Here is a 60,948-nt window from a genome sequence, read left to right as displayed (position 1 = left end):
CCATTAACTGGATTTATGAGGGTGCATTAGGCAGCGTTCGAGGACCAGGCTTGGAAGCAGTAATTACTCTGCTGTCACTGGTTTAACGTCTTTACTCTCCACTTTACATATCCCACAATCTCACTCTGACCTTGTACGTGCTTTAAATGGGGGAGTGACTGCATAGAGTTCAGGCATGTAGAAAGGAAGAAAAGTCGATTCTCTCTTCAGCTGTCGGTCCCTTCACGACAGCTTCAGATCAGGGCAGGACAGACTCTGACTCTGCCCAGGATCAGTGACAATTTTATGAATAAACAACACAACAACACAGCCAGCTAAAAGTGTGTGGTACCCCATGCTTGTGAACCATCCATGGACAGAAAATTTAGCAGCACCTTTGCCAAATCTGCAGTGGCAAATACTCCGTTCCTTTCCATTAAGGTTCTTCCTAGGCTCCTTGGTAGACAAATTTTTCAAGGTCATTTGAACATGACAACAGGAGGAGGCTGCTGATACCGGGGGATTGAGTTGGACAGGTATGACATTAAGCACAACTTGACACACTTAATGAAGAACACAGATGTCAGATCACCTAAGCTAACATGCCAGGCCAAAGGCAGGAAGGCTTGGCCACAATACTTTTCCTGACCTCGCTCAGAAAGACGTTCAGAGCCTATGGTCAGATGCTGAGAAAGCATCAGCTCCTCTCCAAAGTTAAGATAAATACAGAGGGACAAAAAAACCATAGCTGCTGTGGTGTAAAAGGAGGTTTCTGAGATTAAGTGGATCTGTCCTGTGGAAGGTTTTGTAGGTCAGCACCAGTATTCTGGGTTTGCACAGTGGCTGGTCAGGATCTGCTTATGGAACATGTCAAATCCCACTTCTTTCACTGAAGAGAGGGGCTGCTATGTTGTATAGTAGTTACGACTTCTCTTTGGATTTTTTAAGCTTGCATAGCAAGAATTACAACTTATCTAGACAGCACACAAGAAGAACTAGTCTAAAAAAATAGATTTCCAAATAGTTAAAAACATGAGCATTGTTTTTCTGACAGCTAAAATTGGAGTGACTAGTACAGCTTGATTCTTCAGGGCAGCCTGACACCGAGGGAGGTCACCACCGTCATTGAGCAGGGATGACATCATGGGATACTGCAGCTAAGAACCTCCAAGTGCTTTCCTCCTTCTCCTGGCACTACTGTGGTTTTTTTCTAGATGTAATTTAAGGCAACTGCTTTACACCCAGGCTGCAGTTTCTTCTGAGAACTAGGATCCCTATGGCCCCCTGGTTCCTGGGCTCTTCTTCCTTCACAGCAGGATACCTGCCACTGCAGGTGAGAATCCTCCCCCCTTCTGGCCTCATACTCAGCTTCTCATCCTGAAATTCAGGTTCTTGCCACCCAAGAGGAGCACCTCATGATGGATTCAGATGTGCCAATACTGGTCTCGCCTTTCTGAACCCATGAGAAAAGTTCAAACAACAAGCAATGTTTTTCAGCACAGTAATGTCTTTCAGTCCCCAGAATGAAGCGCCTGATTTCCTCCTTGGTCCTTCTTGGGATCAGCGCCTCCAAACCACGTCTGTCCAAGCTTCAACCTAACCAGGAATCCAGCCACCACTGCAACCTAGGTCAGCTTGTACTGTCACTCACACCACACATATTTGCATAGGAGTGATGACAGAATTCACGTCAGAAATCTTGGCAAGGAGAAGTAGCTGCCAAACATAATTTTGGGAACGTATAGGGAAGGCATGAACAACCCTAGCCTGGTGAGGTAACATCCTTCTTGGCAGTCGGCCGCAGTCAGGCCAGCGCTGGAGCTGCTAACAGCTGATCGCAAAGCTCCTCTGAGACCAGAAATACACAGCCAAGAAATGCCAGCCTGGGGGGTCAGAGCACAACTCACTCGACCCAGCTGCGTTTCTCAGAGTTCAAGTTCCTGGACTGCCTGTGAAAGTCATGGCAATTTGATTTTCGTTTAGAGAGCAAGCTTCCAGCACTTGCGGTCAAAGACTTGAGAACATTTCAGGAGTTCCAGCTGTGACTGAGCCAAAGAGTACACCAGAACGGCTTTTCCACTGGGGGTACGGCAAAGCCTTCGGAGTTTTAAGGCACTTCTATCACCGTACAGCGTGCAGCTCACTTTTTTCATCACTTGGGACTTTTTGTGTGTGTGTACACGCCTTTTTTTTTGACAGCAAGCGGCCGAGGCAGGCTTCCCACCACAGCAAGGGCAACGCTGTTGCAGGACTGCGGACACCGCTCTGCCCGGGGCCCGGCAGCACAGCCAAAGGACCGGCAGGAAGCCTCAGGCCAGGCGGGGGGGGCGGGGCGGGGCGGGGCTCGCCGCGCGCCCGCGCGTTCCGCCCCTCCGCAGCCCAGCGCGCGTGAAGCCCGCCCCGCTTCCGTCGCGTCCCTTCTGCCCGCCGCGCGCTCGACGTCCCGCAGCCGCTCCCATTGGCCGCTTGTTTTACCGTGTGACGCGGCGCCGGGCGGCGATTGGCCGCGGCGCTGAGACGGGCTGGAGGCGGGAGAGCTCGTCTGCGGAGAAGGGGGCGGGTTGCGAGGAACAGTCGTGCCGTTGCCGTGGTGACCGGGCAGCCGTGCCCGGAAATGGGCGGGCGCCGGGAAGCGCCCAGGGAGCACCGGCGGCCGGTAGGTACGTGCACGCGCGCGTGCGGACGCACGCGCCCCCCCCGCCTTTCACCACCCCCTACTCCTTCGAGGCGGCCGCCGGTTGCCGGCGTGATCGCCCTCTTAAAGGGCCCGCGGCGGCTGCCCCTCGGTGCGCGTTGCTGGCGCTGGCGGGGGCCGCGGTGCGGCCTGCGGGGGAGGGATGGGCGGTCCCGGCGGCGGCCGGGACGTCGGCGGTGAGGGGGCCGGCGGTCCTCGCGGGCGGCCGCCGGCGAGTGATGGGGCCTTGTGGTTCCCCCGGCAGGAGCGGGCCCGGGATGGCGGCCGGGGGCCCGGCGGGGGGAGCGCACAGCGTCTGCATGGTGTCGGACTTCTTCTACCCCAACATGGGGGGTGTGGAGAGCCACGTGTACCAGCTGTCGCAGTGCCTCATCGAGCGGGGCCACAAGGTCCTGGTGGTCACCCATGCCTACGGCCACCGGAAGGGCGTCCGCTACCTCACCAACGGGCTGAAAGTCTACTACTTGCCCCTGAAGGTAATGTACAACCAGTCCACCGCAACAACGCTCTTCCACAGCCTGCCCCTGCTCAGGTACATATTTGTGCGGGAGAGGGTCACCATCGTTCACGCCCACAGCTCCTTTTCTGCCATGGCCCATGACGCCCTTTTCCACGCCAAGACCATGGGGCTGCGGACAGTGTTCACGGACCATTCCCTTTTTGGGTTTGCGGATGTCAGCTCGGTGCTTACCAACAAACTTCTGACAGTGTCCCTGTGCGATACGAACCACATCATCTGTGTCTCCTACACGAGTAAGGAAAACACGGTGCTGCGAGCAGCTTTGGACCCTCGGATAGTCTCTGTCATCCCCAACGCTGTCGATCCCACCGACTTCACTCCAGACCCGTCAAGGAGGGATGACAGTACAATAACAATTGTTGTTGTCAGCAGACTTGTTTACAGAAAAGGTAATAGGGGCTAAAATGTAAGTTTATTTTGGTTATTTTTTTTTAGGGTATGGTAAGAAAGGTCTTTGTTAGGTACCACTTACGCTGTATCTGTGGTATGGGTTAGATTTTAAACAGGAGTTGTAAGGTGACAGTTCTGAGCTTTTCTGTCTGTGCGTTCAAGAAGAAATGTACATTTCAGTTTGTGGATGTTGGGTTCAGAGGTGTGTTTATTTTGTAATATTGAAGATACAGAAAATTGAAATCTGTAAAATGGAAGGTTTGGTTTACACTGGGGATATGATTTAGGCCCTAATCTATATATTCTGTTAGAAATGTTTCAACTGTTTTTTATTTACTCAAGCAACAGCAACTTAAGTGATTTTTTTTCATATTTGTCTCTTAGTAGATCACAAGTTGTCTTTTTTTCAGAATTTTGTGTTCAGCAGTGTAACTGTCTTCAACAGACTTTTTTTTTTCTTCTCCTGAATAGAGTTACAGCAGTAGGCTACATCATGATAAGTTCTAAAATCAAATACAATAACAGCTTCCCCTAAATTTTGTACTTTTAGGTATAGATTTGCTTAGTGGTATAATTCCTGAGCTCTGTCAGAAATATCCTGCGTTACATTTCTTAGTTGGAGGAGAAGGACCAAAACGAATCATACTGGAAGAAGTCCGGGAAAGATACCAGCTACATGACAGGTTTGTTCTGTGCATGTCTATGATCCTTCAGTGTACTTCAGGGGTGGGGAAGACAACAGCAACACCCTTTCTGCCTGCCTCTCTCCCTAAAAAAAAAAAAACAAACCCCAAAAACTTGAGGCTGGAGAAGATGAGAACTATTGAAGGCAAGGCAGATGGACTAGGCAGTGACTGAAGACTTAGAGTTGGACTATAATCCTGCAAGATAATTCATAGAAACAGACTGTGTATGCATCTTCACTCAAGTCAGAGAAAAGCTGACTTAGGCACAAATTTATGATACTCCTCTCTGAAACTGTGATGCCTGGATCACATATTACCATATGGCATAAGGTGTTAGACAGCTAGTTTGTGTCACTGCTGCTTGTGAGGATGACTGCTAGTAAATTATTATTTCAGTATGGAACTCTTCAGGCTAGTGCTTATCTAGTATGTGTTCTTGTGGTATTATAAACATATTCCTTTGGTGCTACTGTATTACCAAAATGTTTCTGTGATGCGTATGCATTTGGGTGTTTCTTTGGGGTTTTCTTGTTGTTCGAAAACAGTTTTGTGTGGCAAGGACAAGGTCCTTAATTTTCCATTTTCTTTTCTCTGTTTTCTGTTGCCTGTTCTGTACTTCAGTCAATGATTCCTCTGGATGGACAGTAAAATTTTAGTAGTTTGTTAGTATCATTCTTATTTCACCCTTTTCTGTTTCCCAGTATCTCTTCAAAATAATGGGTCCTGATCATTGCATCCTAAATACTTCCCCCACTGCCAGACTTTGAGATTGATCGGACCTTATATTGAAAATTCAGATAATAAATCTAAACAAAGAAAGGATGACAAATCTTAACTATTAACTGCATGAAGCCATGTTCTCTTACAGAACTAGAAACCTCAGTTGCATTGTTTTGAAGGCAGTTGCCATTAAAACAAACAGAGTGACTTTTCCCCCCAACTTTATTTTCAGAAGTTTCTTCTAGTGTGCAAATAAGAAACAGAGTCTTCTATTTCTTCATTGCTGGAAAAATTCAGAGAAAATGGAACAAACATGTCTGTGTTCCTTCTCTTGCTATATAAGTGTGAGCCATTGGTACGTTTTTCAGAATATGTGTAACATTATACAGCATTATTACAGTGCAAATCTAGTGTATATCTAATTTTTTTTTTTCTTGTATGCAGGGTACGTCTCCTAGGAGCCTTGGAACACCAGGATGTTAGAAATGTTCTAGTCCAGGGGCACATTTTTCTCAACACTTCCCTCACTGAGGCCTTTTGTATGGCAATTGTGGAAGCAGCAAGCTGTGGTTTACAGGTAAAAAAAAAAAAAAAGAGATCTCAGCTATCTAGAACACATGTATCCAATTTAAACAAAGTTCACGATTAAATAATATATGCTTGTAACATTTGATTTCATCTGAGGCTCTGTCTTTACAAAGGTGAGCAAATATTATCCCCATTTACAGATCACCTGGAAGCTGACACAGAAGGGTTCCCTGAAACTGCTTAAGCTCCCAGAAGAAACTTGTGCAGAATTGGGAATAACATGTAGATCTGCTTACTCTCAGGTCTTTGAACTAACCAGACTGCCTCTCCAAAATGCTATTTTGTATGTACTGCTTTACAGAGCTTTGGGGTAGTTGATGTTCATGAAGGTTTACTTTGACACTACTTTAAGAGGGGTTGCAGAAAAATGGCTCATGAGCATGGGTTGACTTTGGTCAGTCAGGCATACTGAATTACCAGACTAAACTATTGAATTAGAACTGTTTTCTTCCTGCACCAAGAACTGACATTCGTTTTCTTATATTAAATGAGGATGTATTGGCCCTACCATGTAGGGATTCAAGATAAGAGGAAGGGAGAGAGAAAAAGCAGTAAAAGCCCTTTCTGGCTAATTTACGACTCAGATGGATAACTCTAAGAAGTTAAATCCACACATATAAATAACTGAGATTCTCACATCAAAATCTAAAGAAACTTTCCTAAATACAGACTGATGAGAGTATCTAATATACAAGAAGTATAGAAAATGTGAGGGACTTTTTTTACCTCCAATATCTTTTGATAGTAGTTACTACCTAGTTGTGGCAGTTACTCCTGTGTCACCTGTTTCCCTCTCTAGAGGTTGAGAAGTTCTGTAGTTTTTGTATTGTTGCCTGCTGTTTAGAGATGATTGCATAACGTGAGTCTTAGTAGATTCTGATTTCCTTTTAAAAATAATAATTCAGATTAAAATTACTGAAAATTACTGAAGAAAATTCTTGTAAATGTTTGGTAGCCCAGAACGGATCAGCTGAAGGTGGATGTGGTAAAACTGTCCTCTCCAAGTAGAGGTAACAGTTTTCATGAGGGACTGTGGAGAGAAAGTCCAAGATCTGGTTACACAGACTTAGTTGTATACTGTGATAAACATGTTTAGAAAAGATGTCTCATAAACCACTCATTAGACCAAGTCTTCTATCTTACCATGCTACCAAAGAATCATTCTGAACATTGTTAAAGGTAATCTGCTATGCTAGGTCTTTTCTAGGGCCTAGACCTTTAGTTCGCATACAGGTAAAATTCCCAAAGCATAATATTGGTCTTTGCCTTCATGGCAACCACTCATTGTATTTTTTTTTTTCTTATTCATCTTAAGTGCTGCATTTAAACAGTGTAATAGCAGTGTCATCGCTCTATTTTACTGTTATGCAGCATATGTGCTATTTCTTTTGTTTCTTTCAAAGGTGGTGAGTACAAGAGTTGGTGGGATTCCTGAGGTGCTTCCAGAAGATCTCATTATTTTATGTGAACCCTCCGTGAAATCTTTGTGTGATGGATTAGAAAAAGCTATTGCCCAGCTCAGATCACGAACACTACCAGCTCCAGAAACTGTTCATAATAAAGTAAAGACATTTTATACATGGAGGAATGTAGCAGAGAGAACTGAGAAAGTATGTATAACCACTTCTTTCAAATTATCTTAAAGTACTTTTCTGAAATAGCTGCTGCTTTGAAACACTACTATGTACATTCTCTGTGTAATCTTTCAGTGTATTTTTTCAGTGTGTTTCCTGTCAAACACGCATGGTTTAAAAAGGTTCAGAAAATACTTCCCCACCGCCCCCCAATACATCCCTAGATAGGTGTGGTTTTTTCTATTTGCATTTTTTTCTATGCCATAACTGCTGATAAGTATTCTGAAGAACAGCCTAGATCTTTAGTAACATTTCTACTCATATATTATTTCCAGTCTTCAGATTAAGGAACTTTTCTGGCATAACTGCAAAACATGCTGTATAAGATGTATGAAAAGGAAAAGACAGACTTCATGATGAAGTTCTGTCTGCCATGTGCTAGCAAGTGGTTTAAAACTATGAGAGGTAGTTTAATACTGGTATGCTGAACATAGCTGAAATTACATAAGCTATGGATGTAATGAAAATAAATTATCACACTTTTGAAATCGTATTTCAGAATTAGAACTGTGCTTCAGTGTAAAAACTGCCGTTAGTGAAGAATGTTAACTGCAATAATGTTGTAAATGCCTGTGGATATCTGTCGCTTCTGACTTCAGCCACTATGTTTTAGGCAAGAGAGTAGCTGAACCACATGCTTCTTAATTACAAATACATACTCAGATACATACCTCTTGTAAGTCTCCTTGAATTACCATGTACAACCAGTTTATTTTATCGTTTTCAAGTACTGTCAGTACAATTAATTTTATGATTTTGTAACTGCAAGCAACATTTCAGTTGCAAAGTTTTTAGAGAAGTTAATCTAGATTGCAGTTTCCTTTATAGCCCTTTCTTAAAAAAAACCCTAAAACTCTGTGAAGGAAAATGTTAGTATAATTGGAAGAAGTATGCATGGAACTTACGTTGTATGAAAGACAATTGTTTGTTAGCTCATTGTTAAGTTACCCATAGGATGAAGTCTGTAATGTTCTCAAGAAAAAAACTCTGCATTCTTTAAGCCTTTTTTGAGTTGTGTGTAGGGGGTATTTACGTTTCTGTTCTATGAAACGCAGAACTATCTATTTTTTTTTTTAAAGTGGTTGTTGTTAATATGTATGTTAAGTCACTAGTAGCATGTATTTGCTTTTCACATTCATTGAATTTTAAGAATTTTACTAAGAATTACTAGTGTTTCTTTAAATAAAAATCAGTATCCTATTATGATTTGCTTCATTGTTCAGAGATTTGGAAGATTGCCCGCTCATCTATTAGTTCATCCATCTTTGTGTTGAAAATCTAGTAATTGCATGTTCAGACTCTTTGTATGACTGGTGTGAAATATGAGATTAGAACCCATTCAATTAATTAAAAAAACCCCAACCCTCTTTATATAACATTACATAAAATACAAATTATGCAGCCTTCCTATTTAATGAAATACTCTTGAGGTCTGTCAAAAAAATAAAATATTTCTTTTCCTTTTTCTCCTTAAATTAATGAAGTTTCTAGAACAGTACTCATAAATCAACATTTAAAATCTGAAAAGCTTTTTTGGGGTTATATTTGTCCCATCTCTAGTAGTTAGGAATAGTTTATTTTGCACACTGACAACAAAGTACTGCCTGATTTTTGAGGCAGAAGCAACATCGTTTTAAGATCTTATTTTCTGTCTCTTCTCCTTTTAGGTGTATGACAGGGTTGCAGATGAAGTGGTTTTACCAATGGATGAGCGACTTAACAGACTAATGTCTCACTGTGGCCCAGTGACTGGGTACATTTTTGCTCTTTTTGCTGTTCTGAACTTCCTTTTCTTGGTGTTTCTGCGGTGGATGACTCCAGATTCCATTATTGATGTTGCAATAGATGCCACAGGACCTAAAGGTGCATGGACTAAACAGTATTTTTTGGGTAAAAAAGGAAGAGATAAAGAAGAACTTCCAAGCTCCTAAAATGCTCAAATGGAGAGGAAAGAATGTATTAGTCAGTAAAGGTTTTAATGCTTGCTGATAGAGACATTACTCTTAAAATTCTTCAGTTTCTTTCTGAAGTTCTTGGAGAGAAACTTGGTTAAATGTGCTACCTCAATTTAGGATTATGTTTTAATTTAGTTTTGGATTCATGCAAATTTATGGACATCTCTTTTGCACTTAAAGCTGGGAGGAGAACATGGGTTTTTATATGTGTCAAAAGCCTTTGAGACAAAAATACAAGATTTTTCTCAACTTGAATATTACAGAAAGTGACTGTAAACTTTAGTGGTATTTGGGAAAGCAAAACACAAAAATTATTAGCTTACAGTAGTCCCTGCTAATTCCTGGTATTTACTGTGATTTTTGAGACCTATTTAAAAATATTTAATTAGAAACCCAACAAAACACACCTTTTCTCTCCTAAGATGAAAATGGCGCTTGAGGTTACTCATGAAGTCCATTACCATGGAAATTTCAGAGACTTAATTCTAGCAGTTGTGTCCCAATGACAGTGTCTTGCCTGCATAGTGTTATTATTTTGAAGTTCTTCCCTTGTCAAAATTGGATCATCCTGTTGCTAAATCAAAACTCCATAATAAATTTTTGTTATTTTCAGAGGTGCTAAATTTGTCCTGTTCACTTACATGTGTGAAAATGATGTAAAGATTATGGCATTTTTTTAGAAGTACATACGTGGAGAACTTACATTCTTTAGAGATAATGAAGCCTTTAGAAACAGCTCAGGCCTGAAAACTCCTCCAGCAGACTATGCCAAAGTGTGAAGTAACGTGTGTGTGCGTGTGAGAGAGAAATCTGTGAAGGGCTTAAGCACCATTGTGCTCGCTCGCTCACTCACTCTCCTCTCTCACCCCCTCCCTTTCTTTTCTCTTTTTTCTTTTTTCCCTTTGCCTTTTTTCTTTTTTCCCTTTGCCTTTTTTCTTTTTTCCCTTTGCCTTTTTTCTTTTTTCCCTTTGCCTTTTTTCTTTTTTCCCTTTGCCTTTTTTCTTTTTTCCCTTTGCCTTTTTTCTTTTTTCCCTTTGCCTTTTTTCTTTTTTCCCTTTGCCTTTTTTCTTTTTTCCCTTTGCCTTTTTTCCTTTTTCCTTACTTATGACCAAAATGGCATTTCAGTCCATCTCTGGGAGGGACAGTGTTTAGTGTGCTTGATTTCACCTAGACCACATCAGAGACACTGTCAGGCAGGTTCTGCAAGTGAAATCTTGGGAAGGTATCCCTTAAACGGAAATAACCAATAGGTATGCTTTTCATGGAGGGGGAAAAAAAAAAAATTAAGTGGTTCCTTGCATCTGTTAGCAGTTCTAAGTAATGTATACCTGGGACAATAGGCGGCACAACATACGAATACGTGAGAGGAGGCATTTATCTCAATTATGTCAACCACCTCTAAAAATGCCCCCCTGCCTAATGCACTGGGTTAATTTCTTTTTCAAGCATCACTGAAGCCTAAAACTTATGATTTTATGACTGAGTATTAGGTGGTGTTGGACACTGTATTCCTATTAAAACTGTGCAATATAAAAATACTGTTTTCAAACCCTTGAAGGACAGTATTTAAAAGACAACTTTTGTCAATGTCATCTTGTTTGTGTGGAGATGTAGTTACCCTAACATCTGACATTTTATAATTTCATTGAACATAATTTCATGAAAACGCAGAAAGTTAATGTGAAATAAACGCTATATACAAAGTCTATTTTCTTTTACTAGAATTTTTAGCCTTTGATACGTAGTGTACAATATGCATTGTATTACAATCTGAATTTTTCAAACTATGTTAAAAGTGGAGGTCAGCTAAAATGGTGCCACACAGATTATGGATAAATGGATGGAATTAAGGTAATATTTTACTTTTCAAAGTTACTTTTTTTTTTTAATAACATTCAAGTTTGTAACAACTTTTTAAAAATACTGATTATCATTCCAGGGAAATGTTTTATATATATATATATTTTTAATAATATTTTGTTGATTCTGGTTTATTTCTTTTTTGTTTTCTGCAACATAAACAGAAATCAAATTTTCAACAGGATTGTGAGAATCTATTCAAAATACTTCTCACTTTTCTTTTGTGGAATGTTGTGTACTTATGAATAAGATAATCTTGTTTATAAGACAAACTAACAGTTTATCTAAAAGTTTATTTACCTTTCCATAAAGAATGGATATTTTTTATTAGTATGTGGGAACATACAATTAGAAAGTACAGAAGTACACTCCATATTGCTGCTTCCCATCACTGGTGGTTGGACTTCTTATGAGAAAGATGATGATTAAAAACATTCTGCACAAGCTGCCACAAGATTTTTATCCATAACTGGTTTAACTACAAATATGCTGTTTCTCAAGTAATGCAACTTGTATTGCGCATAACTCTTTGCGAGCCTGATTCATTTACCTACGTTGTGCAGTGGAGTAAGGGATGATGTCACTGAATCATTCACAGTTTTAAAAAGCATCAGTGGGTGAAATAGAAATAGATAACCACAGTAATAAAAAAATGACCAGAGATAATGAGTGTATTTTAGGAATATGTATTTAGAAATTAATAAAATAATTATTTAAAAAATCTAAAATGTTTCAGTTGTGCTTGTAGGTAACATTTGATCATTGTGAAATACTAAGGAAATGTTACCAAACAGAGAGTGATACCGAGTTACGTCTTGCACAGAGCAGAGCCTCCAGTGTGGAGGAGGAGGGAACACCCAAAAACCTTCTATAGAGAAGGTCCCCCCCTTTCATAGAAGGGACCATCAATCTGCAATGAAAGTCCATCCCACAGGCACAAGGAAAAGTGTTTCCAATACATTATATGCAGACACTGTGAATTAAGGTGTAGACAGCGTGTTGATAATTGAAAATTGTGGGTTAAACCCGAACATGTATCAAGTGAAGTATGAATGTAAGATTTGTCTTTCAGACTGTGTTTTAGGGGATGTGGATAGATCTGTAAGAAGGTAAATACGCTGTAAGGTACTTACTTTTGTGGTCAAGCTTTTCTGCATCTTTTTAAAATAAACTTATTTTTTCCCCTTTTGATACTTCTCTTTGCTAGTCCTTTTTTTCATACATGCTTAGGCTTATAAACAAATAATTGTAAAAGTGCTTTTTGATGCTCCAGTAAAATACAGACTTCATGTAAACAGATATAAGAACAATCAATCTCAAAAGAAAATGGTTTTACAAACTTCTTAAAATTAAAAAATATATTAAAAATATTTAATTTTTACTGTTTGATTTGCTGTCATTAAACTACTCTCATCATATTTGCTGCACATCTTTTATGACAGTAGTACTTTGACTTGCAGTTTTTCCTAATTACTTGAGCATTGGTGGTCAGATAAAAGGTGGATAATTTTTGTTAAGGGAACAAAACTGAAGGCAAGATGTGGTTATACATCTGAATTTACCGCTGTACTGAAATTATGCATTTTTCTTGTTAACAGATTGGATTGTTTTCAGATTCTGACTTGCCTCAGCACTGGCATAACTCTGGAGATGATATTTGTGTGGGATTCACTGCACTTTAGCCATATGTAAGCTGGATTTCTACTAGATGTTCGTTCTTTAAGCTGGTGGTTTGATTGGGAGGCACTGATGCCATGCATCTAGAGAAGGAGCCATCCCCTGCTAGCACAGGTGTTGGAGGCAGATGGGGGAAATTAATTACCTGCTGGAGTTTGCTGTCTTCCTGCCCAGGCAGCAGCAGTTTAGATAACCAGACCTTACGTGGTGTAATGGGTGGCAGATAGGTGAGATGAATCCCACATCTGCTTGTGTGAGAGCAAGCAGTGAGTCACTATACCCATCCCTTTTTAAAAGCAAGAGTGCTGTAAGTGTGCTGACCTAAGGATGCAAATGAGGCAAGGCTTGTATGGGAAGTAGTGTCGTTCATTAGATCAAACTGATAGAAAAGAAATAGCTAGGGTCTCCGTACATCTTTGTTCTGATCTCTTCCCTTCAAGATAAGGGTTTTCTGTCTCCTCTTTTTCCCAGTTGTCTTACTTGGATTGAATATATTTGATATTTGAACTCTCAGCTATGCACATTAGAAATAGACTGCTGTAATTCAAAGAGTGTCTAGCATAAGAATAGACCAATACTTAAATTAATTTCTTTGAGAAGAGGATCCCTCTAATCTTTATTTCCTTGCCAAATTCTTCAGGTCACATGTGACATTTCTCACTGTTGGCTAAAGTTAAGGTGAACTGTAGTGAAAATAAGTTGTCTTCTAAGCTGGACTGCCTTCTCCTTTGTGCTTATTCCTTGCATGTTTATACATTAAGGATATGTAAGTATTAGTTTTCCAGTTCTTTGGAGGATCTAGCTAAACTACTTCTATTCATTTACCATCTCATGACAATTTTATTGAAAGATTAATATATTTTCTGGCTATTTTGATTTGACAATTTAGTAATTACTCTAGCTGAAAACTAGAGTGATTCATGGAGTAAGTAGATTGGGCATCTTGCGGAAGTTCTCAATGAGGCATGTTTTTCCTGTGGAGGGCTGACCTGTTCACTCCAGCCTATCGATGCAGTTGCATAATCCACCTCATTCAGCTCACAACTATGCTGCCCAAAACAGCGAGGGAGGAAAGATGAGAGTCCTGTTTCTGCCTTGTCATTGCTCTTCCATTGTGGTATATCTGTTCTCATGCCTACGTTATGTTGCTCACCTTTCTTTAGTTTCTGAAATACCAGACGTTTCCGAGTGATCACACCAGATCTTGCTACGGCTTACCTGACTATCACCTTCACCAGTATTAATACTTCCCACCATGCTGTTTAGCCATTTCCCACTGATGATTTTTTTTTTAATCCACCGCAGTAATTTTCCTAGTGCTCTTGTACACTAAGAGCACATTAAGAGATTACATGAGCTTTTCTCAAATTACTCCTTCATTTAACTAAAAATCTTTAGTTGTCTTGTTCTGAAGCCAGGAAGGTGATTTTGCTGCTACGCAAATGGAACTTGTCCTTCTGGAAGAGTTGTGTTCCTGTGACTGCTTCCAAGCGGTCAAGCTTCCTCATGGCTTTTTAGACCATCACTCTTCAGTATGACTAGAGTTTCACCCTCCTTTAGGGATAAGAGAATTTTAGTGCAAAACCTCTGATCTCCAGTTTCTTCTATTTTTCTGAGGGTTGTGGACTTGTCCATTCTACCTACTATCTGGCAGGCTGATTGTGAAAGAAGATCAGTGCATCTCCTTTGTAAAGAAAAGTCTGTTTTGTGGTCTTTCTCTTAAAAGGTGATGTTCCTTCTTGCTTATGTCCTACTGAGTGTCAGTTTTGTGGATTCTAAGTGAGAAAGGTTTCTCCATCATTTAGGCTGACCTTTTCTTTGTAACGATCTTATTTTTTTTTTTTCTGTTTGCTCTTTTTCTCTGCATCCTATATTCTGTTCTTTACACCTTTTGCTATTGCCCTGGCATCAGGATTAGTGTTTTCACAATCTCATATTTTTCTAAGGCTAACTGATCATCCCTTTTTTGGTCCACCTTTGTTTGCTAATTTTTCCTTTTTGTTTCCCAGTTGAACATACTTAACTGTTTTTCTCCAATTCCTTAACTGAACTTCTTTTGCCATATAATCCGTGTCTTCATTTGTCTTGTCCTGTGGCAAACAGTATTAAAGTGACTAAAAATAGGCAATTTTCCTCTTTTGGATTCATAAGTGTTACAGTTCCTACAGGTATATTACATTAGTGTGGAAGGAAAGGTATCTGTAACATTTATGTAAGGTGTTAAGTTATTGATAAAAATGTAATTACTTTGTTTAATTCAGGATTTTAGAAAAATTGGTTTACTTGAAAAATGAAAAAATAGCTTGGGGTGTATTTTTCAGTCTATCCGCACATATTTTATATGGAACCCTGGTGCACCTGGGAGGGCAGAGTGCTGAAGACAGCGAGGTACTAAGCCAGCTGTATTGCTACAAAACAACAAATTGCATCTAAAATGTCCAGGGAAATAATTTGCTGTAAAATTTCCTTTTGCACATCCACCATCTCCTTGGGATCTCTAGGAGAGGAGAGTCATCCTGCTCTTTCCCTTGACAGGTGTGTAAATTGAAGGGTAAGAGAACCTGGGCAAGGAGGGTATTCAAAGAAATGAATCTTGCTCCTGCTGTGCATATAGGAAAACAGGGATCAAAAAAAGTTTAAATGGAAAGGAAAAGGAATATTCTACAAAGATTCAATTAATTACATACAGAAAAAATACTCTGTTCTCTATGGAAGGCATGTGCCTTCAGAAAGAAAAAAGGGCAGTTAAAGAAAGGATGCATCTTCTTCAGTTTCAAATATTACACCTTTGAATCAATGGCAGATAATGTAAATATTTCCATTATTTCAAAACAGTAAGATGCTATTTGCAAGGGATATTAATGGACACCATTCTTTATCCCTGAGTGATGGAAAATACCAGTATGTTATCATGTGTTTCTGATTACACACTTTCAATGTGTTTTTTTCCCTCCTAGAATAACTTTGACTTCTTAGCCCTGGCTTTGAAAATATGTGGTTTTATTTCAGATTCTTTCATGATAATGCTTTTCTTTGATATGCTTGCCTTTGTTCTGTATCTGAGTACCAGCAAGGCCTCTTACCAAGACAGGAAAGACAGAGAAGTATTCTTTTTGCCATATCTCTGATCAATTTCGGCAACTTCACCTATCCAGCCTTTGTAAATCGAACTGCTACATCAAAGAATAAATATAATGTGGATGTATTGGCTTTCAGGTGGTATGGAGAGCATCTATCTGAAAATTTATTCTAATTCATACGGGTTTGGAAAGGATTTTCTGTTTGTTTCCTGTATGGTACCGGGTGTTCAAACTATCTTATCCTTGGTATTGTTATTTAGTATCAAATAGCCCATACCAAATAAAACCAGAATGTATTTTTGGTAACTGAGGAACAGCAGGTTCTGGAGGGTTTAAAATAGATGACATATGATACCAAGAATAGCCCAGTGCAACTTAGCCAACCTGAGAAAACTATTCAAAGAGCAAACCAAAATGGAGGGCAGTTCTATACTCCATGCTTTCACTAACATTTATTTTGCCATTTTTGCTTTGTTTTGCTTCAAACTTTTAATTAAGATTTCCTTGGCTTTGCTGACCCATTTCTATATTGTTAAAGGCAACAGAAAAGAGGCTGCCAGGATAGCAGAAGAGATCTATGGAATAGTCCCAGGTAAAGTAAAAATATGAACACTCTAACATTTAAATGTATGTTTGCTACCTTTTTGTAACTTGAGGATTTAAATCATTGAGCTGCCATGAAATGAGGAGTCTGTTGCTAAGTGCATGGGTGAATGTTTTAACCTGAAGTGCCTTCCATTTCTGGGGTCTTTGCAGTGTCAGTAGGTATTAGCATGATTTAGGTGTGCAAAATATGAGACTCCAACAATTACCCAGCTAGAGTGAGAACAAGATTTGCTCAAGGCACTACGGTAAATAAAAAGATTGTTCTCGGAAGCAAGGCATTCTTTAGCAGGAGTTACAGATGGCTTTACTGCCAGAGAATATTCAGGGAAAAGTTTTAGCATGTTGATTTTCTGAAAGGAGATACTAGGAGGATATAACTAACGACTTCATGAATCTAGGCCAAGAACCCCTGTTTTGTTAAATCAGATGATAAAAATGAATACAGCTAAAATTATTCTGAAAAATATATGGCATGGGAATATATTGTATTTACTAGGCTATTTAGTAGGTCTTTGTTTTTTTCCAAGTGATTTTACTCCTTCACATCACTGCCATAATAATGAGTAGACACGTGTTTGCATGCCCGATAATTCCACTTATTAAAATGACACAGTATTTTAAATTTACTACTAATGAGGATATATTTTCCTACTTGCAGATTATCAGCATTGTGACATCACAGATTTTTATGTGACTGATTTGTTGGGCACTTGCGTCATGATGAATAGTGCCGCCATGAACAGGCACATGAATGTGAGCAGAACATGGGTGGTGCGAGATGGCCACCCAAAGCAGAGAGATTACTATCTGGCCAAGAGAAATACTGCAGCAAAGCATTTTTTACAAAGCCTTTATATACAGGCATGCCTGGGTTATTAATTTATTTGTTATTCTCCAGAATATAATTCCAGTCATTTATTACTGTCATTTTTTTCCAAGTGCCTTCATGCAATTGTCGTCAGACATGTGGCAAACAGCAGTTTTTCCTTCATGCAGGTTCTTACTGAAGTGCCTTAAAGTTTAGCAGACCACAACATATTTTTATGTGCAAGTTGCCATTTGCAAAAAGTCATTAAGGGTGATCTTTCAAAACATAAGATCATGTGATGCTGTTGCTGGGGCACTATATTGGGTTACAGGCGGAGCTTCGCAGCCTTTTCTCTTTGCAGTGAAGTAGCGCAGCAGCAGAGCTGCTTACTTCCTCTGTAGACATTTAAAAAGACAAGGTGTTTTCAGACATGTCACTCACAACTGTGAAGGGAAGATGTGCCCTGTATGGGAACTATATTTGCCATGCGTTTCAGGGAGGTAGGTTGCTGTGGCTAGCATGGAAATACACAGCAGCATGTATTTTCATGGTGAGGCATGTGTGTGCATATACATGCACTGTAAATGCATGTGACGTGTGCTGGCACATGCTATACCATAAGCATGAGGTCAAATAAGGCACTGTAGCTCTGTTGTCTGAGTTACTCCTGAATCTTCCTGCTGTGTAAGGGCCCTGGTTTTTGTCACTTGGAATGTCATCTAACTTTTTGAACTGAGCTTGCCTATTTCAATCACCAGCATGATGAGGAATGTGGGGTTTTTGGATGTTTTCAGGAAAATGTTTCATGGTTCCTCCCTGGTTCTAGCTGAAGTGCACCCCGGTTCACAGGTGACAAAGGGAGACTCCCTTGGCCAAGGCTGAAACCTCTGCTGTGTCCTTGGCCTCACATCCCTAGGGATGTGTTTGTGCCTCTCATTGATTTCTCTCTGCCTCAGGTAATACCTGAAATGGAGATAAATCACACTTTCCATTCTCTCCGGTGTGCGGCATAGCTGAAAAGATTAAACAGGACAAAGGTTTCAAATACAGTGCTCATGGGGTTGCTGTACAACAAAGCATGAATGCAAACACTGGTATTGCTTCTGTCCTGTGGCACTGTAAATGCAGCTGGCTTTTGGAGAAATACTTACTACACACTGTGTCGCGGTATGGTTATCAATTTTAATATAGGACAAGTAAATTTGCTCTCCACTCGCGTTGCAGGGATTTAACTTGGGCTGACTGACTATGCCTGTAGGGAGTAGCTAGGCTAAGGAATTTTTTTTCTTGGCACATGAATAGATTAAGATAAGAAAAAGGGCAAGCTAGCCTACATGAAGGAATCTGAACAAAATGATTAAGGAAGAAAAGTAAAGCCTCAGGCAGGATTTATTTTTCCATGTCTTTTCTGAAACCGTCCAGTGAGGAGGAGGATGAAACCTGTTACCTGGTAGCCTGAGCTGGAGGATATTATTTATGAAATTGTCAATTCAGGAAATGAAACTGCAGGGACATGCCAGAAATCATTTGATGAACAAGTCATCCCCGCATCTCCCTGCTATGAGTCTCTTAACGAAGTGCAAGAGAAGCTGGAATACGATTTGTGACAAAAGCTCTCTAGGAAAGGCAGAGGCTTAATAGGGTTTTGAATAGGAGAACTGCAGGGCTCTGAAGTCCCTGGGTGAGTTCCAGCAGCACTAAACTCGTGGTCTTTGCTGAAGCATGATTTTAGCTGTTTTTAAAAGTTGTGCCAAGAAGCTTTTGTTTAGGTCCCTTAGTGAGCGGCCGGCCAGCTTTCTCGGGAGTGCTGAGCTGCTCTGCTGAAATCAATTTATCAAACAGTTTCACTGCTGACCCCACACTGATTTCAGTCCCTATCTGCATTTACGCACAGCTGTTTTCTCCCCGTCCTCCCAGGATGTGCTTTTGCTGCTTACCTGAATTAACTTTCATGCGTTTGCTGTTTCAGGCAGCTGGGCAGACCGATCCCCTCTTCATGATGCTGCCTTCCAAGGACGGCTCCTGTCTTTGAAAACCTTGATTGCACAGGTAAAAGCCCACAGGTAAAGAAAAGGTTGGGAAGCAGCCTAGTTTCTGTTGAATTGCATCTGTGAGTTGGTGAGCTGGTAATAGACTGCTGCAGGGCGTAAGATATACAATTCTATAAATAATATATCCGCGTGCATGCCTTTGGGCATGTATTAGTTTGCTTAGTTAGGATGCTGGGGACAAGCCCAGGACAAAGACTGTTACAGCTTGCTGTATGATAAACAATGATCCTTGGGCTCTTTTTCAATGCTAAAAGTGCAAACTGGGTGTGAGGAGAATAGGGACAATATATATATCAGCTATTTAATAGAATTGGTTGGATGCTGTAAAAGTATGTCTTGCTTTATAAAACAGCAAGCGTGGTCTTCCTAAAGAGAGAGCTGTCAGCCTGAAACCCTCTGCTCCAAATGAAACCGAGAGTTGAGGCAACAGAAAGAGAGGAGGAAAGAATATACCAGAAAGGACAAGAAGCTGGATATGAAAGTGGGCAGCTGCAAAGGGCCAGGTTATGATTCTTCGTGCTTTGCCAACCATCTTCCTTACCACCTTCGCTAAACTCAGTGCCCTCATCTGGCACAAAAGAGCAGCTGCCCCCCCCTCAGTCAAGACAGCTGCAGGGAAATTAATTTCCCTGAGTGTAAGTTCTGTGACTTGGACATCAGACTTTTTATATTTAAGGTAAATAATTTTTACCAGTGAGGCCACAGCGCAGATGGACAACATCCTCAAGGAGTGGAGCTGCCAGTGTACAAGCCTCTGCTCCCGACATCTCCTGAGGCATGCCTGCAGCTATAAGAGGTTGCTGTTTACAGCCAGTTTTCTCCCTCCTGTTTGCTGATCCCTCTTTCCTTCACCTGCTGATATCAAATGATTTTATGGAAAAGGAAGTGATGGAGGTTAGAGATAGCAAGGAAGATGGCTCATTCATTCAGGGCTTTACTGGTTTTCTGACCCCCTCTATCTCCGTTTATGATGAACTTACACCATCTTATTAGTGAGGGTCACCCAGTGCTGTGGTTATACACACTAGATGCCCTGGTTATACACTGGTCATGGTTATACACTGGAGAAGCACCCAGTATTGTGGTTATACATCATTTAATTAATTCACCCTTTCTCCTTCTCCCAACGACATTTAATTTTGGGAGTGAAGGATGAGGGTCCTTGCTGATAAAAACAGATCAAGGCAGCAATGTCCGTAGAGAGTGAATTGGAGTTGACTCACCCCGGCTTGATAAATGTAGGGACCAAGCTGTTCATGGAACAGCATAATCATTGCTCATTGCTTCTAATACACTTACACTAGTAGCCTAAAATTAAATATGGATCTATAGAGTATACGTGGGACACTCAGAAGTCTCTGCCATAGGACTATAGCTTTCAAGAAAGCTGGTGAGGCTTCTGCTCCCTGGGGGATGCCTGGACATAAGGGGACAGTAGAGCGCTGGAATTTTAAAAGAGCTCAGGAACTCACCAATGCCTGTTCCAGCACCGAAAGAAGAGTTTGTTTTTTCACATACATTGGGAAGAGTTTATAACCATCTGAAAACAAGGTTTAACATGAGCAGTGTTTGGCAAACAGCTATAGTAAGATCTATAACTCGATCCCCATTTCGTAATGGAAGGGATTGCTGTTTTGCCCAAGACACCAATACTTATTCTTTCACATGCAAAGACTGAATTTCATTTTTTAAATATACATATCTGAATAGTGACTGAGTATAGCTCTCCTCTTCTTATCAGGACTATCTAGAAGACATTCCTCTTGAAGGAATATGCTGATCATTAAGTATGAAACATCTATACAATTAGAAAATGGTATAATCTCAACATTTTTTCAAGGTTTTATCTATTCCCCTGGCACTGATGTAACATATGGGAAATTTTTAGCGACAGCTTTTATGTTAATAATGCTTTCATGTAACTGAAAAACGATTGGTTTTCTGTCACAGCATTTCTACCTTAAAGTGGTTACAGTGGTTGCTTTTAATGCTCATTGTATGGGGACTGGTGACTTTTACAGTGTTGCATTGCTCACAGATACTTATTTCTGCCCATCACATTTGCTACTGCCTACCAAAAAGTGCATTGCTGCCATCTTGTGAGCTGCCTAGCTTATAGCACATCAGGTAGAGACCAACTCTTACAAAAATATAAGACATTAAGCGGAAAACGGAGCTGCTTCCAGACCTGTTCTCACACCTGGCTGTGAAATCTTAATTACCAGGAGATTTAGCTGCATTCTGGGGAGAATACATATGACAATTGCTTCCTTCTTTGTGAATAAGTCTGGTTTCTATTTGCACAGGAGTAGATGTAAGAACTGTCATTTAGGCTAATACCTGTAATGAGGCTTTTGTAAATCACAGTTCTTTCTTTCCAGTGTAAAACGTTTCCTGGGTGGTCAAATAAGAGGAAGAGATTCATGGGTGGGATTTGTCTCATCTATTTTATGGGTCTACCAGGTACTTACCACCTTTGAGTGAAACACGCTGGGCACCCCGTATAGTCAGTGGAAGTATTTTTAGAACACCATTCTGACCTACTAGAAACAGCTGCTTTATCGCGGGATGAATCATAACCCAGGGGAGCCTGTTTCTCCCCGCTGAAGGAGCTGAGGGTTCCAGATGAGCTGCTGATACCTGTGCCAGAGGCATCCCCATTCGGGGAGGCGAATCCCACCAGCTGTAGCTCCTGGTGCTGGACTTAATATGGAAGGCAATGCCACCCTTATGAGTTAAAGAAACGCTATGTCTTTCCTGCGATTGACTGTGCATTGTAAAGAACTAGAAATAGAAGGCATAGCTTGTCCTTGCTTCCTCTTTAAGCCTTGCACCAGCTGCCATCTTTGGGGACGAGCACCGGGCACTGAAGAGCATTAATCCAACGCGTGCACCTTCCCTGGACGCTCACCCAGCGGCGTGGCTTTCCCCCGCCACGGTCCGACTGCCCTTCGCACCTGTGGTGGCCCTGGGGGAGCCGCGTGGTTTGGGCAGGGCTTTCCCCTTACGCCCCTCGCCCTGCCTTGCAGGGTTATGACGTGAACCTGGTGACGACAGACCGTGTGTCGGCTCTCCACGAGGCCTGCCTGGGCGGCCACGTCGCCTGCGCGAAAGTGCTGCTGGAGAACGGCGCTCAGGTGAGTCCCGGGGACGCCAGCGGGGACGTGGGTGCCCGGAGCACGGGTGCTCCCTGCATCAGCGGGGGTGTTGGATGGGCTGCCCCTGGGGCAGGGCCAAGCTGCGGATGGACAGGAACATCCCGGGCAGAAAGGGGAAAAATAAAAGAGTGCATTGTTTCCGTGGGTGATGGATTTGCCTTCCCTCAGTAGTTGGAAGAATAACCCCATTATTCTGTTTTGTTTTCCCTCTGTATGTGAAACGTAGTCATGATTGATGGAAAAGGAATGAGAGGTGCTAGGTGAAAATAACCTTGAAGAAAATGACTTATTCCTTTTTTCCCCTCATAACAATCACTGGGATTGCCTCTGGTTTTCTGTGGGGTGGTTTGGGAGTCTCATGTAAGTAAAAATAGATGTGCTTAAAGCAATGAAACATTTTATCTGCTAATAAAATAACATTTCCCCCAGTTGGACCTAAGGTAGAATACATGTTAAAAATGGAGATACAGGGATAGATGAAATATATAAAAATGTATTTCATTCAGCTGGGTTTTCAAGTACAATTTATATGGCAAGAAACTGAGCAACATCATAACAGGCTATCAAGCTATCCTCTGTAGAAGAAAATACATTTGTTAAGTTCCTAAACTGTATGCCAAATTTCAATCCCTTAGAAAGATGAAAGGAAAACCCCTTTCTGCTCAATTTTACTTGATTTTGGTATATTAATGGCATTGCCTTTTTCTAACTCGGAGAAATCATCCCTGAACTACCTGTTGGTTTCCTGAGAAATCAGCCCGTTCCTGGTATAATATATAGCTCTGGTGTTTTTGAGTTTTTGCTTTTCCCTGCTCTCTGTTCATAAGTAAAGGCAACAGGCCATTGTCTAACTTCTGGGAGAAAATGTGCTGTTCTGCTGCTCTCCTTTGTTGCTGTGCTCTTCTTTATTTCCTTTTTTTTAGCAAACCATTTACTCCACAACAGCTGTCTTGCCATTCTTTCCTCTTTTACCAGTTAAACCAACGCCCGGTAGAGAGGAAAAGCAAGGAAGTAATTTTTATTCTTCACTTATCTCCTTGCTTACCTTAGTTATCAGCTTGCCTGGATCGCTGGCCCTGTTGTGAAATGATGCTGATAGACCCCCAGTGCCTCCAGCAGTTCCAGCCACATCTGCCTGATGAGTCTGGGGGGGAGGCGGGAGGCAGTGATGGGCTGCAGGGCTGCAGCATATAATCTGTCTGAAATACAGATATGCCCAAAGCATATCTATTTCTTTCCTTTTGCTGTTTTAGAAGCCGTGCAGGATGAGGGATAGTTTAGTTCAGCAATAAGCAGGAGCGGCGGAAGATCAAGGAAGAGGCTGGGATCTGTAGTGATGATGCTGTTGAAACAGAGTCTTAGTTGGAGCCTTGCAATTTCAGGAACAGCAAGCTGTATTTTGGGCTCCAAAATCCAAGCAGACAGATGTCCCTCATGCTGTGGTACCTGGTATCTCCCCATACCATGCCGGCTTGCCCACCTCCTGGCCCTGTCATGATTATTTTCCAGCCAGGTCTGTTCCCCCCACTGGTTTTCCATGAAGGTGAGCAAGCAGAGGAGGCACGAAGGAGCAGGGGCTGCCTCCTCCAGTGTGCCGGCCTGGTCTGCAAGCACAGCTTCACATGGGGGCACGTGGTCTTGCACTGGCGGCTGCATGGTTGGAGCCTACAAGTCAGTAGTTCAAATGAACAAGGACAAATGATATCTAGGAAGGTATCAACTGCAGGTGATCCGCTGCTGAATTACCCAGAATAAACCAATAGATTCTTAAACATCGCTGCCTTTCTCTGCTTTAAAGGCAAAATATCTTGCTAGCTAAATTGTGTAAGCTAAGCTGCTCTGACCCCTTTCCGATGAAGCTCCTGTGCTTGCACTAGTAGCAAAGTCCTCTGGCTTCCCCAGTGGCCCAGGACTTTTCCAGCCCTTCTTCTCCCGCCTCTTTCCTCTTCTCCCTGATTTGGAAATCGCACAAATTGCCATGTGCTTGCATAATCCATTACTCTTCAGTGTGCCACAGAATTAAAGACATGCAGATTTGCTGCATTAATTGCCTCTGAGGGCTTGCTGCGTAGTTAAACACAGCAGCTACGGTGCTGTGCACAACACGCGCCAGGGACTGTGGTGTCCCAGTGGAGAATGATGGATGGTGGTTCTTGCCAGGTCTTTACATCGGAGGTGGAAGAGGAAAATTCTTTCCCTATTACACACACACATGCATATGAACACAAACTCTTTCAAGCTCCTTTTCTGCTTGGGATTAAGACTATGTTTCCATGAAAATTTCTTTTGCTGGAAATGTGTTTTCAGGTGAAAGTATTAAACATAAAGTAAATGTTTCCATTTAAAAAGCAAAGCCATTTTCATCAGAGTGTATTCTGGCTTCGGGTTGGTGCAAGCTAGACGGTCATGAATATACTCAAGTTCTCCACATAAAAAAAATTTAAAATCTGCATTTTCTGAGCAACTCTAGGAGGAGCATTCATAGCAGGCATTGGTGCTAGTTACCCAGGAAAGAGGGAAGATCTCACAGGAAAATGTTATATATGTTCTGCCAAAACATGTAACTCTGAAAGTTGTTAACAAAATCAGTTCTGAAATTAAACAAGACAAGCGTCTTTTTCTGATGCATTTCTGGTGTGCCCATGAGGCATGCTGCAAGGGCGTTCCTCTTAAATCGGATTATTCTGAGCGTGTCCTGCTGTTCCAGGTGAACGCAGTCACCATTGATGGGATCACTCCTCTGTTTAACGCCTGCTGCAGTGGCAGCGTGGCCTGTGTCAACATGCTGCTCGAATTTGGAGCCAAGCCGCAGCTCAGGAACCACCTTGCTTCGCCCATTCACGAAGCAGTCAAGAGAGGTAATGTTCAGGCTTTGAGTGAAACTAACAATAACTAGGTGAGGAATACACCTTTTATTGACCTTAGAATATATTTCCCAAAAAAACTTGTCCATAGTGGTATGGATAAATAGGCTTGGCTTATTCCCAGCTCTTGTGGCTCATTGATTGTACCTGGGTGTATTCTGCTCTGCAGCACTTCAGTGAAAGCTCTTCTTCACCCCACAGGTCACAGGGAGTGCATGGAGATCCTTCTGGCCCATGAGGTTGACATTGACCAAGAAGACCTGCAGCACGGGACCCCACTCTATGTGGCTTGCACGTACCAGAGGACAGACTGTGTCAAGAAGCTTTTAGAGCTAGGTACACCTGGAAAAGGGGCTGGGGGAGAGCTGTGGTGGTGTGAGCCAGCGCTGCTGGTCTCTCAGGGCTGCCTCCCCACTGCAAACACTATGGGTTATTTCCACAAGAGGCGTTTGGGCAGCCTGAATCTGTGAGACTCGTTTGAGGCTATTAAAAATTTCACCTGCATTCATGAGGAATTTATGGTTTCCTCAGTAAAAAAACCCCGAATTACAGAGACCTCCCTGAGACTGTCTGAATGTGAAAATAAAATACTTTTAGTTTTCTAGAATGATGACAGGAAGGACAGACAATGCTGGCTAATATTAGTGACCAAAATCAACTCTTGATTATGATAAACTGCCATGCTAAGCATTAACTTCAACGTTTCTCGGCGGATGATGAAGACAGCAGCAAAGATGCTTGAAAGAATAATCGCTGCAGGCCCAGGCACAAGCTATGAGCTAGCATAAATTTTTGCTGTCAGTGCACATTAGCTGATTTACACCTGCTTGAAGCGTGGCCCTGCTGTGCCCGGAGAGCCCAGGGCAAGCATTTCGCATTGTTATTACAATGAGATACCTAAAGGGTGTTTCTTCCCCTGGTAATTAAACTAGCATAATCTAGGTTAGATTTCATGTTATTAACAAATTTACAGAGCATACGGTAGGCTTTGAACATCTAATGGGTTGAAAGTCAATCTGCTCAGTTCTGTCCATTGCAGACAGGGTTTGGTGGCTCAGAGGACATTTGTACAGCAGGTGTTTGCTGCTGTTGAGAGGAATGCGGGAGGCTGTGCGCCATCCATCCCCTTCATTTACTGAGGCTGCTGGTGGAAACGAGCCTGTGTGATGGGGGGTCGGACAGTTCCTGCTGCCTCCCTGTGCTAACTGTGCACTCTTGTTCACTCAAGGAGCCAACGTTAACATGGGGAAGCGATTAGACACCCCCCTCCACGCGGCAGCAAGGAAATCCAGCGTGGAGGTAGTAGTCTTGCTGACGGACTATGGTGCTAACCCGAAATGCAGAAACGCTGAATTCAAATGTGCTCTGGATCTTGCCGTACCCAACAGCAAAGTAGAGCAGGTGCTTCTGCTTCAGGAAGGTAATGGTGTCCTTTCTTCTTCTCTTTTTTTTAAGTAGAACAGTATTTATTTCCTTTACCTAAGTACATTTTCTTAACTGCTTTTATAAGTAATGCCCTGTATAAGTTCTCTTAGCTTCTCTATTGATTGCAAACAGAAATGAGTAAGAGATCTCTGTTTTGTTGCTAGATCTGCCACCAATGTTAGGATATTAGTGGGTAAATTGGTCAATTATTCTGTGCTTTCTTTTCCTGTCTACCAAAGGAAAATTATACTTATTGAGACTCTAAGGATTAAAAACTGCCTTGTGAGTTTATTCATAGATAATATTTTAGTACCACCATGTTGTGCTTGACCTAGTGCCGTGGCTCAGCGTTCTGCTTCCTGCAGAAAAAGCAACACGAGCGTGTGTGCCCTTGGTCACCAGGGGAAAGCAGAGCTATTTGCCAGGTGGCTATTCAGCTTCATGGCACGCAGCTCTTCCATGCAGTTCATGGGGCTGCAATCCCAGCACAAATCAGCAGTGCCCTTTGCAGCTTACTTTCAGCCCTCCTACAATTAATTATCTTTCCAGTCTACTGGAAGAAACTTCTGAGCAGAAATGAATCTAGATCCTCTGGTGCCATTTTCCCCCGGCTGCACCACACGCAGCCAGAACTTGATGCATCCAATAGCAATGTCTCTGGGATATGGACATGCTGAATTAAGCCCCCCCCACCCACCCAACCTCTGTGTTTCCCAGCTCACTGATACCCTGTTAGTCGGTCTGTGTCCCCTGGGTGAATGGTGCTTCCCAGGCGGGCAGTCTGCCGCCTTCCTGGGCACAGCTCGCTCCCCGCCAAGCAGCAAAGCATGATGTGCACAGAGAGCCCGCTTCCAGCTGCAAAATAGCTCTTGGATGGTAAACTAATATTGTCAATGAAGCTCATAGGCTTTGTGCTGGCCCTCCGCACGGAGGTGGGTTTTATAGAGGAAATGAAACATTGGCTTAATATCCTTCTGTCCTACTCCCTTTCTCTACAGCTTTTCATGCAGAGCTTTAATTTGTCATGTCTAAAGCCTTCTGGGAGGACTTGTGCTTGAATGCTTCTGACCTCTTGTGACTTCTGTCCCTGTATCCGAGATGTTCAGGGCTCAGCAATGGTAGGCTGCGTGAGCAAAGGCAGTGCTTGCAGTTGTCCTGCTCCAGTTGCCCTGTGTGACTGAGAGTTTGTGTAGATAAAGAAATACTCCAACATAAATAATTTTATCTTCTTGAACCTTCTTTTTGATTTCCACTTGCAGCTTGTCACCCTCTCCTCCCTCAGTCAGAGGCACTGTAGGCCACTTCAGCTCCTGCTGGCTCTTCACTTTTCAGAAATGAAGTTTCCTCAGTTTCCTCACCTATCCCTTCAGTCCCACTTTCAGATACTTTGCTGGATCTAACATCTGCAACTGCCCTTTTCCACTACTTCTGTGTTTTCTGAGGCCCTTCTGTTTGAAATAAGCACCCCAGGGACTTCTCTTGAAAAGTTTTCTTTCTACCCCCAACTTCTCTGCTGAGGTTACTTAGCTGGCTCCCTTAAATTGCTCCTCTTCCTAGCTATTAAGTGATGTGAAATATAAAATGTTTCTGTTTTCCTAACTGCTTTGGAAGATGGTAGCTTCTTTCTTCAGTTCCAGTGACAGTAGTACAAGTGCTCTTTTCTATATATCCCATATTTTTCTATTGATTTCTTCTTAGAGGGGGCATTATCAGCCTGTTTAGGCTCCTAAATTTTCCTGTAGTAAAAGCACAGATTATGAAGCTTGCTTGGAAGATATAAGGACAGGCTTTTAAGCACACATCTCTACCCATTGCTTGCCAAACACTGCTGTGATCGCTACTGTTTGGCCAGAAACTGGAGGGGCAGGGCTGAGCCAGGGCTCGAAAACTGAGCACCTCTGAGCAGGTGTAAAGGTTCAACCTGGAGAAGCTCCAGCGAGAGGAGAGCGAAGGGGAGGCAGGGACATGTTCACTAGCAAGCTGCGTTTGCACGTGCAAGCATGCGATTGCAGAAGCAACGGAGCCTCATTTCCAGTGGGTTTGTGCCTGGTGTGCCTCTCCCCTGACCTGCGGCGGGGTGGGCTGGGGGCACCTGCCTGGTCACCCCGCGGGGAAGCCACCGGGGCAGCACCGTGGTGTGCAGTGCCGTGCAAGCCACTGCCCAAGGCGGCCTCACCGTCGTCCCGATGAGTCCTCCGACAGCTTTCCTACAAGAGGACTCTCTGACATTTAATAAGAGTTTATCATGTGTGCCAACCTTTTCTTCAGGGCAAGGGAGTGGAAAAAATGCCTCTCAGTTTTTTTTTGTTTTTTTTCTTTTCAATTTTTTTTTACCCTGGGTGCCTTTTTGCACAAAAATTTTGTGGGACTTTTTATCTTGAGACATTTTCCTTGCAGTCAGACTTAATTGAAATTGGATGACACCTTAAGAAATGATTTTGTGGAGCACTGACAGACTGACTGACATTCATAAATACTCAGAGACAGTGTGATCATATAAAAAGGCTAAGTTGCAGTTATTACTTGTGCAGGTACCTGCTGAGACACCAGTGGCTGGAAGAAGCATGTTCTGTATATATGAACAGCTAACTGTATTTCAATATCCACCCAATTATGGCTGGTCAACACTGAGCACTTCTGCAGCTCCCCATGATCCCTCTTGTCTTTATCCTCACAACACTGCTGGGAGTTGTCTTACTACCTGAGCAAGGGCTATGCATCCTGGTGGTCTCTCTCCAGTGCAGAACACCTTTATAGTATCTTAAGTATTTGCTCAAGAAAAGATGCAGAAAAGCCTAACCATGCATGCAGAAAAAGGTTTTTAGTGCTCATAGTTGTCAAATTGATGAACCAATTTTGACAACATAAGCTAAGTATGAACATTAATGTATTTAGCTCTCCCTGACTTCAGCAAGTCATTGTGTAGTGTTTGGTCTGATTTGCAAATCTTGCTGGTGTTTGTTGCTTTCTGATTTATACTGGCGGTGGGGTTGGGAGTCCTTGTTCTTCCCTTTTTTTTTTCTCCCCAGGTCCTGCCAGCCTTGCCCAGCTGTGCCGATTGTGTATCAGAAAGCATCTGGGTCGGTCGTGCCTATATACAGTCCACAAGCTACACCTGCCTGAGCCGCTTGAGAACTTTCTCCTTTATCGATAAGTCTGTGACTATCTTTAAAGAAAGAGGAACAAATGGTTGTTTACTCCAAAACTATTATATCAAAGAAAAAAATCAAAGACATCATTTACTGTCTACTGTGGATACCAAGCATCAGCTGCTATGTGACAGTGTAAATTGAAAACACCTTTTCACAAACAGTGAATGACGTTATGGATACAGTTCCCTCACAGTCTATTACCACATCCATGCATGCCAGCCTGAGAAGTTGTAGTACATGAGCAGCTCACTTGACATGTGTTTATAGATGCACACGCACACATCCACCCACCCACAGACACACACAGAGATTTCCCCTGCATTTAATGTTATATTTATTCCTGTAGTATCTGTGCAGCTTATTCCTCTTGTCTATCCAGTTTCACTGTCAAGATCAAGGCGGTGGCTGTTATTCTTCCACTAGAGTGAGAACGAAAGCCTTCAGTGCCCAATGTCAGCCGTATTTAATATATTGCACATCATTTGTCTGCTTTGACTTCACATCCTCCACCTCTTTCCCATGGTCTAGTGGAGCCGTAGCAACTTCCAGCAGGCTCTGGCTGTCCAGCCACTGAAGTCCCCTCGCCCTGAGCCCAGCTGCCCCCAACACTAACACATCTTGTCCTCTGAAGTGCAAGTGATGTTACCAAAGCAGGTGCGGGGTTTTGGAGTAAGCACACAAAAATGTGTGAAAGTCTTAAAAAAATCCTTCGTATCTTCTAAAAAAAAAAATCCCTCCTAAGCTGTATCACCTGAGATCTGGCTGTGTTTGTTATGTGAATAATTTTTCTTAGCTGAATTCCAGGGCAGAACTGCAGGTGTTTTCATAGGCACAGTAGGTCAGCTTTCAATGTCTGTCCTTTGCGAGGTTTAAAGATAACTAAAGGAATGAGTTGCTGTTCTTCTTTTTGGCTTTACATGCTTTGATGTTTCTCGAGATAAGTCCTCAGACTGTAGAGCAGGAGAGAAGCAGGGCTCCTAAGGATGGTTGTGCATCACTTACTTAAATGTTCTTCTTGATGGATATTGCTCACCAGGATGAGAAGTTTGCAGGCTTGTCTGCTCCCTCATCCCCTACTCCAAAGGCTTTCATCACCTTCCTGTGAGAAGGGATTTTTAGAGTGTTATGACTTTGCCCACTGTAGTATTAATTTAGATATCATCAGAGTTGGTAGCCTGGACACAGCAGAGCTAAAAATCTGCACCTCTCTGAGTTGAGAAATGTGGGATCCAGCGACTGGTGCAATGCCTGTATGGCTCTGTAAAGGTTTGTTTATTTTTCCCGTGGGGGTTGTTCTGAGGGGGGAAATGTTTCTTCAGACCCAAGTTTTGGTAAACTTCTGCCGTGAGACAGACAATGATGTTTCACTAATTGTAGTAAAATGGGAAGTAGAGGTAAAAAGAGAGTCTGTCTCCACTTAGCTCAACTTCACAGGTCCAAGAGGCCGATGACACATTTTCAGGCTATGAGATGTAGTGGTTTCATTATGAGTTATGCATGCTGGTCCCAGTTTTCACTGCCCATACATCTTAAGTCGGGGGAATTGGCCTGCTGGAGCCTGAATACAGGTTGGGCTTCCGGCAGCCTTTTAGCTCCTGTCCTGGCTCCAGCAGCAGCGGCAGCCTCTCTGGTTCAATGCTAATCCTTTAATTTCACCGTGACAGTTTCCATCTCTGGGAGGTAGGTCTAATGTTTCCTGTACTTTCTTAAGATTAATTCAGCACAAGTAAGAGAAATTGTGCTCCCAGCAGTTCATGAGACTGAACCTGCAATGTTACAGCCAAAAAGGAATGTAGTTTTCAGCCTGTGTTTGCACATACTGAATGCTATCAGACGACAAGAGCTATTGCCCATAAAGTTGTCAGTGGCATGAATGACCTTCTATAGTACAGTATATCATGAATCTCAGAGATCTGAACTCTAAATTCTCAAGAGCTTCTGAAAATCAAATGCTATCAGGAAAGAAATGTCTATATTAATCTGATGTCAGCAGATCTCTCTCAGCCTTATCTTTACTGCCAGCTCACCTGCTCTGTTTATAAGGTGGCAGTGAGAATACCATCTGCTGTCTAAATAGAGAGAGAGCCTTAGCTGTGTGGGTTGTCAGACTTGCGTTGCAATCAAGGAGCTAAGGCAATTTATGGGATCTATTTTGGAATGTGTAATACTGAATTGATTTTCTACTGCGATCGACAATGAAAGCAGTATTTCACTTGCATAGGGTTTTAAATTGAAAAAATGTATCTTCATTAAGGAAATGCAAAGTCTATTCAGCCTCTCAGAAAGGTTTATGTTAAGAAGCAGCAGAAGCTGCCCTGTATTTATTGCTGATATTAGCTTCCCATCAAAAAATCACCTCACCTTTGCTTCCTCCCGGAGACATCATTTTTCCTGAAATTCTGTATATCAGAGAGTCTGGAGGGGACAGACCCTTAATAAATCAGAAGAGAAGCTCAGAAGTCCTGATGTTAAGAAATTTCATTAGAGACTTTACCTAGACTTTCTTGCCTTTATCTCAGAAGATTAAGTTACCCATGGAATTGTTATTGACCATGCTTTGTGTTGTAACAATGCACGGAAATATTACTGAGGAAATAGCTGGAGGAGGTATTTCAATTTTTTGCAAATGTGCCATCTCATGTGAGAATAGGGAAAGACGGGGGCAATTTTTTAGGAGACTACTGAATCTTGTTGGTGATTTTTCAGAATTAGTTTGAAAAACATCTGTCAGGTGTGGATACAGCTGCTTCCCCCACCCCGCCCCTGGCAGGATAAGCACTAACTAATCTCTCAAGGTCTCTTTCTTTCAAAACAGGTGGTGTCTTCCCTGTCATTCTGTGATCATTGACAGAAACCAGTTATTTGGGTAAAATATGGTTTTCCTGGGAACACAGACATTTTTCTGTGCTGCAATGTCCACTGCAGTACCACATCCCTGTGACTTTACCCCCAACAACTGCCAGTACTTTCTGCTTCAGTGAAAAGTGCTGCATATCTCAACAAGAATGATTACACAATATGCTGGCTATTGGAAAAGTTTTTCTGAACCACAAACCCATACTGATTCTGAGTACAGACACTGACTTGCAGCGTAAAGCACGAGCTTGGGCTACGGATGCTCGCTAGCCATTTAAGTCCCTGGTCCTGAGTGTATTTTGCAGGAGTGGCTTAAATAGGTTACTGATGTGCAATATAAACCCAAAAGACTTCCTTTTATCATTCTCAATCTGTTGGGCCGCTTTTCAGTTTTCTTATCAATCTATTATGAGAGATCCAGTGTGGTCTCAGAAATGCCAGTGATGAGGATCTCACGGATCTCAACCTAATCAGATGTTGACTTCAAGCCATTCATTACTCAGTGTTTGTCTATCATTGCTCATGATCCAAAGCAAAACAAAATTAAATGGGCTTTGTATCAGCCCTATCTTTATCTTTAAAATAAGCAGTCTTCACATCTGTGTTCTTTCTACCAGTAGATGCATTCCCATGTTTCCAAACATCTTTGCAATTGTTTTTTCTTTTCCCCGCTGTATCTTTTCTCATACCCCTAAGCTCTTGTTCATAAGCATGTCTTTTCTGATCAACTTCTCCTGGATTCACATATTTCTCCTCTGTCACTAAGAAAATAGTTCTTAGTTTTCTCCTTGAGGAGTCTAACTCTTCAACAGCAGGCATTTTAGCCAGGGTCAACCTGTCTCCTTGTTGTCCGTGTCCTTTCTCTTGCTCGCCAGGCTGCTGTGTTGGGGTCCCCTCCTCTGAACCCGCACATCTCAGCCCTCCCTAGCCCTGGGGAAGGGAATGGGTGTTCAGAAAGCCATCACCCCCTTGGCACATGCCCTGCTCACAGGCTTCTCAGTTGGTGCGTCCTTGTGGGAGCAGGAGTGTGCTGGCCACTGTGTTCATGCACAGCTGCAGCAAGTCATTTTGCCATGCCGGGTGCTGTCTGGGCTAACTCCAGGCATGGCCCCCCTACTTGCTGGCTGGCTGGCTGCACATAACTAGTTTTCTCCATGTCTGATCACAGCAGGAGACATGCCGCTGTTGTTCACAGTTTGCACGAATTTGTAAAGACAGTTGTGGCGATGTTCTTCTTGCTGTCCCCTTGTTGCTATCTCAGCACCCTGGCCCAAAACCTGGTTCCACAGGTTTCTTTGTAGCTTGAGAGCACTTTTTCCCAGAGTGTCATCTGCAAGCAGTCTGGCTAATAGGCCACCTCCTCAGGGACATACAACAGTGAAAATTAATAGACCAACACATTTTGAAAGGATTTAATGAACAATGTTTCTCATGGTAGGTAGGAAAATAAAAATTACATTCTAATTTGGCCCCTAAAAGATCCCCTTTTTGGTTTCCTGACCAACCTGTTGGGTTCAAGCTGCTTCCAGGAAATCCTGTCTCAACTTTGCGTAGCAGATGCCCCTGATTTTCTGTCTGTCCGCATGAATCTGCCATTCACAGAGTGAAATTAAAAAGTGGGGAAAATGCTAAGCTGCTGAAACTTGTGGTCATACTGTAGGAGCTGAAATTCCCCACATCTGCCTTGAGGTGCCGACAGCCCACCTTCCCAGATAGATGCAGGCTCTGAGGGAGGCTGCTTGTCCATCTGTCCACCTATGTGTTCCCTCTTCTTGTGACGGTACATGCCCATGCCACTTTGGACAGCGGGACCAGGGGCTCATCCTCTCGACTCTGTCTTCGCCCGGGGAACCTGAACCTGGTCAACAACCACCTCATGGCATTTAGACTTCTTCTCGCCACCCATGCTAGAAATTAGTGTTGTGCTGCCCCTGTGCAAACCCATGCGAAGGGGGTCAGCGTCCCCTCCATGCCACTCTGTCCTCCACTTGCTATCTACTCTGCGGGGCAGGAGGCGCAGGGGCTGCCCAACGCCTTTCTGTCCCAAATCTGACCTCTGTCTTCTGCAGCGCAACTCTGCTATTGGCATTTAACAACCCTCCAGTCCTTATTGGATTGAAAACTCTGGTGATGTATCCCAGCAGGGTGTTAGGGCAAGTCTGATACTAATGAAAATGAAACACAGTTGCTGACTCTTAGTTGAAAAATCTGGCTGACCTATGTGCTAGGCTGACAGTTTGTGATGCCTTTGTACTTTTTTTTTTCAGAAATGATTTTTTTTCACATGCCAATTGCTCCTCACTGTGATTTTTTTAAAATGTTCCACAAGAGATGTATAATATGTTAATGTCAAATATAGATTATTCCACACAGACCTTCTGTCTAATTTGATTTCTGTTTCTTGAAAATTCCTTTGTCCTTAAATTCTATACCATTTGTAGAAACTCATGACGCACATTGCAAGTGAATAGAAAACTACATCAGGTTTGGAATTGAAAAATCTTCAGTAAAAGGTACCAGGAATTGTGGAAAAAAGAATAATTTACATATTCAGTTGAGAATAACATCTGGAAGGGGGCAGAGAGATGAATCAGCAGAGCATGCCATTCTAGCATTTGATTTAACAAGTCAGACAAAGCAACACATTAGGCAGCAAACCATTGCAACTAATATTATACTTACTAGCAACGGGTGAAGTTTCACAGGTGCGAAGGATTTTTAACTTAGTTTTCAGTGAATGAAACTTATATATCCAAAACCTTCATTCACAGCAATCAGAACAAAACTATTGTAAATGCCAAAACCCAGCACATAGTCAATATAGCAACTTCTGTCATTATGCACCCAATCTTCTACAAGTTTGGGTTACCAGAATCACAAACACTAACTTGACTCACTTTCATTCAAGCACAAAACTGAGGTCTGAGAAACACAATTATGTTCCAGCTATGTAAAAAAATAAAGTGATTTTGGTATTTATGGTAACAAGGCATTTAATGCTTTTAGCTACAAGATGTACCAAACTCTGTGGTGACTAGGAACAGGGGGAAAAATGAGACTCCCAAGCCAGTCTTTGTGGGGAAGGGAGGGTTTGGGTTTAAACCCATGGTTTTTTTTAAATAACCTAATGGAGTAATACACAGGGCTTTTTAGTTTTGTCCTTTCCCCCAGATGTAGAGGTTCAGTGGAAAAGATCTGAAAATGGTGAGAGAAGAAATATCCTGCCCTTTAATAGCTTTTGAGGCATGGAGGCTGTGTCTATTTCATCTGATCTCCTCCCTAATGCAACCACAGGACCTGAGCCGGCAACTGCACTAACCGTGACCGAGCTTTGGGCTACAGCGTGTTTTACAAAACGTGGAGGTCAAGCAGGCTCCCCTCCCCAGCCAGCTTCCCTGGGAGCTGCTCCACTGCTGTTAGGGCCCCAGCCCTGGGGAGGTGGTGGGAAGAGGGTTGTCTTCTCCTTTGTGTACATCTGCTCTTGCCCAGAGCCAGGAGCTGCCGCCGCCGCCAGCGAGACAGTGCGCCTTGCCTGAGGGTGGTGCCTGGCCAAAGCCTGCTGAGTTAGTGCTTGTGATTCTTGTAACCCAAACTTGTAGAAAATAAGATGAAAAACAACGTCAGTAAGGACAAAAATTGCTATATTGATGATGCGCTGGGTTTTTTGGCGTTTGGTAGACGAATTTTGCAGTATCCTGCCATATTTTTAGCCATATGTTATCAGGGACTCGCTAGCAGTATGTTTTTGTGGTGGATGGTTCATTTTCTGCCAGGTCTAGCTGCTGGCTATAGAGGTTAACATGCTGTAACAGTGTAGAAATTAGACAAGATGGGAAGGGAGGGAGATTTAGAGACTTCCAGAGAAAACTTGTTCTAACATTTATTTTCTGTTCAGGAGTGTTTACAAGTGAAAAATGCTTCTTTCTCTTAGGAAGAGAAGAATTAAAGGCTCCACAGACCTTATGACTTACTCATTTTATGATGCCTATGTTGTGCTCCACCAACTTCACAAACATTAATCCCAACTTATTTTTTTTTTCCTGGGTGGTGAGGAACACGCATTATGCTTTGTATTTGGAGAAGGGATATGTATGAACTTACTGAATCCCGAAGGAAGTTAGTTTAGAGCTAGGATGTTAAAAATCTTTGTTCCCTGCACTTTTCTTGCACTAGATGCTGACTGAATATCTATTTTATTCTAGTCACAATGAACAAATGGTTATAGGTAGTGAAAATAGCCCTGTGTTTCTTTGAAGGCTGGTGTAGCAATACCCCATGAGGGTGATAGGGTTTATTAACAGTGGAAGCAAGGCATGTTTTTTCACATTTTATGCATTAACAAAAAAAAAAAAAACCTGTACCGACTAGTTGTGGCAACTGGGAGAGAAGTATTAAATTAAGAATATGAATAGAATGTAACACTGGCTGAGAACAGGGAAGATGGTGGGGGCACAGAACATGCAGTGATTAAAAAGTTCAGCTTTTTACTGCATTTTCAAATATTAAATCAGGGTATAGCTATGCCCAAATGTGTTTCAAAGAATATGCCCACTTTTCAGATGGACCTTCGTGAATTGCTAACTGCTTAAAGATCATCCTCAAACTCTGAGCCACTACTGTTCTCTTTTCATGATGTCTCCATCATAATGTAAGCTGAAATATTTTTAAGGACACTGGCCCAGAGGCACATCCTGTGCTTATTATTTGTATCTCATTATCCTGCAGAGAGATGCTTGCTTTTAACAGTTTCAGAATGTGAGTTTCTGCTGCCTGTAGCCTGAGATGTGTGTAAAGATACTTCGGCTTTGTCCCAGGAGCTTTGTGCCTTTCATCACTGTGTACCTGTCAAAGACCACTCATACCCAAATATCCCAGAATGGTTCCAAATTAATGAGTGAGATAATTTTGGTTTGCTACTTGTGCTTTCATTGTCACTACAGATTTACAGCAAGGCATATGTATGAAACATGGCATCCCGAATAACTACTGTGTCTGAGGAACAGAATTTTTGGGTTGGGGCTTTCCAAGACTTCTGTGTAAAGTTTCGTCTAAAACGATGCCAACAAGTAACACCAGCTTGTTTCCACAAGCAGGTTCCCACAGGCTGTTGGTGTAGATAGGGCAAGAAATTTCACCAAGCCTGACACTGCTTTTTTTGCTAGAAGTAAGTGCTCTCTGGTTCTGCCCCGAAGCACTCCCCTCCCACCCACTGCGGGTAGTCGCGGCAGCAAGGCACCACAGCTGCTTTGCCGGGTGTCCAGGGGGACGGCAGCTCATTTGACATTTATTAAAGTCTTTGGGCTGAAATGACCCATTCTGTGCAGGAAATTTCCCTGCCTGCTACTCACCCATTGTAAATGGATGAGAAATACCTAGGCTTTTCATGCTTGCAGCAGCTTGGGAAGAAATATGTTTTTGCCACTGACCATGAAATCACTTGTTAGGAATTTTTTGGGGGGGGGTGTGTGTGTCTTAGGTGTAGCAGCTAAAGAGGCTCATCCTTGGGACATTTTAACAGATAATTCTTTTTGGCAGTATAAATCTCTAGCAAACTTAGCTGTCAGAAGAAACAGTAAGCTGAGTGAGGAGGTTGCTCCAGATCTTCAGAAGCCTGCCCCAATAGTGTCATGAAGAGAGGTGATGAGAAAATAATACCTGGGTGCAACCTGCTCGCATTTTCAAGATGGAGAATGATTTAGAGAACTCTTGTTTTGTGGTCTGCAGCTGCTGGCAACTTCCAGGTCTGCTCTGAAGAGGGTGGGTGCGTGGAGAACTGACCCCTCCAAGCAGTCTGAGAAGGTGCTCGGGCTGGGAGGATGTGGGAGCACGTGGGTCTGGACCCCACTGCCTCTCTGCACCACTGCCAGGGTGAGGGCTGGGTGCAGACCTTTTCCTCCTTGCCAGCAGCCAAAGGACAGTTGGGGTCCCCGGGATGCTCTGTTGTTCCTGGTCTGGGACACGGGGGATGACCCCGGGGCCTGGTGTGCAGTCCCAACTTTGCATTTTCAAGACAGAAAATATGGATAGCTTCTGAGCCGAGCAGCTAATCTGTCCAATACCAGGTGTGTGGGTTTCTTAGGACTGAAGATAACATTGGGAACAGTTCAGATCCTATGGGCTTGACTTAGGCTGTTCCACAAGCCTTCTTCTCCACAGCATCGCATGCCATCTTCCAGGAGCAGGGCAGGGAGACAAGTATGTTGTTCAGGACAGTCTAGTAATTTCACCCACCTTAGTAATTTGCTAATAATCTTTGCCAAAAGAAAATGCGAACACCTGCTATGCCAGCGGGATGCTGGAGGGAACAGAACCAGACCCAAGGTCTAGGGACATTTTCTCTCTCTGCCCTTATTGCCCACGCAGTTGAGCTGGCAGTGTAGCTTTCTGCAGGCCATTTTTGGAAGCCAAAAGAAGCCCCCGTTCAGGAAAAGTGTTTAAGGGATCATGGGCTAATTTTTGTGCAAGCCCACAAACTGCATTTTGCAGTACTGACAAGGTGTTGGTAACTTTTCCCCACGGGGAAGTCCTGGGAGGCCATGGTTGTGAGAACAGCTGGAGCATGCTGGCTGTTCCCAGGCAGAAGTGTGGAAAGATGTCACGTGAGGGAAATTTCTAGAGATAAGCTCCAACAAGGCTTGGAAAGCAGCCCATGAGTGTGGGTGGAAAAGCTTATTGCAATGCAATGTGCTAGATGAGCAGTGAACATCTAACCCCAGTGAAACTGGGGAAGAGAAGCACCAGAGCAGAGGAGCTCCTTAATTAGATACCTCCATCCCATGAGCCTTTTATCATCCTCCCATCTGCCTTTCCGATACTCCTCAGCTGTTACTGCTGTTGCTTCCTGGTACTGATAGGCAGTGGGAAGAGAGAGCTATTAGGGGGAGACATGGAAAGTTGCTTGGGTTGGTAAGACCCACCACAGGTCTTTGGGGCTGGGAAGATGATGCATTTGCTGGCAGTCTGCATACTGGGGAATATGCTCTGAATGGGACCTACCACCATGAGTGCTGCTTAGCAGGGCCAACTCAGCTGACCTCTGTGGCATTGAGCTTGCTTGTGATACATTTGGGTTTTCTCCACGCTGGCCCAATCACTGGGATCGATGGAAAACTATAATTTTTTTTTTTAAAGGAAATTGTTTTTCTGACAGAATTAATGTCTTTGTGGAAATTAGTTTGCTTTCTTCAGAAATGGCTATTTTACACTGGAAAGTTTGGGAACTAAAAAGATTTGCCAGCAAGCCAAAGAATTCCCACTGTTTTGCAAAACTAATAATGAGAAGTTAGAAAAGAGGAGGAGAGAGAAATTGAAATCTGCTCTATGCCTGGATTTGGGGTTCACTTAAATTCAGTATTGGACAAGACTACCTTACAGTTAGCCAAATTCTAGGTGACTGTGGTAAAAACCACCACAGCTCTCAAGTACTAGGTTGAGGTTTTTGCTGTTATTACACCTGCTGTCTGCTTACTGGTGTGTACTTGTCACATGAGATTATTTCACCACACTAGTAGCCTGCCAGTGTTGAAAAACCATGATTACAACCCACAAGAGGGAACAAAGTAATTCCAAGAAAGGCTTGGAATCACGATGATTTGAATAAAAACCTTTCAGTGTTTGGATTCTTTTTTGCATGGATTGTAGTGTACAAGTTTTAAAGCCAGTTCAGAAAGCAATGTCAAGATTTATTTTGTACGAAGACGCTTGTGCAGGTGTTCACTGCAAGACATTTGGCACCAGATGGTGAAAAACAGCGTTGCTGCTCTTCTCTCCGTGAGGAGGATGCCCCTAATCCCCTCTTTGCTGCAAAGAAAATACAAGAAACATGTGCAAGCTCTCATGCTAAGTTTGTTGGGCTCCCTGGGAAATCTTGGTGCTTCCCTACATTTGCAATGAGTTAAAGCACAGATCCAGGTCCTCTGACACCAAGACGTGTTTGCTACTTCCTTCAGGTTTTGTTGGCTTTTGATTTAGAGACTCTCTTGTTGAGCAAAACTGCCAGCCTGCATAAGGGAACAACAGTTACTTGCAGAAGTCTGTCTGGTCCCCAACCAGGCTGACAGGATGTTTGCAAAGGGAAGTTTCTGTGAGATTGAGAGGAAGGGAAAATGAAAACATTGCACGCTCAGAACAACTGTAAGAGAAGGAAAGCCTTTGGAGGAGAGACTTGATTTGAGGAAAGGAAATTAGGGATACAAGAACTGGACAATTTTATGAATTCCTCCAAGGGAGAACTTCTTCACTCCGTGCCTGCTCACAGATTTCACAGCAGCTTTCCAAAGAAAACCCAGGTACCTCCAGAAATGGTGCTGGTGATGTAGTACTCCTGTGGACAAGCTCTGGCAGATTTAACTGCTGTGATTTAAAACATGGCTGTCCCAGATGTTTGCCTTGCTCGTCAACTGGAAATTACTGCCTTAGAGGAGAATGTGGCACATGCTAGCGTCTCAGGGCTCAAGTTTACAGGCCGGAGAAGAAAACTGCTTTTATGGGCTTTTAAGCTAACATAATGGATTACGTACTAAGACAGTTGCGGCATCAGTTTGTGGACAGTGCTGCTGTCCCTTGTAAGGGTGTGGGTAATCTCTGCTGAAAGTGGGGAACAGGGCACAGGGCAACAGCTTAGACCACTGCAGCTGAATCTGCCAGAGCTGTCTGTCAAAGTCCTCCTCTCTGAGGTGTGGGTACCCCAAAGTCACGGTTTTGTGGTTCAGGCATTGGACAACGCTAGCCTTCTGCTGGCGGACCCTGTTCAGAGGCGTTGTGCTTCCCGTCGCACGTCACCACACTTATTCCAGGTGCTCACTCAGGACTAGGCAAATCCCAGGCCAGGGGCTGTGTTTTGCTTATTTAAATGATCCTTCCGTCTGAAGAAGCGAAGGTGTTTCACCCTGAGCTGTTGCATCCAGAGGCTGTGCAGTACAGAGGGCACAACAGTGCTGACGGGTGCTCAGAGTCGGGTCACTTGCCTGTGAATTTAGCCATACTTTTAAGGTGGGTTTCAGCTGATTAAACGTAGTCACCTGCATCTCTGCTCATCATTTAGGGCTCCCTTTTAGAGTCGGTGAAGGCTGACTCTAAAGGCCCAATTCATGTCCCCTTAGAACGGACACCTAAAATAGATCAGATGAATCATGGTCTTAAAATGCCTATTTCTGTTCATTAGCTCTAAAGGAAAGCTAGGATTTCTGGCTCAGATTCTGAAGTTAAATTGAACAAATCCCATGTTTTGTGTCTGATTTTCCAAACATTTTCTGTAATTCTGTTCTTTGCATCCTCAGAAACAAATGCTGAATTTGCATGCCAAAACAGATTTACCAGCAGTGCATTTTCACTGTTTATAGCAATATTTGTGCTAACAGTAATAAAAGAAGTGTTATACTTGTCCGTAATATTAAACAATAATGAAGTATTTTCTGTGATGAATACTTGGTGTGCACAATTTAAAAACTGATTAGCAAGTGGGAGAAAAAAAATCAAGATAGTAGAACATTTCATTGAGTTACTTACAAAAATTTAAATTTTTGAAGGAGAAAAAGAATGTGATTCTGTTTATAAGATATGCTGTAAACAGAAAAAGTAATGTTGAGTGTCATAGGTTCAACTTTACTGTGCACTTTTATCCATTGAGGATGGTTGCATTTCAATAACAATGAAGTGATTTCTGTAGCTAGCTCTGTTTATGTAGAATTTAGGGATGTAGGTGCTATTTAAATGGAAAATAGCATTGTAATGACTAAAAGCACTGGTGTGTGTCTGTGTTGTGTAAGCTGTTTCTGATCTGTATTTGAAGTTGTATGCTGTTTATCCTGAGATCTGGGTTGTTGTTAAAACGTGTTCCCTTGTAACTGGAGAATTTTCTGCTTGCTTCCAAAAAAGTTTTGCAGCTACGGAGGTTACATGAATCAAAGCTTTCTTGCGTATTCCTGGCACCGCATTCCATGTATGGAACCTGTAGAAATCCCCTGAGTTCGGGATGTTTTATTTGGGGAGTTTCATTTAGCTTGATGATGTCATTCATATCAAAATGATGTTTAAGAAGCAAGTGGGTCTAGATGGTAAAATAATATTATGTTAAATAATAGTATTTGCCACACCAGGCCACTGCCAGCACAGTGCCTCTATAGGTATGTCTGAATTACGTAGCTGAAGCAAGAGCCCAAGAGTCAATTAATGTCCATCAAACTCTTGACCTATGTGTTTTTTAGCTACCCTCTGCTGTAATATGGCTGCAAATCAGCATAAGGTCATCTACAGTATAAGTCAGAGGAGGACCATTCTTGGTCAGCAGAGAAGGTGACTACACTCTCAGCTCTGAGCATGCCCCACACTTGCAAATGAGGTGAAGGAGAGGTTGGGCTCACACTGAAGCAATAATATTTCAGGGCTTGAACCTTCCCTCTGAAGATCCCTAGAGCTCACTGCTCCAGGGACTCGCGCTTCATTGCCAATGTAGGTATAACCAATAAGGCTTTAGTCTTGGGAGTAATGGTACTTGTCTTATAATGGAGGTTTTAGGAACCCCACATGCTGATTTCCTGGCTGCCCATACTGTCGTGGGGAAAATCACAGCAAAGAGAAAGGAATGCAGTTGTGCAACTGGAAAGAAAAGCATTGTTTCTTTCTTTTTCACTCTGTTCTCTGTGACACTAATTCAGCCTTTTTACTTGTTGTCCCTCTACTACAAACTCAGTTAGCAGAATTTAAAACTAGACCCCTTACAACTGTAAAAAGTACCAGTCTTTTATTAATGTATATGACACAGAAAATTGCTAAAAGGTAAAATCTGGCCAAACAGAAAATAATTTTTTGAGGAGAAGGTGTGCATGGGCTGGAGAGAGGCTGTTGTGGACATCATACAGGACAAATGCAAAGGGTGGGGAAACCCAGGAACTCGCATTTTTTCAAACTGCAAGAAAAACATTTATGGACCTGTGATTTGAAAATAAGGTCTCATTCATCATGGGTGAGGACCACAAAAGCATTTCCAGCAAAGCCCAGGAACTGCCACTGCAACCGCCAGCTGAAGAGAGAGAGCATGAGCCAAAGCTTCCTTCAGTTCTTTGGGGTCAGCTTGTAAATCCAAGTAGACCATCTTGTCCCTTAATAAGTGCAGAGGAAACTGCACTGTTCTGGGTGTTGGCTAAGGCATTCATTTCTGATAGGTCCCTTAGCAGGTACTTTTCCTGCACTCCCACAATGTGATGGGAGAAACTTGGTTTTAAATGAAACGGGTAGAAGATGTAATTTGGTTATATATGTGAACACAGACCTACACACACACACAAATATACATACATATATCTATCTGTATATGTATGTACACGCACACACACACATATATATACATATACACATACATATACACATATACATATATATACATACAGTATGAAATGAATCCCCAACTTGGACAGAGCTCCCTGCCCCACCTAAATCCTAATGGACAAAGGGACCTGTGCTGGCCTCCCCCTGCACTGTCCTGACCCTGCAAAGATTGCTGTGCAAAATAGCAATGTAGATGAGTCAGGCAGGGCTCAGGGGAGATCAAACCATGTGGTTCCAGGGACTGCAGCATTTATTTCAAATGGTGGCTTTCCCCAATGTGTGCATGGAGGTAATAATCTCGTCTCATCACTTACCGAATCCCTGAACTTCCCACCTAATGGCTCAGCGCAGTCTATGCCTGTAGGCCCTTTAGCATGCAAAGATAGGATAAGGTGTATTTTGAAATAAAAGCAGTATACTTGTTTGAAGACCTTGTGTGAAAATTTGTTTGATCTTATGAACTTTTTGTAGATTTGAAGAAATTAGCTGTGCTGTCTTCTTACCTCATACTCTTACCAGAAAGAGCCAGAGCCAGCTGAGTGCCTAATTTTGGGTAGGATTGTTGCTAAGACTATTAACGCCTGAAGGAATTCTGCTTGCGCCAAAAAATGGGATGGCTACATCCCAGGTAAGGGTCATTTTTCTCCGGTTTGTTAGGAGACAGGTAGGGTTCTGTAATGTAGGACATTTCCAGGCTGGAACAAAGATGGGGGAATAATCACTGGAACTGAAGATGCTCTGACTAAGAAAAGACTTCAGGACCACCGCAGGGAACAGGTGTCTAGTTATTTGGGAATATACCATGATCCAAAGGAGAAATCATGCCCAGAGTGAAATTACAGAGTGTGGTCCTGTAGCCATGAAAGGAGTCCCAGTTCTGAGGAGTGGATGTGGCAACTGGATCCTGCGCCTGTTGTGGCTTCACCCCAGTCTCTACTTCTCTGATGCTGTCAGAAGAGAAGTGTGATCAAACCAGAAACTCCTTTTGTGAGCCCTGTGTCTATTTACTCCATGAGATACCTATACATGTGGACCAGGACACCAACAGCCCAGGATAAAGTATGCCTGTGGGCTACCAACCTGCTGTGGGGATATCAGAGGCTGCCCTTTCAGAAAGGGTGATGAAGGCAGGGATTTCTGCCCCTATGGGGAGGGCTGCAGGACCTGTGAAGTGCTCTGTGCGACCTTATCAGCCTCCAGGAAGACGAGGCTACAGCTCATCTGTCAAGACAGAGGGTTTTGTAACACAACACGGACAAAATATGTGCAACCAACACCAGAATGTTCAAATGATTATCCTATCAGTCAGCAGGTCTCTCGGTCAAAGGAGCAAATGGCCAAAGTCTCCCTGTCCATGGGCGACTAGGGATTAAAGGACTTCTGTCTCATAGGCTCCTTCTTACTGTGGTTGAATTTAAAGCTCTTAGCTAATGGTTTTTCGCTTATAACCCCTATCATTGCATATTTGGATACATATGTGGATTCCTTTTAGTGGTGGAATTGCTGACATGTTTGCTAATACAGCTAAAGATATGATTATACATGAGATATGGCAACCTAGCCTCTAAATTCCAGCAATACTAAAGGGTAAAAATTGTTTTTCCATTCCTTATTTTATATGTTAATCGTCAAAACCAATACTTATACCACTTTCTTCATTTACACAATTTTTCCCACAACATTTTTAATGCTGAAATTTCTATGGCTAAGTCGCAAGTGTAATTTCCAGTCAGACCAAAGTGTCAGCTTGCATCCAGCATGCGAGGCCAAACCCAGGAGCCAGGAAGGCATTCTGCAGGGAGAGCCCCGGAAGGGGCAGTCCCTGTCCTAATCCATATTTCATTGGCAGTTGTGCGCCAGCGTGCGCCCAGGTTGCCTTCACAGATTCCCTGCTGGTGGGGTTTGTGGATGACATTCAGCTGCTGATTTTTTTAAAGATGTGGGCAAAGAAACCCTAAATATGATTCCAGATCTCTTGCATGTGTTATAAATAGGAATAAAGATGAAACCCAGTTGATTAGGCTGAGCCAAGTTAGGATCAGAATTAGCCCAGGATTAGCAACTTTGTGTCTCCAAATACACGAATGCAAATTCTGCTTTAGTAGACAAATTGGAAAAAAAACCAACTTAATTTTTATTTACACGGTTTAGACTTTCACATGGAAGTTCTGCCTACTTGGACTTGTACACAAATGAGCAAATATTCAGGGACAGGAAAGGATTTTGTGCTTGTAAATGATACTAATTTGGGAAAGAAGAAAGTGCAAATGGAGATGATCCATGAGCACAGAATTTTTGCAAACAGACCCAGAGAAATGAGGCGGGGGTACTCCTGAAAATCCGTAGCCGTTTGTTTGCTGGTAGATTCGTGATGTTTGTTTTAGACCGAGAAATTGCTTAAAAATAAAAGGGCACTGCTCAGATATGAAACCCCTGGTGTGACTGTGACTCAGTGAAATTGGTTGAACCGAGGGGAAGGAAATGAGCCCGCTCAGCTCTGTGATTTCCACGCCATGGAGACAACGCAGGGCTTCCAGTGGGAAGCGCAGCTCCCCAGACATGTGGTTTCAATATCCGTAGGGTACGCGGCGACCACTGCTGCGCAGCAGGCGTTCGGATCTCCGTTTCTTGCATACCGTCAGGGCGTGGCAGATAAGAAGGGTGGTTTTGCAGAGAGTACAGCGTCCAGGGAGGTGCGCTGCAAAGTCGCCTGCAAAGAACTTGCTCGGGAGTGGTGCAGATCCGCGCGTGCTCATATCTCTGTGTGTTTTCTTTGCAAATCCCCTGCAGGCAGAGTTTGCTCAACTAGTTGAACTGGCTCTTTCTGTCTTGTTTTTTCGGCAAACTAAGAATTTCCTTCCTGATAAAAACGGAGGGCAGGCGCCCCGATTGGGTGCCACGTTGGAGAGGATGTGACATCAGGCACATCTCTCGCTTCACCAGATCGCTGGCTGCCTCCCAGGGCAGCCAGGGAGCTGTTTCGTTAAATCCCAGCCCAGGTAGTCGAGTTTCTGCACAAAGTGCTGCTGGCACCACGTCCCAGTCTGCTGCAAGGTCTGTTTGACTCGTGCGTGCAGAGTCTGCTTAACAGATCACTTCCACCGCCGGGGGCTCGCCAGGGACGATATAATTTGAACTCTCGAGACCGACTGCGAAGTGAAAAAACAGAAATTGGACAGACGGAGCTGAGATGGATCATGAGGGAACAAATCAAAACGCCGGCAAATCACAAGGAGCCGGAGGCCAGGTGACTGCAACATCTCTATCAAATCCGCTGATGAGGGGTAAGTAACTCTCCTGCCTCACCACGAGCCTTCACCTCTGCCAGCGGTGGCAAAGGGGAGGGTCAGGCTTCGGCACAGTGCTTCTCCTGATGCCCTGCTTCCAGGGCAGGTCTGCAGTCAGTCCCACACAATGTCCCCATGCCCTCACACTTCAGAAGGGATTTTAATAAGCTATTTCTATTTGATACTGAATTTTCCGTTGTTTTTTTGGTGTATCACAGAAAAGAGTGTCTGATTCCGTACCGCAGTTTGCACGAGCAGAAACAAATGCAGTACTTGAACCACAGCACACTGAAAAAGAAGTTGTGATGCAGCATGTTTGACTTAGATTAGTGCCAGCTGGAAGCTCAGCACTGGCTCAGTTCCTCTTTTCTTTTTCTTTCTTTTCATTCGCTTCCTCCTTCCTTTCTTCCTTTCCTTTCTCCTTTCTTCTTCCTTTTTTATTTTTTCTTGTTTTCTTTTTCTTCTTCTTTTTCCTTTTCCTTTTTACTTTTATCCTTTATCCTTTTCCTTTTCTTCTTTCTTTCAGATGAGCCGACCCAAGTGTTGCTGCCCAGGCTGAGTCACCAGCCCTAGTGGGTTCTTCTGCAGTGGCCAGGGCATTGTGGTCAGTTGTGACCAATGCTGTTGTGGTCACCGGTGAACAGTTATTCAGACAAATGGCCTCACTCTGATCATTGCTCTGTTGTCTGCCCCAGAGCCATTGAAAGTATGACATGGTGACAAAAGACAAGTAATTTAACTTCACATAACAGTTTAGCTGGACGTGCTCCCTCTAGCTCTGTTTTCTGAGAAGCTGCTCCATCAACTCATGGCGAGTGCAGAGGGAATGAGGTAAATTAAGATAATGTGACTTTACACTGTCTTCCCTCCTTTCCTGGGCTGTTCAGGACACTTCCATTCATATCAAATAGAAAAATAAGACCCTAAAAACACAATGCAAACACGATCAGTATATCTGCTGTGTTGCCTCTCCTCATGCGTGTCACGTACCTACATCCTGAGGCTGGGGTGGGAGGAAAGGGGCAGCGATGTTATTAACAGTATGAACTGAACTAGGTCTGCACTGGAGATGAGCTCCAGCAAAATGGAGGCTGGAAGGAGGGGAGCCCACATGCTGCGCTGCTGCACACAGATCATGTGGTCCTTTGAAAATCAGAGTTCAGTCCGTTCCTCTTGTGTCTGCCTGCTCCTTAGCAGAGTCAATAAGCTCTGCTGGTGGTTTAGAGCAGGAATGTATTTGGCTCAGGCTACATATGTCACAAACTTTAGGGGAAAGCCTCAGACTATGAAAAATACCGTTTGTAATACTGTTATATATAATGCCATAGGCATATGTGTATGCAAATATGTATGCAAGAGCAGACCTCCACCGAAAGGATTTCAAAGCCCCTTGCAAGCTGCACCGTGCGTGACCAGCGCAGAAGGAAAGCAGCCTGGGGACAGGCACAGAGTGTGCAACACCCTCCACATGGTCAGAGGCTGGAAAAAGGTACTTTCAGCCATCACCACAAAAACGAGTGCTCTTCTAGAAAGGTCCTGTGGACGCTCTGTTGTCCACAGGGAGCAGTCAGGGTTTGCATGCTTGTGTGGTTATTGCTATAAGGCTCCCTCTGCATACACCACCCTCCCAGCGTTCATGTGCCCAAGTGATGGCAGTGCAATCAAATATGACCAGAGGTTTAATGTAACCTCTGGGCTGGCTGGGGTTTTCAGCGGTGAAAGGGGAGCTGGGTGACTCAATGCCACTGAAAGCCAGTGGGTTTTTGGATGTCTAGATCCTGACGGTCCTGAGGCCTGACTCAGCTTGCCTGTGGACTAAGGTGTGGGTAAATCTCAAATTTGGATAAATGGCCTCGTTCCTCTGTGAGAGAGCAGTTGTACATATTTTTGGCAACCAGAAATCCTTTTTACTGTGGTGGTACATGCAGTGAACACAGCTGTGCCACCTGCATACACTTGCTCCTTCACAGCAGCTCTGGTGGGCAAAGTGTTTTGAGGACTTTCCCAAAAGTCACTATTTCAGGATTTTAAAAGTCCATGCCCAGTTAGAACTGGCATTTGCTTAGGCTTTAATCAAAAGCCTGTGTATGGTATAAATACCAATTATTTATATTACTGATGGCCTGTCTCCTGTGCTGTGCAGAAGCGGGGAGTGAGACCCCAACATCCACTGCAGCTTCCCCTCCTTGTCCAGGCAAGAAACACGAGCTCCAGCCTGGAGCAGGCAGAAAATGGAAACTCCGTGGTCTGCTGGAGGATGATGCCCCGGGCACAGGAACTGGGGAAATTTGCCATCCCCTGCAGGGAGGCTGCCTCCCCGGCGTTGCTTCAGGATGGAGGTGTTTGCTGCAGACGGAGCTGGAGCAGGAGAGGTGGCAGCTCGGGGCTGTGCTGTTCCTGGCGAGAGATTTGGAACTACGCTATGGCAATTAGTCATCTGACAGGTCTTTAAACCACCTCTTCCCAGTGTATCCAAGGCTAATGTGAAGCTACCGTAGGCCTCCACGCCACTCGGTTCCTCTTAGTACAGTATTCCCAGCTGGATGAGGGTGTGTTTGCATACACCTCTTTTTATTTTCCACTCACATTTATTTTTGATGCTTCTGTGGTCAATCTTTTAATTTGTTGTTAAGAATTGGCGAAATTGCAAGCTAATGGCCAGTCCATAGATGAGTATGGCCCGGTCTGGCTCTTTTTTAGAGTCTCAGTAGAAACCTGCCTTTTTTCAAGCAAGCGCTGAATGGATAAATTCTGCACATGGATGTGATGACATGACCGTGCACCTCCCTCTTTGTCACCAGAATGCTGACACGTTGATATAACAACTTAGTAGTTTGCACAAAACCCCACCTGTATTTGTGTGGCCAGAAAAAGACCAAGCTGCAGCTCAGAAAACTTGTTCCTCAATCTAGATTTTTAGAATTACTATAAACATGCTTCCCTTGCAATTCATGCAGATTGTGCAATGGCATTAGTTTCTAAATGGGAAAATCAAAAGCTTTTTACAGAGCCTGGAGACACAACCCATGGTAACACAGGCAGGATCAGCAAGAACAACAGCATGGTCAGATAAGCATCATTTGACACACATCACTTAAAGCAAAGCTATTTTAGTCAGTTAATAATACTGTGCTTTAATAATTGTAGCATAGTTTGGCTATCCTTATGAGACCAGAACCACAGTTTCTGGAAATGGCTGTCCATTTGCTAAAGCCAAAGGATGTTTGTGAACTTACTGGAACTATGTGTTTGTTGTGGGACATGGACCATGGAACATAGAAGGAGGCAGGCAGAGCTCAAATGTTGCTAATAACAAAGAATACAATTTTCTTTAAAAACCAGTTGATGTACATTACCGAGATTTCCTGAGTTCATTCCTCTGTTCATTTCATGTACTCGGTACCGCTCATAAAGCTGTATTGGGGTTCTAATTTTGGCCTTCTAATTTTGAGGCTTCTCCCAAATATGAATCACATCTGAGTTTATGAATCTTTCTGTACCTGTGAAGTTTGAGTTGCTTTTCAGTTTCTCATTTTTTTCCCTTTCACTTTTGTAGTGAAAAATTAATACAAGACTGGAAAACATCACTTGACTCAGGAGTCTTGTCTTGTTAACTAGTTCTATACTGCTAAATAAAAGAGACTGGGACCATTTCTGGTTTTGAGACCAAATGGTGCAGACTGACTTGGCTTCACATCCTCACCTGCTTAAAGTTCAATGCTGAATTATCGTCCTGGCTTTCTTTACTTGGCAGTGCAGATTGACCTACTAAGTCTGCACAGTCTCTGACAGTGTCTCATAGTCACAGGCAGCAGTGGAATAGATGGCAGGTTTCAAAGTGTCCACCAAACACCTAGTCTGTAGGCCGTGGTCAATAGGTTACCAAACACCTTCTCAGTTCCCTGGCAGCAGACTTATGATCTGAAGGAAAAAATCCAAACCCACAGCTATAACAAATACATGCCAAGAGCAGGAGAAGGCGCCAAGCTTTCTTCCTGGGGAGAGTGCGGGAAGATGACTGTGCCCTGTGCTTGGAGGAGGCACTGCCTCAGGGCTGATGGTCCCCCCCAGCCTGCTCTCCAAGGCATGTCTCCTTCAGAATTCAAAGCTGATGATAGTCATTTTAACTGCTCCCATGAGCAGGATATACTGACCAGGTAAGAGAAGCTCCAGCCACCAGATCTGTGTCCTGTCTCTAGTCATGGTCAGTCTCCGGTTGACACAAAATAAACCTCCTTTGTGGCCCCAAGGGGTGTCCAGTGATAGCTTAGATCAAGTAAATATAAACCTAGCATAAACCAACAAATGATCTAGTATTTTACGCAAGCCCTCCCCCTTTCTCTTCCACTAACTCAGTAGTAGTCATAACCAGAGACGGGGAAATGAGGAGAAATGGTGAAAATCATGAATCAGCTGCTTGTCCAATCATCCCTGATGAGACCCCTCTTCCTAAGGGCCGTGTTCCACAAGCTCACCCCCCTTCATGCTTCAAACTCACCTTGAGTTTATTTCCAGCATGTCACTGGGATTGTCCTGTGAGCCAGGAGCATGCTGAGGCATTGTTAGGGAAGGATTCTCACAAGAGAAGGTGAAGTCTTGATTATTCCACTAGATTTTTTTTTTTAGTTACTTCATTCAAATAAGAATCATCACAGGGACCAGTTGAGTTCCCTCTTGTGATATGTGTGTGACTACCAATTTGACTAGCTGCTTGTTAGCACATTTTTGGTGTCCAAGAAAGGAAACACTAAAATTTAGCCTAGTTCAGTCTATCAGTGAGCCATTGTTCAGAGACGGTAAGATGCAATATGTACATATTTGCAAAAGTGTGCTATGCAGGTAAGTGTTGTGATGGACATCAAGTGGCTCAAAAATGGTGTATTGTAGTAACAGAAACATCCTTTTGCCTATATGAACAACTCTAGAAAAATGTATTGCACAGTCATAAAAGAGTCTTCCACTATGCTGGCAAAAAGTCACCCCCTACCTAATGTAGTTATGCAGGCAAAGGTCTTCTGTGTGTGATAAACAACACATTTCAGATACCACCATCTTCAGGTCACGATTTACTTAGTGCAGAATTTTTCAGTCACAAAACCATTGTAAGTCTCGCTATACTAGATCTTATCTTGTTGGAATTTGATGTCCTTTACTGAGCACGCTTGAAGGTGAGAGTAATAGCCCAACAGGCTGGGAGATGGCTGACACAGTTGGTTATTGCCCTGTTCTAGCACACCATGGCATAGCCAGAAGGGGCAGGGCATTGGCCTTGAGGGGTTCAGCTCTCCCATGCACGTTCATACCTGAGATAAGATCTGCAGATCTTGTATAAGCACTGACATCATCAGCTAATCTGGAAAACTTATTTCAAAGAATTATGGTGGCTTATTAGGTTTTGTTGCTGAAGGTGGACTTCTCACTGTTAAGCATCCTGTTCCATGCATGTGATCTAGCATAGTCCCTGAAAACCTCAGCAACTCGTCCAAGTTGCTCATTGGGGTTTTCTATGTAGTTAGTGGAAGGAGAATGGGACATCTCCAGAGAGTAGCAAAATGTGTTTCTAAAAGAAGCTGGGTGAAATGCCCTCTGGAAATGCTTCTCTTCCTTCTCAGGGGGAACCTGGGCCATTGACGTAGACCAGACACTGGGTTTTGAGGCAGTGAATGCTGAAGGAGGTAAACGCCTCCCAGGGGGATTATTGTTGTCAGCTGGCTCTGAGCCATAAAATCCGTAATACTGAAGTTCCTCTTCTATTAATATTTGTATGGTATATATGTGCTGTACCTCACTTTGCGGTTTCAACAATGCAGAGAATACAGCTATTACTTAAAATGCACCGCTGCACAGGCTAACACCAAACATCGAAAACTGAAAGGCAAAATAAAAAGGTTACACAATTTATCTCCTTGTACTTTGGTACCTTCTCTTGTTAGGTATTGTTGACTCTAGCCCAGCTCTGAGCAGGAGTAAATGACTGAGCTGCCATACCCCCTTCAAAACGTAGTCCTTTTGAACTCATTGGTAAAGTATAATGAGCTTGTGAAAACAAAAGCACTGCAAAAAATTCAAAATGAGGGACAAGCTCAGTCAGAGCAAGGTGATGTTCTGCAAATCCCTCTCTCATCTTCTGAAGGGGAGCACAACTGCTCAGCACCAACATGGGATGAGTTAAAAACACACCCAGAGAGAAGCCGTCCTCTTGTTTCATTCCCTCCCGGCAGCTGCTCCAACAAAAGCTTGGCAGCTTATGTAATAAATTAGAGAGGTTTACTGGGGTCACACAGATGAAGTAAAAAACACGGATGAAAAGGTCCACGGAGCTGTTAGCCTTTTCCCTGTCTTTCTTTTTATACAGACTTTGTTTCAGACTGGTCTCCTTTACACGATGCCTCTATCCATGGGCGTCTGCTTGCTCTGAAGAAACTCATCAAACAGGTACCCCTGTGCTGGGTCGGTATGATCTCTGCTGGGTTTGTTCAGTTGCTAAATGCAGTCTATGCTTTACTGTGAAACCTCCAGGGTGAGAAAATCATGTTGACTAGAATGCAGTGAAATCTGTGTGTAACAGATACTTTTTTCTCAACAAGCGGTTCCTTGCCTAGCACAAGCTCTGTGCACTAAGCTGATGGTGTATTGAAATATCCTTGGCCATACTTTAATTCTGGTGCAGGTAATGGGACCCCGGTCGCTTGGACCTTCAGGTGGCTGGGGGATTCCTTCTGCAGCTCCTGTACCTGCAAGCAGTGTTTGGTGCCCCAGCTGGGGGGCAGCTCCGGACCCAGGCAAGGTTCCGGTTGAGGCTTCAATTCAGCCACCCACACATCTGTTTCTGAAGTGCCTGAGGGTATCCAGGGCCCCTGCTCCCACTGCAGAAGGGCATGGCTAGGGAGAAGTGATTTCTGAACCTCGCTGCTCCATTTCCTCAAAACTCTTGGATTTAACCTGTGGAGGAGTTGCTGGAAAGGGAAGGGTTTTTGGAAAGTTGGAGGCTTTTCCAGCTTAACCTTCTGGAGCACCAAGATTGCTAGAAACAAAAAATCCTGTAGAGTCAAACCAATGGTTTCTAATGCAGGGGCTGGCTTTCCTTCAGAGCATGACACACTCTGACCAAAGACCAGAAAACACCTCAAAAGCATTTTAGGATTCGATCCAGTCAAACAACTGCAGACTCAGCGGGCAGGAGGTCAGACTGCTTAAGCGGTGCTGTAAAAAGGCGGCAATCACGACCCTGCCAGGAACTCTAGTAGCAATTTTTAATCTTTTTTTTTTATTTCGAAGTTTGTTATTCATGGTGTAGTAGAAATAAAATTATGCTGAATTCCTAAAAGGATGTCTGTATTGTCCCATCGGACAGTCCACTGCCTACAGCTTTCTGCGCCGATTAGCCGTGTGTAGAAGGCATGACCTCTGGTACGCTGTGCCAGTATGCACTCCAGCCAAAGCACCACAGCCTCTTTTCTCTGCTTAGCTATTGAGACGAGTGTCTCCAGGCAGTTGAGGAAGGTGTGATTACATAAAGCTTTAAAGGTCATTATAGAAAGGGTTGGGTTTTTTTTGTTTGTATGGGGGTTTTGGTAGTTGGTTGTAATGATACTTTCTATTAATTCATCAGGGGAGTGATGTGAATCTTCTTACAGCAGACCAAGTGTCTCCTCTCCATGAAGCCTGCCTAGGGGGTCATGCTGCTTGTGCCAGTGTCCTATTAAAACATGGTGCTCAGGTGAGTGTACAATGGACAGACCAGTGTCTCCAATGTTAGTATGTTGTATTATGACTTTCTAATGCTAGGTTATGTACTATTTCATGACAATGTTTCACTGTGATTTACACTCTGTACTTACCTCAGCCTAAAGTACGTATGTTATAAAATGTGCTTCTTGATAAAGCAATCCAAAAAGCACAGATGATATAAACAACAGTTACTATTGTTATTTAGATGAAGGTGCAATGTTCTCATCATTTACTGAAAGAATAAGGGGAAGTTCCTCTTGCAAAGGGTTTATAATCCTGCAACAATTAAGGGTGCATTTTATTTTCTGCACACACTAATCCCATTGGTGTCAATATGCAGAGTCTTGAGTAGAGGTATAGGACTGTTAGGATCAACTGACGATAAAATGGGGAGAAAATGGAAACAACATGCAAGTACGATGGTGAAATGGGCATGTCTTATGGCCTCTACTTTTCGAGCTAATGTTGAAATTATAGTGAATAAGAAAATCAACTCATTATACATACATTACCTTTCAGTTTATATTTCTTTTAAAAAGGGGGGGCTGCGCACTTCCAGCTAAAAATGGACCATTTCAGGACAGGGCAATGGGAAGGTGTGTTTCAGCTGAGATAACTGAGAAATGGGCACATATTTAACTTGGTAACTGCAGAGAGACCCTGGAGCGGCACTAGACATTCATTTGCAGCAGGAGAGACCTGGGGGCAATTTTTAAAAAGATGTTTTTAATGATCTTTTTAATAAAAACTTGTAATCCTCAGAAGCAGTAGGCAGTTTTTGCAAGGAATTAAATAAAAAGTCTTGAGAACCCTACTTTCTGTTGAGAAACTGGGTAATTTTAATCTATTTTGAAATAATGAGAAGACAAACAGAAAGCCTGATTGTCGGGTTTTTTTCCCCCAGGTGAATGGAGTTACTGTTGACTGGCACACTCCGTTGTTCAGCGCTTGCATCAGTGGCAGTGTGGCTTGCTTGAATTTATTACTGCAGCATGGAGCCAACCTTCACCCGCCCTGTGACTTGGCATCCCCCATCCATGAAGCTGCTAAGAGAGGTAACCCAATGGGCGTCAGCACCCCTTTCCACGTTACTAGCAATGTGTTGAAGTGGAAAAGAAAGATAAAGAAGATAATTTTCTTGATTTGGGTCATGTGAAATACCTTCCCTGTTGGTCTCATCACGAGCAGTGCAGTTCCTCCCACCCCTGGCGCTCACTGAGGGCAGCTCGGATGGGCTCTTGGGGCCTCTGAGCTCATGTGGTGACACCTGGAAGGGGTTGCATTGTCCAAGTCAGTTGCCTACAATGTGGATGTCTGAGGGAGTCGTCTGGCTACCTTCAGAAACAGCGGAGAGAAGCACAGCGTGATTCGTCTCATCTTCAGTAGACTTCTGAAATGAGTCAGATAAAATGCGAGGGCTTTAGCTTGTTTTGCTAATAGTGGCTTTGCAGCTCCTGTTTTCCACCGGAAACACTGGCATGGATGAAAGTATTACACTACCATCTACTGACAAAACATTGATTCTTTGCCAAATTACCCTGTCGCAACAGAGAATTTGCTGAAAAAATGCCTGATCTCTGTAAATTGACTCTTCCTTTATCCCTTTTAAGGTCATGTGCAATGTGTTGAATTCCTCGCTTCCCATGGGGTAAATATAGATCACAACATCAAGCATCTGGGTACTCCGCTTTATGTAGCTTGTGAGAACCAGCAAGTGAACTGTGCCAAGAAGCTGCTTGAGTCAGGTAAAAAGAAAAATAAAGGATGGTGTACTTTTGTTTTCTGCAACATCTATCTTTGGATTCTCGTTGCATCAAAGATTTAGAGGAGCTCCTGCTCTGGGACCTGGAGGTGTTTCGCTCTTAATGGCAGCCCTACATTAAATGGGGTAACAGGGTAACCAGGGTCTTCTTGACCAAGGAATTCAGCTTTACAGCTCCCAACAAAATGATGGGTGATCCTGGGTTTCACATGGCCAGTGGTGCCTGGAACAAACACCATCCTTTCTGGTGTCTCTGTGTGCGATGCTGCAGTTATCTGAAGCGGGCAGGAAAAAATTTCCTTTTTTTCTTTTCCTCCCTCTTTACCCAAAGCAATTGTCTCAATAATTTTTAGATAGTATTTCTGCAAAAATGTTTTAATTCCCACTGAGTTCACAAAAAGCTTGAAACATTTCCAACACAGAAAAATGTTCAGCACTACATACTTTGCATCAAACAAACCTGTCTGTAAGTCTAAGCATTTGGATAATTATACAAGACCATTTCTTGTTATCTACAGTAGTGCATCTCTTCTAACCAAAGGGGCCATATAACCTAAAGTAGCCACATAGCTAGTACAATGGACCAACCAAGCCGCTTTGGAAAAAAAAAAGCAAACATCCTGTAGATCACCTTATGCGCTATTTAGCACAGTGATCTTTTTTGGAAGAACCCAAATACAAATTAATCTAATTGTTAAATGTTTGGCTATTATTTTCTGTTTTCTGCCATTTTGGTTTTTGCTGCCTTCTGTATATGAGAATGTGTACTACAAAAACATAGAGAGTTGTGAATTAGTTCTGCAGCTCACCCTTCTTAGGGTGTTTTAGGAGCCATTAGCCCAGGATAACAGATGGGGAACACTCATCAGGGGTGCTTGCTTATATCCTCCTCTACCAAGGGCCTCTAGAACTTTTCCATCCTCACATTTTTTTCCCAACAGCTACTTTGGCATTTGGAAATCCCACCAGCTTAAGTCTCTGGTACAGAGCAGGTTGAAACCCTGCATGTATTTTAAGGGAATGGGGCACTGAGATGGGGAGCAAAGGTGGGCTGTAGGTGGAACTACATCTTTGTCCTGCTTCAAGATATCCATGGGCTGGGCTGTGGATGAAGGACTTCCTCATGCACCATTCCTCTGGGACCATTTTCTTAGTCACAACCCCACTCCTCCTCAACCAGTGGGAGCTGTGCATGTGCATGTGTAGTACCAAGCCCCAGTGTAAGGGAATCTACCTCTGGGTAGATGCTACAGCATTTACGGATTATTCAGAGAAATAGCAGATAGTGCAGAAAATGGAAATAGGCTACTGTATAGTCATTATTCTTTGTCATTATTCTTTGTCATCTCTTGGTGTTCAGGAGCAAATGTGAACAGCGGCAAGGGCCTGGACTCCCCTCTGCACGTGGCCGCCAGGAATTGCAGTGTGGAGCTGGTGACGCTGCTGATTGACTTTGGGGCGGACATTTGGGTGAAGAATGCCGAAAGCAAGAGGCCGATGGAGCTGGTTCCACCTGGCAGCCCTGTGGGCCGACTCTTCCTGCAGAAAGAAGGTGCCCCTTAGTGCTTGTTTTATTCGTTCACTCGTGATTCAATAGGGAAAAAACACACAAACTGCTGCAAAAGGCTGTGCTATTCCATGCTACAAGCGCTACAAAACTGAGGCTACTAAGAGGTAACTAAGCTTACCCCTGTTCACTGACATATGGACACTATGTTTTCTAGTGTCAGAATACAGTGGTGCACTAATAGGGATAATGGTAACTAACAGTAATAACCCATCTTTCAAAACCTCCAAGTTGTGAATCTACTGCATCGCGGAGCAATCATATGGAGCTTGCAATAGAATGCAAAATAGAGTTTAGGGTGAAAAACCAAGCAAAACGCTTCTTAGAAATTAATGGTGGCTTTTTCTGATTACCTAAAGCACTGAAGTCAGTGGGAGTCTCTCAGTTCCCTTGTTTCTGAGACGGGAGAAGACCCAGGAGTGTTATATGGAGCGTGCTGACAAACACAATCAGAAAATCAACTCTGAAGGGAGTTGAGGCTAGCTGGTGAGCACTAGGACTGGGATCTTTGGTTATACAGTATGCAGATGGTCAGGTACATGCCAGATACTGGTACGAGCATAAATGCAAAATTGCAACCAGAAAATTTTTAAAGTATGTGATACTGGGAAAAAAAAAGTATATGTGATCTTCTAGTTCTTTGCCCTTTACTTTTATTGTTTGGCCAAGAACTTATGTAGGTACAAAAGTACATTTAAAATGAAAGACTCTATATTAGGTTTTTTTGTGGGGATTAAGGAAAATTGCACAGGAATGATATAATGAATATATATATATGTATATACATTTATAAACTAGGGGTTTTTTAAAGGCCAACATTATGACGTGTTGAATAATCCAGCAGTATCAAACTGTAGGCTTAACCCTTAGGGAGTGCTTATTTTGTACCTATAAATGAAATATTTCCAGATCCGTTTTATTTTATTGGTTATGAATACTTAATAAATTATGAGAGAAATCTTACTTACCAATCTTCAGGAAAATTAGAATAAGGTCTCTCATGCCTAATCATTAGTGTACTTGTATTCTTCTTTAGCTGTTCTCATTCAGTCAGAAAACTATGCACATTACTAAATAATTTTCATTATCTTAAACAAGTTGCTGATGGTGTGGTCCATGACTTTATTCTTCCAGTTACATGTCAATGTGATTGTTTTCATGAACACCAAGGTTGAAATAGTAACACGAAAATAATAGCATGAAAACAGCTGTGTTGTGCACATTATGTATGAGCAACGGATATTTGGTTTCCCAGCCTAATCTATGGTGCACAGAGCAGTGATCTTTTCGAGCTCCAGTCCCTGCTGTGTTAGACTCCTGACTCCCGTGGCACCACGTGTGTCCTGTTTATTTGAGATAGAAAACTATTTCAGGCACACCCTGTGGAGCCAGCCCAAGAAGTGCTGCTTGGGCTGAGCTGACAGCTTGGGCAGTAAGGAGTTTTTCTAAGTGAAATTCAGCAATTGAAATCAGAAATGATAAATGCCTGAAGGGCATTTTGCTGCTGAATACTTTTTTTCTGATGCTCTCCAGCATGCCGTTCTCTGAGTAGGGTCATGCCTGATGGGCAGCTGATGGCTAACTTCTTTTGCCAGCTGAACCATTGCAACCTGGGGGCGTGCTGCAAACTTCACCCCTCTGGTTTCATGAGGAGGTCTGGCAATGTGCTGCAGGGATCAGAGTCACCGCACCAGCCCCACGGCCCCTCAGCACCAGCATGGCCGAGCTGCTGCTCTCCTGCCCCGCTCCCATGCATGGTTCCTCTCGCCCCACGCCGCAGATGCTGGGGGGCAGCAGCCCCATGCCCATAGCCAGGGCATGCTGGGGGGAGCATGTTTTTCCACCAGAGATGAGTCGGTGAGTGTGCCAACCCAGAGTTGCCCTGGGACTACCCCAGAGCAGGTATACTACGTGTGGTAGTCTCCCTTCCCAGGACTTCACCGTGCCGCTGGACCACCACCTACCCTGCTAACGTTGCAGGAAGAGTCCTGTGTGTGGGTGGGAGAATTAGCTAACGATCCAAAAATGCACTGTGTTTTTGGAGGCTATGCTTGCCCTTGCTAAATATTTTCAGCGTAGCAACACGGTTTGTGTTTTGGTAAGTCTTTAGTTTTTCTTTTTCTTCTTTGAATGGAAGCTTTTTTAAATTAGGTGTTTGCAGTCAGGGCATTTATCTGTGGGATCAGAGTGGCCAAACACACATGCAGTGTGACCCTGCAACAGCCAGCCTCACTTGCCCCGTATCACCTTCCCTTGTTGTCTTGTACCCAAACATAGGGTAACTCATCCCCTGACTCCTAGCAGGAGGGCACAGCCCTTCCAATGGTGCAGCGGTCTTCAGCCTTGCAGAGATGCTGGAAAAGTGGTGTCCTGCATGAGGGAAGACTCAAAAGCTGATTAAAGCTGCCACCTCACTGCATTTTTGCTGCAGCCCCCGTTTCCTTCCCGCTGCGCTTCACTTTTCCACCAGCACTAACATGTCAGCTCTCTGGTGACTGCTCTCTTACCAGCCCAGCAGGGAGGCATGGGGGGTGGCACTTAAACTGTCTCCTCCCAGATCACTTACCTCCCT

At 43.2% G+C, this 60,948-nt stretch overlaps 3 protein-coding genes across 4 annotated transcripts in view; all 3 read left to right on the top strand.

The window, feature by feature from the left end:
* Positions 1–1,255: 1,255 nt before the first annotated feature.
* PIGA (phosphatidylinositol glycan anchor biosynthesis class A) lies at positions 1,256–9,143 on the top strand. Its single transcript, XM_059816504.1, has 7 exons — positions 1,256–1,312; positions 2,179–2,639; positions 2,919–3,583; positions 4,135–4,267; positions 5,435–5,567; positions 6,982–7,188; positions 8,880–9,143. The coding sequence occupies exons 1-7, from the start codon at positions 1,256–1,258 to the stop codon at positions 9,141–9,143; spliced, it is 1,920 nt and encodes a 639-aa protein (XP_059672487.1).
* Positions 9,144–16,198: 7,055 nt separating this feature from the next.
* Positions 16,199–30,030, top strand: ASB11 (ankyrin repeat and SOCS box containing 11). 2 transcript variants are annotated; one of them, XM_009818774.2, is made up of 7 exons: positions 16,199–16,376; positions 19,168–19,247; positions 22,330–22,386; positions 25,115–25,265; positions 25,473–25,607; positions 26,500–26,691; positions 29,726–30,030. In XM_009818774.2, the coding sequence occupies exons 1-7, from the start codon at positions 16,199–16,201 to the stop codon at positions 29,848–29,850; spliced, it is 918 nt and encodes a 305-aa protein (XP_009817076.1). In that variant the 3' UTR covers positions 29,851–30,030. The 2 variants fall into 2 exon arrangements, with proteins under 2 accessions (XP_009817076.1, XP_009817075.1); XM_009818773.2 differs by having other exon boundaries at positions 22,279–22,386.
* A 17,189-nt stretch (positions 30,031–47,219) lies between these two features.
* ASB9 (ankyrin repeat and SOCS box containing 9) overlaps positions 47,220–60,948 on the top strand; it is a 15,964-nt gene continuing 2,235 nt past the window's right edge. Inside the window, exons 1-6 of the mRNA XM_009818772.2 lie at positions 47,220–47,313; positions 53,672–53,751; positions 54,929–55,036; positions 55,952–56,102; positions 56,658–56,792; positions 58,170–58,361. Coding sequence (XP_009817074.1) covers positions 47,220–47,313; positions 53,672–53,751; positions 54,929–55,036; positions 55,952–56,102; positions 56,658–56,792; positions 58,170–58,361 — 760 coding nt within the window. The remainder of the gene's footprint in view (positions 47,314–53,671; positions 53,752–54,928; positions 55,037–55,951; positions 56,103–56,657; positions 56,793–58,169; positions 58,362–60,948) is intronic.

This window comes from Gavia stellata, chromosome 1 (assembly GCF_030936135.1).
Source record: "Gavia stellata isolate bGavSte3 chromosome 1, bGavSte3.hap2, whole genome shotgun sequence".
NCBI lineage: Eukaryota > Metazoa > Chordata > Aves > Gaviiformes > Gaviidae > Gavia > Gavia stellata.
Note: the sequence above shows the minus strand (reverse complement) of the source record. Positions and strands in the feature narration are given on the sequence as shown.

Excerpts from the sequence above, each read along its gene's own strand:
- PIGA (XM_059816504.1), top strand. The coding sequence starts at position 1,256 with ATGGCCCCCTGGTTCCTGGGCTCTTCTTCCTTCACAGCAGGATACCTG. Across the intron at positions 2,640-2,918 it reads GGAGCACCGGCGGCCGGTAG|GAGCGGGCCCGGGATGGCGG; the intron begins GTACGTGCACGC and ends TTCCCCCGGCAG. Across the intron at positions 7,189-8,879 it reads TAGCAGAGAGAACTGAGAAA|GTGTATGACAGGGTTGCAGA; the intron begins GTATGTATAACC and ends TTCTCCTTTTAG.
- ASB11 (XM_009818773.2), top strand. The coding sequence starts at position 16,199 with ATGGAGGGCAGTTCTATACTCCATGCTTTCACTAACATTTATTTTGCC. Across the intron at positions 19,248-22,278 it reads TGAAAACCTTGATTGCACAG|GGTTATGACGTGAACCTGGT; the intron begins GTAAAAGCCCAC and ends CCTGCCTTGCAG. Across the intron at positions 22,387-25,114 it reads TGCTGGAGAACGGCGCTCAG|GTGAACGCAGTCACCATTGA; the intron begins GTGAGTCCCGGG and ends CTGCTGTTCCAG.